This window comes from Chelonia mydas, chromosome 7 (assembly GCF_015237465.2).
Source record: "Chelonia mydas isolate rCheMyd1 chromosome 7, rCheMyd1.pri.v2, whole genome shotgun sequence".
NCBI lineage: Eukaryota > Metazoa > Chordata > Testudines > Cheloniidae > Chelonia > Chelonia mydas.
Window position 1 is genome coordinate 58,996,420 of NC_057853.1, and position 66,669 is coordinate 59,063,088.

The 66,669-nt window shown below is 50.5% G+C and overlaps 1 protein-coding gene and 1 long non-coding RNA gene across 2 annotated transcripts; one reads left to right on the plus strand and one right to left on the minus strand.

Annotated features, from left to right (window-relative positions):
- Nucleotides 1–23,414: 23,414 nt before the first annotated feature.
- On the minus strand, nucleotides 23,415–25,785 carry DEPP1 (DEPP1 autophagy regulator). Its single transcript, XM_007069564.4, has 2 exons — nucleotides 25,598–25,785; nucleotides 23,415–24,131 (listed from the first exon to the last, which is right to left on the minus strand). Exon 2 carries the CDS (start codon nucleotides 24,128–24,130, stop codon nucleotides 23,447–23,449), a length of 684 nt encoding a protein of 227 aa, XP_007069626.1. The 5' UTR covers nucleotide 24,131; nucleotides 25,598–25,785; the 3' UTR covers nucleotides 23,415–23,446.
- On the plus strand, nucleotides 24,857–35,954 carry LOC122466715. Its single transcript, XR_006292448.1, has 4 exons — nucleotides 24,857–24,959; nucleotides 29,141–29,218; nucleotides 31,167–31,264; nucleotides 35,896–35,954. It is a non-coding gene; the product is annotated as an uncharacterized LOC122466715 (long non-coding RNA).
- The last annotated feature ends 30,715 nt before the right edge of the window (nucleotides 35,955–66,669 follow it).

The following is a 66,669-nucleotide window of genomic DNA, read 5'->3' on the forward strand; positions in this document are numbered from 1 at the left end:
AACCACCCGCGACAATGTTTTAGCCCCATCAGGCACTGGGATTTCTACCCAGAATTCAAATGGGCAGCGGAGACTGCGGGAACTGTGGGATAGCCACCCACAGTGCAACGCTCTGGAAGTCGACGGCTGCCTCGGTACTGTGGACACACTCCGCCGACTACATGCACTTAGAGCACTTGTGTGGGGACACACACAATCGACTGTATAAAAACGCTTTCTACAAAACTGACTTCTATAAATTTGACCTAATTTCGTAGTGTAGACATACCCTATGTTAGGCAGAGCTCCTGCTTCAGGATATCTAACGACAAAATCCACTACCACCAAGAGATATCTATTTCCTTGGTAGGTAGGATGTGGCACAGGGCCTACAGTATCCACTGCTACCCTTAGAAATGCTTCTTGTATCACAGGCAAGGGGGAGAGAGGAACTTTCTGGGGTCCTGCAGGTCTTTTCCTTTTTTGACATAATTCAAAGGACCTGCAATAATTCCTCGCATCATTCTGTATTCCTAGCAAGTAGAAATTTTTCTTCAACTTGTCATAGGTTCTCTGTGCCTCCACGTGACCAGCAAAAGTACAGTCATGTGCCAACAACATTAATTCCCCTCAGTGCTGGGTTGGCACACCCAACTGCTTATAAGGCTGCCCTGCAGTGGCCACTTAACTAGGTGATTGTCCATTTGATTTTGTCGACACCTGGCAGAGGCATCAGCTTTCCTTTTGTCTCTGGGGAACTGGTTTGTGGCTGGTCCCCAGGCTTGGAATATGTTTTAGTAATCCCATACAGTAGAATCTTATAACTTTACATGCAATGTTGTCACGTATATTTTATGTGGACAATAATGGTCAGCAAATTCTGAGTTTTCAAGTGATACCTCACAAGGCATACTTTGTACAAAATTTAGCCTTGTAAAAAAGGTGAACACAGGGATACAGATCATCACAGGTGGTAATAGCCAAACAACAAAGTCGTTTGTCCTTTTTAATGTCCCACTTTTTCTTGTTGGGCAGGATATAACATCTTTTATTGGAGATCAGCACTTCACACTAGTTAATGTCTCTCTCCATCTTCTTCCTTCGTATGGCTTCAGAACAGCAACATCCATGTCCGAGTCTAGGTTGGCGATCTCACTGATTGCCATCCATTCCACATCACCTGACACAGAGATACCACCAGGATATGACCATTTGGGGCCATTGGTTGACAAGATGTTCCATAATTTGAAGTCCATTTCTGCAGTCACACATAAGATTGTGTCTCAGTCCCCATTTATGGAGGAGGTAGGCATATCTGCCATGTGATGTGTGGATGTATGGACCATATTTCCCATAGGGCTGAAAAGCCACTGGGTTCTTCAGTTGCATCCCTGATGAGGTATTTGCTCAGGATGTTGGTGTCCTTCCACCTTGCTTGCCATTGATCTTCAGGGGAAACCCTGAGTATTTAACCTCTTGTGCTGCAAGCCAGAAAGTTTTTCTGGATTGGAATTGGAATCTCAGTATGTTGTTTAGATCTCCATATACTAGAAGATCCTTGTTCCCTCAAATAAGTTGGTACTCTTAACTCATGTCATGGCTAATTTGGGGTGGGTGGATGTGCACCAGTACAGGAAGCCATGGTTGTGGTGTTGATTTGGCTGTGCCCATAATGATCCCATAATCCAGGGGTGGCCAACCTGTGGCTCCAGAGCCACATGCAGCTCTACAGAAGTTAATATGCGGCTCCTTGTATAGGCACCGACTCCGTGGCTGGAGCTACAGGTGCCAACTTTCCAATGGGCCAGAGGGTGCTCACTGCTCAACCTCTGGCTCTGCCACAGGCCCTGCCGCCACTCCACCTCTTCCCACCCCTTCCCCTGAGCCTACCATGCCCTCGCTTCTCCCCCTACCCCCCAGAGCCTCCTGCATGCCACAAAACAGCTGACTGGGAGGTGCGGAGAGGGAGGGGCAGGCGCTGATCGGTGGGGCTGCTGGTGGGCAAGAGGCACTGGGAGCGGGGGTAGGGAGCTGATGGGGGGCTGCGGACGTATTACTGTGGCTCTTTGGCAACATACATTGGTAAATTCTGGCTCCTTCTCAGGCTCAGGTTGGCCACCCCTGAATCAGAGGGATATCAGACGCCTGAACCCGGGTTAGTGCAAACTGAGGCATTAACCCTGTCCCAGACACCAGTGAAGCAGAAATGGGGGTCTAGTCTGGTGTCCCTGCTAGGAATCATGGGTGTTGTTTGGAACAACAGCAGGGGAAATATTTGCAGGTGGTTCGAATGTCTACAAAGCAAAATCTTCTCCCCCGTGGCCATCATAATACTATGCAGGTATTGCACTCCTCCAGAGCACTCCAGCATGGCCAGTGAACATGGGGCATGACCCATATTTTGTTTTCGGGGAGGTGAAAGTCCCGAGATTGTCGCTTCCTCCCATTGTGATATTGTTGCAGCAAAACAGTCCCATTTCTCTTCCTCAAAATGACGTTTGGTTTCAGGCCTGTTTATTATTATTATTTGGTGCTGGGATTGGAGCTCTGCTACCACACAAAACAGATGAAAAAAGCCAAGGTCAAAAGGCAACATTTCGATCAACTCAAAGCAGAAAAGTTTGGGGGGGGGGGCGGAATTTTCCTGCGCGCCAAACTTTGCAATGTTTCCACCCCTGGGAGGCTCCAGCCTTTGTCGTCGCACAGCCCTGGGTAGGGTGACTACCTGGCTGGTATTTGACTGGTCTGGCTGGTTTGTTTATTCATTTGTCAGTTTCCAGAAAAATAATTCAATCTGCAGAGGTTTTGCATCAGCTCCCCAGGTCATACCTGCCAGGTTCTAGATGAGATTTACATGCATCTTTATTTTGTTGTGGATATTGTGCAGGTGTTGGTGGGACGTGAGGCTCCCATGGTACACTAGGGCAGAAAGTCCATGTGCCATTGGGCTGTAGTGCTCGCTAGGTCTAGCAGCTTGGGCCCTGCAGGAGCAGTTGTGGGCTGGTTTTGGACTGGAGGACATGCCTATCGGGCACCCTGCCTTACACCCCATCTCTGCTTGGCTGGGTTAAGTGGGGTTCCTCATTATGAGTAGTTTGAGCCACACTGCCCCACCCACAGGATTCCCAGCTGAATCTGGGGCTCGGGCCCATCTCTACATCTTGAGACCTAGGTTAACCCTAGTGGCTGTATGAGCGTTTTGCTCAGCTCCTGTGTAACCCCCTCAGACACCGGACACCCTGTGGGGAGGACGAGGACGCATTGTGCTTGGCCCTGTTCAGTGGAGATGGTCTGGCAGTAGGGGCTTTGAATGGAGACACAGCTTGCGCTAACTAGTCAAGATTTCAGTGGTGTGTCTCACTCACAGCCTCCCCCAGGGCTCCTGGAACCCAGGGAATCCAGAATGAAAGGCTCCTGGCACTCCTGACAAACAGGGCACGGATATGGCTGGCCCCTCACTGCTGCTCCACTGAACCCCATGGCCACGGAGGGAAACAAATGCCACATTGGTTGCCATCCAGCGGCACACAGGTCAACAGACACTTGGCAAGCCAATTGCTAATGCATCCCTGCTACGTGGCTGGCATATGCCCCAGCGCCCTGCCTGACCCATGGAGCGTGGGACACAGGAATGTGAGCCAAGTCATCGCCTCTCTCTGAGCACCAGCTGGCTGGCACGCAGCCTGTGGACGTACAGACCCAGCCAGGAGTTCACAATGTGCTAAGCGAGCTGCTGTTTGGTTCCTTCCCAGCTGCATCCTTGTTGACACAGGGCTTCGCATAGCAGCAGGACCAGCCCAGCCTGCTTGACCTAAAATAGCCCATGCCACATGCAGAGGAAACTGACCGGCCGCAGCATCGGCCTCCCTTTGTTTGCCCAAGGGTGACTGGCATCGCAACTCAGCACCCTTGGGACAGGTAGCCAACCATCAAATGGCCCATAGTTGCCAACCACCCCTCTGAGAGGACTTTGAAACACCAGCAGCCTTCCCAAACCTCCCCTGCCCAGATCTAGCAGGTCCCTGCAAATGGAACCTGCTCCAGATTTGACAGAACCCAGCTGCCCCTGACTGAATAATGGTTTCCCCGTCACTCATGGGGTGTACCAGAGGGATATCAGCAGCTCAAACCCGGGTTAGTGCAAACCGAGGCATTAACCCTGTCCCAGGCACTGGTGGAGCAGAAATGGGTGTCTAGTCTGGTGTCCCTGCTAGGGATCATGGGTGTTGTTTGGAACAACAGCAGGGGAAATGTTTGCAGGCAGACAAATGTCTACAAAGCAAAATCTTCTCCCCTGTGGCCATAATAATACTATGCATAAGGGACGTTTCACCGACATAACGTGTGATGGCCGGGGGGGAGGTGGGGGGGAATGGGGTGAAAGTCCCAAGATTGTCGCCTCCTCCTGTTGTGACATTGTCACAACAAAACGGTCCCATTTCTCCCCTTCAAAAAGACGTTTGGTTTCAGGCCTGTTTATTATTATTATTTGGTGCTGGGATTGGAGCTCTGTTACCACATAAAACAGGTGAAAAAAGCCAAGGTCAAAAGGAAACATTTTGATGAACTCAAAGCAGAAAAATGGCCGGGGGGGGGGGAGGGGGGGATTTTCCTTTGCGCTGAACTTTGCAATGTTCCACTCTGCTCCAGCTCCGCACAAACCCATCTGCTGAAATCTTAAACCCCCCACAAAAGGGAATGTCCATCCCCTGGGAGGCTCCAGCCTTTGTCTTCACACAGCCCTGGGTATTTGACCGATTTGGCTGGTTTGTTTATGGATTTGCCAGTTGCCAGAAAATAATTTAATCTTTAGGGTTTTTTTTCACGTGGGTCTAAAGATTTGCATTATGATCACAATATACTGGGGTATCGAGTGTTAAAAGTATCTGTGTCCAGCTAAAGATGCTGTAGCGTTCCCACTACCACAGTTTAAGCGATAACACATCAAAACAGTTGAAAATACAGCCGCTGTCTGCCCACCACCACGCAAGCACCCCGTGCGTGCGTGAGAGGGTTTGAGTCACACGAGAGTGAGGAGATGGGCCATATTATCGATCTTATCTCTGTGGGTTCTCTCTCTAGATATTCTACGTGCTGGCGTGCAGGGTGGGAGCAGGTCTAAGGGCTGGGTCTCCCCCCATCAAGCTAGCACAGTGCCAGCTCTGCAGTGTCTGGAAACAGCAGGCTCTGCCTCAGGCAGCTGGCCCTGAGCTTGCCCCTCAGTGCCCCATGGTGCTTGGCAAGGAGAAGCTGTTTGGGCTGCTAGGCCAGCAGCCATTGCACGAGCTGGCTCAATGTGCGTGAGGGAGCAGTAGCGCCCGGGGGGAGGGGGCTTTTCTAATGACAGTGTCCACCATCTGCAGGCCTCTCCCTTCCGGGCCCCCTGTGGGGTGTATGCCCGCCCGTGTGAACACTACAGGGTCCTTCTTAGCCCCCTCCCTCCCCTGCCTGCAGGAGTAGGGGATGCTTGGTCAGTGCACGGTCTGAGCCGGAGCAGCCCGGGGAGGGGGCTTCGGGGTTGTGCTGGGGGGAGGGGGCACTGGCAGCAGGCAGGCAATGCACAGGAGGGAAGGACAGTGTTTCACTGCACCTGGGAGGCCGGCAACTGCCCTCACTCAAGGCCGGTTCACTGCATCGTAACTCTCCCACCCCACCCCGGTGTTGGCACAAGGGGCTACTACCCCTGAATGGATCTTTAATGCTCCCAGTGGAGCAGCTTATTGTCATACCAGAGAAAAAGGTCAACAGTGATTAACTTGCATACACTGCAGTTTATTTGAGAAGGAATTACACAAGCGGTAAAGGGTTACATTAAGCACAGAACTCCTATGTTAGACAGTAAAGAACAATACAGTAAGAGCTATACATTCCTCTGAGCGAGCTATACATTCCTCACAAACATACACAAATAGGCCCTGTGCTAGCCTCACACAGTTCCTGCTTGGCAAACAGAGAAGGTAGTTACCAATTCTATGGATGACTTCTTTTCTCCAGGTCTGGTCTCTTCAGCCCTCTGCTCTGTCTCGGATTCCCTCGAGGCCAGGCCTTGGCTGCCTGGAAACCCCTCTGGCACACAGTCCTTCTCGAGCCCATGGAGCAGAGTTTTGGCTACTCTGTCTAGCAGCGTTGCTTCTTCAAGCGTTAATTAAGGAATCCCCCAACAGTAATTTAATTTGCTGGATTTTTATACTTTTTTTCCTCAAAGGAATCACATGTCTTGCAAGCATGCCCAGTGGGTGTGTGGCTACTCATTTTTACCGAATTAATACTTTAGGAGGGGACTGCAGAGTGGTGCCAGCTGAACATTACCCCACATTCACTCCCTTATCAATCATTCACGGCAGCCCCCTGCGGGATGTCCTTCAACAGGGTCTCTGCACAAGGGTCCCAACACCCGGCTCTTCCGACAACTTCTGGGAAGCCTCGGCACGACCTTGGCCCCGCGAGTCAGCAGGCATCCTCCCAAGGGTCCGGCGCAGGGGGTGCTGCCACTTCTGGGCTCAGGCCCAGCCATATTAACCAGGTGGCTTCTCTGGACAAAGCTAGGCCCTACACAAAGCCACGAGCATTCAGTGGGGGGCTGGAAAGGAGTGTTTGAACAAATGTGAGACAGACGGGTGTGAATTTATAGCAGAAAAGCTTAAAATAGTGACTGTACTTAGAAATATGCAAGAGGAGAGAGACAAGGCCAACAGGAATGCAGAACAATATAGGAAAGAGTTAACACACACAACAATTTGGTTAGAAAAAGAGAGAGTAGCAACTTGCTTCCTTGTAGATGAGAATAAGGCAGCCAAGGCAGCAGCAGGCCATCAGAAGTGTGAGGCAGATATTAGTAAATTGCATGCCCAACTTAGCGCCGATAAGGGGGTGATAGCGGCTGTAAGGTTGAGAGAGGATTGCGATTTGGAGCCCCCTAGGAAAATAGAGACCCCCCTGATGCTGACCCCAAAAACCCATTCAACCCTGATTGGCCACACACGCATAATGTTGCCTCTGTTTCCACAAGGGAGGTTAAACACATAGTTGCAGGAGTCAATCTTCTCACAATGGAGCAAGGACATAGCAAGGTGGTCTCCTAGTCAGGCCAAGGCTATTGCCGAGAGACTGGGGCCACTGAACTGTGACACTGCCGTGGCATGGCTGGCTCACATTTGGCAAATGTGCCCCTCTGCTGATGCCATGGACTTAACCCAATTGGCTCAGTTATGCGCCTCTCCTTGTGATGCAGATGCTCTGGACATAGGCATAAGTTCTTGGGAGCGGACTGCCACTGGACCCCAGGAATGCATGATAAGTGCCCTCAAAATATTACTGCCTGCTTCTTCCCTCAAGAAAATATGTATAATGGAAGAGCAGAAACCAGGAGAGGCCCCCGCAGCTTATCTTATTCGAAAAAAGATGCTGGCAGCTCTCACTGATTCATTACCCCAGACAGAAGAGAATGGATTATCACTTCCCATTATCAGGGACCTGAATTAGTACACTGCGTTTATGCAGGACTAAATTCTCAGACAAAAATGACCCTGGGGGCTGTGGATATAGAACACCTAACCTGGAATGAACTAGTGGCAAAAATCAAACAAGCAGGGGATTTGCTGCGAGAGACTGGCGTCTTAAAAAGACAAATCAGCAAAAAGACTACCTCAGAGGCAGTACAGGCTATCACATTTGTGAATAAAGGTCCTCACTCTGCCAGTCGCCTTCCCAATTCTAATCCCCCTACCTCCCACAACCCTGGGCAGCATGGACCCAAGGAGACCCTTAGGAACATGATTTGGATGGAGCTGGTGAAGTTAGGGGAGGATATGGGAAAATATGATTGTCAGCCCCTCAGCATCCTGATTAATGCTTTGTCTCAGGTCATGCAGAGAACAGGGTTAATGCAGGCAGCCCCCCCTCAGCCCACTGCCCCAATACGGAGTGTGTCTCCCATGCCCACTCCCTATCAAAACCAGATCCCTGCCCTCTCTTCTGAGTGGAGGCTCTCGAGGGAGTCGGATGATCAGTAGGGGTGCCCGGTTCCCCGCAGGCCTCCCCAGCTGATCGCAAGACTTCAGTGCAACGTATAGGGGAGACCCACTGTGAGGGCTACAGTGGGGAACCCAGGGATAATAGCCCAATTGCTAGTGGACACCGGAGCATCAGTAAGCATTCTAAGTCCCTGGTGGATCTCCGGAGGGAGACCCACTGATAAACAGGTTATCAAGGAAAAAACTGAAGACACCTGGGTGACTCATACAAAGGGACATCAGGAAAATCACTCAGAAGAAGCACCCTGAGCATCAGAGCTGATGCCTTAGCCAAAGCTGCTGCTACTAGTAACAACACTAGAGACACAGACCAGGTAGAACAAATAGAAGTAGTTACTACCCGAGGAAAAACTTCAGGCAAAGGAATAGATACCTTGGGCTTAAGTACCCTTAAAGATGGGGATACAGAAATCCAGTCCTTAGCCAAGACAGGGAAAGATCTCACAGGAAAATACAGGATTGAGCAGGTTGGAGATGTCTGGTGGGCAGTGGAGGCAGATTGTCAAAGACACTGGATAGTCCCAAGCCAGGTGCGGGGGGAGGGGGGGGTACCTGATTCAGTTTGTGCATGAGCAAGGGCATAAAGAAAAACAGGATACTTTAAATAGGGTTAAAGATACAGGGGGGTGGCCAGGCATGAAAGCGGATATAGCTCAGTGGTGTGATAATTGTCTGCAGTGCACCAAGGTTAATGCTGATCGCTGTCCCTGGTCCCAGCTTCAAATAGATTACATAGGCCCTTTACCCACCACCAGTAGAGGGAATAAATACTGCCTGATAATGGTAGATCCCTTCTCCAAATGGGTGGAAGCCAGCCCTACTAAAACCAACCCTGCCTTAGTCACTGCTAAGCTGCTCTTTAACATCGTTTCCTCGGGAATGGGAATTCCCAGAGTAATGGTTTCAGATTTGGGATTCCATTTTGTGGGAGATGTTATGCAAGAGCTATATAAGGCTTTAGGCACTAAGCGACATTTCCACGTAGCTGGACACCCTGAGTCCTCTGGACAAGTTGAACAAACCAATTGCACACTAAAGGAAGCTTTGACAATCAAGTAAAGAGCTCAGGGCGGGTTGGGATGAAAAGCTACCAACCATCTTAATGGCTCTAAGAGGCTCTAAGGTGATACATGGGTACACTCCCTTTGAAGTTATGACTGGAAGGCAAATGCACATGCCTGAAAGTTGGAGGTTGGGAGTGGAACTTCCTGGTGCCTGGGAAGGGAAGGTGGCAACAGGTGAATGGGTACAAATCTTAGTAGAGACGATAACTGCTTTACACAAGTGAGCAGCAGCACAGCTGGGCATAGTACAGCAAAACATGGACAAAAATCTAGGCTGGGGGAAACCTCCGTTACTATGGGAATTGGGCCAACCAGTAATGTACAGGACGTTTTCAGCAAAGGAGCACTCTTTGACACACACCTGGGATGGCCCCTCCTTTACTGTGAATCGGGCCAGCCCCGGTGTTTATCAGGTAGAAATCCTGAATGGGAAAAATGGGAAACCCTGGTGGAAATGGTTTCATTCCTCACAGCTCAAAGAGCGGAAGAGTAAAACCACCTGACCCTCAAGGAATAGTATAACTGCCTTCTCCATCCTACCAGCCACCCTTCTTGGCTAGCAAGAAGGAACCTCTTGGGGCCATTGGAAAATACACATCGGGAGAGTTTCTCAGTACCTACCCCAATGTTGAGGTAGGAAAAGGTCAGAGAAGTCCTCAGCTTATTATGGCCACCCTCACGTAGGTCACTGCTTTATGTTCACCCTACAATATTGGTCCCGGACTCTCCCAGTATATACGGGGGGGAGGGGGAGTTTGTTCTCTCTTCTCTGCCCCTTCACAGGTCCCGAACATGAGCCATGACATCCCACCGTTGCACCAGCACCCTGCTGTTCATAAGTGTCTGGAGTCTGATGCCGTCCAGGCTCTATGCTGAACCTGTGACCCCTCTGAACCTCTGGAGGTGCTTGCCAGAGAGTTGCCAGGAAGTAAAATTGCTGTGCCTCATGCATGGATTCTATGGGAATGGGAGCAACCCCCTGGCCCTGCAGCATTGCTGTCAGTTCTACGCTCTCGGCAACTCCTCGGGTTGCCCCGGGAAAGGTTTGCCAATTGCACGCAGCGTGCCACCGGGAAGTCACTCGAGTTTTGTTATGAAACTGAGACCACACCAGACTCCATCCCATTCTTCTGTAAGCCATCGTGGTCTCAAAAGGGACGTACACCATCAAACACCTCTCAGGTGGCGGAAGGTGCAGGATAGTCCTGGTTTCCTCCACTGTTTGGGGAGCAACCATGCCCCTATGTGTCATCCTTGTCGTTGGAACCCAGACGCCTCCATTACCTGAAGATGAACTGCAGCTATCTCTGATCACGCCAGCACGCAAGGATATCACACGGTTCCTCAGAAACTGGGAACTGCTGAACTGGACATGACCTGATTCAGCAAGGTCCCCCAGACTGGGTAATTCCATTAAAGGGCACATATTGTGACAAGCTCATGCCAACAATTTGGTTTAAATTCTATTGGCACATTGCCATTTTGGAGGGATTCCATGAGCCCAGATTGTACAGAATGGAATTGGGCCAACAACAAAAAACAGTTTTAAATTTTGACCCTCTGATCACAAACCTTGCTCCCCTCTGACGTTTAAGAACCCCAGTTTCAGGACCCAATTTGTTGAAATTGGATCAACAAGAACATTTGGTTCTTCAACCTCAGACTTCTCTGAAGGAGGTTCAAATCCACTTAGAAGGTATGAATATCTCTCACATTGCACCTGTATGAGCTCCCTTGATTGGAACTAGCCATAAGGGTTGGGATGAATGGGTAAAAATGTGGCAAGGGGCCGACCATGTAAATAGAGTAAAAAGGGAATTAAGTGATTGGATTGCAGCTGTAGGAACAAGAATCTCTTTAGTTGATGCCACAAACATAGAAGTTCTGGCTAATAAACTATCATATGCCACCAAAAATATAGGAAAGATGGGAACCCCATTAACTGCATCTTTGAAACAGTTAAGTGAGGAACAGCAGTTAATAAGTAAGGTATTTCCTGAGTGGGAAGGACTCCTAGAAAAAGATGAAGAGTTAATGATGTCTGGTGTACAGTCCCTCCAGAATAATGTCTCATTGACCTCAGCATGTGAGCAAGCTCAAGTTCTCAGCCAGAAAGTAATCATGGGAATGATTCGACAAGCCATAGCAGGACAAAGTCCCATGGAGGCAATCAGCTTGATTTGGCCCCATATAACAGAGGAAGAATTAGTCCTCCGGCCCTGGTGGAGACTAGTTAATGCTTCATACAATCACCACCAGCAAAGCTTGCAGTTATTCCTGATAACTGTGGCAGGCAAAGAAATTCAAGTAATCCACCCAGTAATCCCATTGGGATTACAGATTAATGATAACTCAGTGATGTAATCCAGAGATCCTAACACTTGGGCCTGGCAGAAAGATAATGTGTGGAACACAGTAAATGTAAAGGGGTGTAGGAGAAAAGAAGGTTTGGGCTAGCTCTGTGACGCACTGGAGGAACATGATGAATGCTTCTTCCCACAATCTGGGAATAAATCTCACTGTTCCTTCAGTGTTATCCAGGAAGAGGGGTCTCTTATTGTCTATGTTGGTAAAGCATGTGTGTTTTTAAGAACAAGATGTAATATTGTATTGATTAATGGACATTGGATTCAACCCATGGTGCCTCACGTTAATCACTGTTTCTGTAATGTAACCACTACTGTTAGTTGTGATATTAAGTGTACAGTGCCTATATAGACTGCAACATTTGAAAGCCTACCCTGAGCTCTACAAGAAGGTTTCCCCATCTCACTGGGCATGGGTCTCACTGCGATTAAGGGACGACTAACTCATCCCTCCTCACAGAGTGAGCTGCAGAAGCTCCTCACTTTGGGGAAGAATGGCAAACTCGAGATTCAGCACCACACCCAGGAGATCTCTAGCCTAGCAGCTACAGTTAAAAACACAGGCCATCACTCCTGATGGGAGACTTTGCTTGGGTGGAGCCCCAGTGCAACAGGTCTTTTGAATATCATGCTTCACCCCTTTGTGGTGATCATTGGTTTCCAAATTATACTAGCAATTGGTCTGGTTCTACTGATTTGCTGGATCCAGCGACTGATGCGGTGGCTGCAATGGACTGAAGATCAGACCCGGTACCACAGAGTAAGGATTTGATGGGGACGCAAGCTCAGCACAAGCGCCCCATCAACAGAGAGACTTGTTACCTATCAGCTTTGTGTTCTTGGGGAAATAGGGCACAGAACCCAGCCTGTCTAACTCATGAATGACCTTCCCCACTCCACCCCCCAGCCTCTGCTTAAACCAAAACCAATCAGAAGAAAGACTCACAAAAAACAATGAAAAGGCAGTGGGAGACACACCTTAACCCAGGGGTGAGCAAACTTTTTGGCCCGAGGGCCACATCTGGGTGGGGAAATTGCATGCAGGGCCATGAATGTAGGGCTGGGGCAGGGTTTTGGATGTGGGTGGGGATGCGGTGTGCAGGAAGAGGCTATGTGCAGGAAGGGTCTCAGGGCAAGGGGTTGGGGCTCAGGAGGAGTGCGGGGTATATGAGGGGGCTAAGGGCAGGGGGTTGGGGGCAGGGGGTGGGGGTGCAGGGGTAGGGTGTGGAGTGCAGGACGGGGCTCAGGGCAGGGGGCTGGGGGATCAAGGCAGGGGGTTGGGGTTCAGAAGTAAGGGTAAGGGGTGCAGCAGGGGGCTCAGGGCAGGGGTTTGGGGTGCAGGTTCCGGCCCGGCACTGCTTACCTTGAGTGGCTCTGGGGTGGCAGCAGTGTGCAGCAGGGCTAAGGCAGGCTCCCTGCCTGCCCTAGCCCCATGCCACTCTCAGAAGCAGCTGGAATCATGCCCCTGCGGCCCCTGGGGGAGGGGGTGCAGAGGGCTCCACGCGCTGCCTTCACCTGCGGGTACCTCCCCCAAAGCTCCCATTGGCCACAGTTCCCCGTTCCCAGCCAATGGGAGGTGCAGGGGGCGATGCCTGCAGGCGAGGGTGGTGCGCTGAGCCCTCTGCTCCCCCCCTTTCCCCCCCCCCCCCCCCCGGGGCTGCAGGGATGTGGTGCTGGCCACTTCTGGGAGCGGTGCGGGGCCAGGGCAGGCAGGCAGCCTGCCTTAGCCTTGTGGCGCCACAGGGGTGGCAATCCCTGTAGTCCATAGGATTATTTTGCTATCTATTATATCCTACTAATCCAGCCAGCAGTATCAATTAATATGTTTCTTTTCTTAAATTAATCCATTTTATTCTTATATTTTATCAGTATTAATTTCTTGGAATTTAGGATGTGTTGAGGCATGTGTTTCCTAATAATAAATTTTGCTGAAATGCTGAAATGGAAGACGCCTACTGGCCTGTAAGATCTGGTAAGATCTGCTATATAGCAAAAAGTATAATCAGTTATAACTATGTCAGCATAAAATGTGGCAGCCTTTGGCATAGATAAGAATGGTCCCTGAACTTTGGGGAACCAAAGGGAGGAACTTTTATCCACATCACATCACAGGTTTATCTGACTTCTGCAACCGATTGGTAACTGCAGAGTACACCACAACTTGGAGGTCATCAAGAGGGCCGAGGTTGGCAGTTTTGGAATGAGATAATCCTTATTAATATATTTAGAAAATAAATGTCATAATCCACTAACCTATAGAAGAAGGGTACCCATAAATTTCTTAGGGTATGGAAATAAGATTTGGGTATAGTAGTTGGGCCTGAATTACATAGGTCAGGATCCTATAAAATACCCTGTAAGAGCGATTCAATAGTTAGTCTTTAGGGTTAGCTTTAGGGATCAAGGCAGGGGGTTGGGGTTCAGAAGTAAGGGTAAGGGGTGCAGCAGGGGGCTCAGGGCAGGGGTTTGGGATCCAGGTTCCGGCCCGGCACTGCTTACCTTGAGTGGCTCCGGGGTGGCAGCAGTGTGCAGTGGGGCTAAGGCAGGCTCCCTGCCTGCCCTAGCCCCATGCCACTCTCAGAAGCAGCTGGAATCATGCCCCTGCGGCCCCTGGGGGAGGGGGTGCAGAGGGCTCCATGCGCTGCCTTCACCTGCGGGTACCTCCCCCAAAGCTCCCATTGGCCGCAGTTCCCCGTTCCCAGCCAATGGGAGGTGCAGGGGGCGATGCCTGCAGGCGAGGGTGGTGCGCTGAGCCCTCTGCTCCCCCCCTTTCCCCCCCCACCCCGGGGGCTGCAGGGATGTGGTGCTGGCCACTTCTGGGAGCGGTGTGGGGCTAGGGCAGGCAGGCAGCCTGCCTTAGCCTTGTGGCGCCACAGGGGTGGCAATCCCTGTAGTCCATAGGATTATTTTGCTATCTATTATATCCTACTAATCCAGCCAGCAGTATCAATTAATATGTTTCTTTTCTTAAATTAATCCATTTTATTCTTATATTTTATCAGTATTAATTTCTTGGAATTTAGGGTGTGTTGAGGCATGTGTTTCCTAATAATAAATTTTGCTGAAATGCTGAAATGGAAGAAGCCTACTGGCCTATAAGATCCAGTAAGATCTGCTATATAGCAAAAAGTATAATCAGTTATAACTATGTCAGCATAAAATGTGGCAGCCTTTGGCACAGATAAGAATGGTCCCTGAACTTTGGGGAACCAAAGGGAGGAACTTTTATCCACATCACATCACAGGTTTATCTGACTTCTGCAATCGGTTGGTAACTGCAGAGTACACCACAACTTGGAGGTCATCAAGAGGGCCGAGGTTGGCAGTTTTGGAATGAGATAATCCTTATTAATATATTTAGAAAGTAAATGTCATAATCCACTAACCTATAGAAGAAGGGTACCCATAAATTTCTTAGGGTCAGAAATAAGATTTGGATATAGTAGTTGGGCCTGAATTACATAGGTCAGGATCCTATAAAATACCCTGTAAGAGCGATTCAATAGTCAGTCTTTAGGGTTAGCTTTAGGGATAAATTCCACCCTTCTAAATTCCAAGCTCTATCTATCTATTCTATCTTCTATCAGCTCAGCTTATGCAGTATAGTATAACTACTCAACATTCCTAATCATTGGGGAAGCCAGCACCATTGCGTAATCGGGCATGCCAGGAGTGAGGCTGGTCCTTCATCTCCTATTACCGGGTCCTCAAGGAAGGGTGTGAGTATGTTAGGTTAAGGTACTTATAATAGAGATGGTACCACCTGGAGTTTTGGAATTCTTTTACTGTTTTGCAGTTATAAGTTTCATTGCATTTCTTATTTTTATGTTAATTTCAATAAAGGTTTTGTCAATTTGGTATTGTCCTCAGCTTACACGTTCTTGCCAAGCACCCCAAGAATCCTCTCCCGATATAGAACTCTCTGAGTTCTTAAACTCTGTAGTCTGAATTGGATAAGAACCTATAAATCTTCTGGTTCGATGCAATCAGTGGCGAGCCATAACAACTAACCCATCAAATTCAGGTCAACATCCCACAGGCCGGATCCAAAGCCCTGATGGGCTGGATCTGGCCCGCGTGCTGTAGTTTGCCCATCCCTGCCTTAACCCCTGGGACAAGGGTGACAGGATTAAGGAAACTCCCCTAGCCTCATTTGCATCGAAGATGGAACAAGGAGGCATCTTCATTACCATACAGATTGGAAAACGGAGATTCCAAGACAAGAACCGCACGGAACTCTGGAACCAGAAAAGCAGGGAAGCACTGCATGATGGGGGAATCTCTGCTCCAGATGTTAATAAACCCATGCCTGCACACACCCAGCTCAGTAGTTATCAGACCAATTCTAGTAATAAATCCTTTATTGGTATCCAAAATAGTGAAGCTCCCAAATTGCATTGTGAGCTCCCTCCAAGGAACACCACCCACAGCCAGGAATGATCAGTTCCTATTGTCTACAAAACAACTTTGGTATACTCCCTTGAGCCATCAGTTTACACATAAACAAATCTAGTGTTCTCCCTTGAGCCATTATTCTTTCCCTACAAAATCCCCTGTCCATGCTCAAGTAAGGGTATGTCTACATTACGAAATTAGGTCGAATTTATAGAAGTCTTTTTTTTAGAAATCGTTTTTATATATTCGAGTGTGTGTGTCCCCAAAGAAAATGCTCTAAGTGCATTAAGTGCATTAACTCGGCGGAGTGCTTCCACAATACCGAGGCAAGTGTCGACTTCCGGAGTGTTGCATTGTGGGTAGCTATCCCACAGTTCCCGCAGTCTCCGCTGCCCATTGGAATTCTGGGTTGAGATCCCAATGCCTGATGGGGCTAAAACATTGTCGCGGGTGGTTCTGGGTACATATCGTCAGGCCCCCGTTCCCTCCCTCCCTCCGTGAAGGCAGCAGCAGACAATCGTTTCACGCCTTTTTTCCTGAGTTACCTGTGCAGATGCCATACCACGGCAAGCATGGAGCCCGCTCAGCTAACCGTCACCGTATGTCTCCTGGGTGCTGGCAGATGTGGTACTGCATTACTACACAGCAGCAGCAACCCATTGCCTTGTGGCAGCAGACGGTACAGTAGGACTGGTGGCCGTCATCGTCATGTCCGAGGTGCTCCTGGCCACGTCGGCCAGGAGCACCTGGGCAGACATGGGTGCAGGGACTACATTAGAAGTGACTTGACCAGGTCATTCTCTTTAGTCTTGCAGTCAGTCCTATTGAACCATCTTATGGTAAGCAGGCAGGCGATACGGATTGCTAGCAGTCCTATTGTACCATCTTCTGCCAAGCAGCCATGAGATGTGGATGGCTTGCAGTCCTTCTGCACCGTCTGCTGCCAGCCAAAGATGTAGAAGATAGATGGAGTGGATCAAAACAAGAAATAGACCAGATTTGTTTTGTACTCATTTGCTTCCCCCCGCCCCCCATCTAGGGGAATCATTCCTCTAGGTCACACTGAGTCACTAGTCACTCACAGAGAAGGTGCAGTGAAGTAAATCTACCCATGTATCAATCAGAGGCCAGACCAACCTGCTTGTTCCAATAAGAGCAATTACTTAGGTGCACCATTTCTTATTGGAACCCTCCGTGAAGTTCTGCCTGAAATACTCCTTGATGTAAAGCCACCCCCTTTGTTGATTTTAATTCCCTGTAAGCCAACCCTGTAAACCATGTCGTCAGTCACCCCTCCCTCCATCAGAGCAATGGCAGACAATCGTTCCGCGCCTTTTTTCTGTGTGGACGCCATACCAAGGCAAGCATGGAGGCCGCTCAGATCACTTTGGCAATTAGGAGCACATTAAACACCACACGCATTATCCAGCAGTATATACAGCACCAGAACCTGGCAGAGTGAAGCACGCGAGGAGGCGACGTCAGCGTGGTCACATGAGTGATCAGGACATGGACACAGATTTCTCTGAAAGCACGGGCCCTGGCAATGTGGGTATCATGGTGCTAATGGGGCAGGTTCATGCCGTGGAATGCCGATTCTGGGCTCGGGAAACAAGCACAGACTGGTGGGACAGCATAGTGTTGCAGGTCTGGGACGATACCCAGTGGCTGAGAAACTTTCGCATGCATAAGGGCACTTTCATGGAACTTTGTGACTTGCTTTACCCTGCCCTGAAGCACATGAATACCAAGGTGAGAGCAGCCCTCACAGTGAGAAGTGAGTGGCGATAGCCCTGTGGAAGCTTGCAATGCCAGATAGCTACCAGTCAGTCAGGAATCAATTTGGAGTGGGCAAATCTACTGTGGGGGCTGCTGTGATGCAAGTAGCCAACACAATCAAAGATCTGCTGATATCAAGGGTAGTGACCCTGGGAAATGTGCAGGTCATAGTGGATGGTTTTGCTGCAATGGGATTCCCTAACTGTGGTGGGGCCATAGACAGAACCCATATCCCTATCTTGGCACCGGGGCACCAAGCCGCCGAGTACATAAACCGCAAGGGGTAGTTTTCAATAGTGCTGCAAGCTCTGGTGGATCACAAGGGACATTTCATCAACATCAACGTGGGATGGCCGGGAAAGGTACATGACGCTTGCATCTTCAGGAACTCTGGTCTGTTTCAAAAGTTGCAGGAAGGGACTTTATTCCCAGACCAGAAAATAACCGTTGGGGATGTTGAAATGCCTATAGTTATCCTTGGGGACCCAGCCTACTCCTTAATGCCATGGCTCATGAAGCCATACACAGGCAGCCTGGACAGTAGTCAGGAGCTGTTCAACTACAGGCTGAGCAAGTGCAGAATGGTGGTAGAATGTGCATTTGGACATTTAAAGGCGTGCTGGCGCAGTTTACTGACTCACTTAGACCGCAGCGAAACCAATATTCCCACTTTTTATTACTGCTTGCTGTGCGCTCCACAATATCTGTGAGAGTAAGGGGGAGACGTTTATGGCGGGGTGGAAGGTTGAGGCAAATCGCCTGGCCGCTGGTTCTGCACAGCCAGACACCAGGGCGGTTAGAAAAGCACAGGAGGGCACAGTACGCATCAGAGAAGCTTTGAAAACCAGTTTCATGACTCGACAGGCTACGGTGTGAAAGTTCTGTTTGTTTCTCCTTGATGAAACCCTCCGCCCCTTGGTTCACTCTTCTTCCCTGTAAGCTAACCACCCTCTCCTCCTCCCTTCGATCACCGCTTGCAGAGGCAATAAAGTCATTGTTGCTTCACATTCATGCATTCTTTATTCACTCATCACACAAATAGGGGGATGACTACCAAGGTAGCCCAGGAGGGGTGGTGGAGGAGGGAAGGACAAGGCCACACAGCACTTTAAAAGTTTACAACTTTAAAATTTATTGAATGCCAGCCTTCTGTTTTTTGGGCACTCCTCTGTGGTGGAGTGGCTGGTTGGCCGGAAGCCCCCCCACCGCGTTCTTGGGCGTCTGGGTGAGGAGGCTATGGAACTTGGGGAGGAGGGTGGTTGGTAACACAGGGGCTGTAGCGGCAGTCTGCGCTCCAGCTGCCTTTGCTGCAGCTCAGCCATACACTGGAGCATATTAGTTTGATCCTCCAGCAGCCTCAGCATTGAATCCTGCCTCCTCTCATCACGCTGCCGCCACATTTGAGCTTCAGCCCTCTCTTCAGCCCGCCACTTACTCTCTTCAGCCCGCCACTTATTCTCTTCAGCCCGCCACCTCTCCTCCCAGTCATTTTGTGCTTTCCTGCACTCTGACATTATTTGCCTCCACGCATTCATCTGTGCTCTGTCAGTGTGGGAGGACAGCATGAGCTCAGAGAACATTTCATCATGAGTGTGTTTTTTTTTCTTTCTAATCTTCACTAGCCTCTGGGAAGGAGAAGATCCTGTGATCCTTGAAACACATGCAGCAGGTGGAGAAAAAAAAAGGGACAGCGGTATTTAAAAAGACACGTTTTATAAAACAATGGCTACACTCTTTCAGGGTAAACCTTGCTGTTAACATCACATACATAGCACATGTGTTTTGTTAAAAGGTCGCATTTTGCCTCCCCCCACTGCGTGGCTACCCCCTCAACCCTTCCCCCTCCCCATGGCTAACAGCAGGGAACATTTCTGTTCAACCACAGGCAAACAGCCCAGCAAGAACGGGCACCTCTGAGTGTCCCCTGAAGAAAAGCACCCTATTTCAACCAGGTGACCATGAATGATATCTCACTCTCCTGAGGATAACACAGAGAGTTAAAGAATGGATGTTGTTTGAACGCCAGCAAACATACACTGCAATGCTTTGTTGTACAATGATTCCCGAGTACGTGCTACTGGCCTGGAGTGGTAAAGTGTCCTACCATGGAGGACGCAATAAGGCTGCCCTCCCCAGAAACCATTTGCAAAGGCTTTGGGAGTACATCCAGGAGAGCCGCAAATGCCAGGGCAAATTAATCCTTTCACATGCTTGCTTTTAAACCATGTATAGTATTTTAAAAGGTACACTCACCAGAGGTCCCTTCTCCGCCTGCCGGGTCCAGGAGGCAGCCTTGTGTGGGTTCTGGGGGTACTGGCTCCAGGTCCAGGGTGAGAAACAGTTCCTGGCTGTCGGGAAAACTGGTTTCTCCGCTTGCTTGCAGTGAGCTATCTACAACTTCATCATCATCATCATCTTCTTCGTCCCCAAAACCTGCTTCCGTGTTGCCTCCATCTCCATTGAAGGAGTCAAACAACACGGCTGGGGTAGTGGTGGCTGAACCCCCTAAAATGGCATGCAGCTCATCATAGAAGCGGCATGTTTGGGGCTCTGACCCAGAGTGGCTGTTTGCCTCTCTGGTTTTCTGGTAGGCTTGCCTCAGCTCCTTCAGTTTCACGCGGCACTGCTTTGGGTCCCTGTTATGGCCTCTGTCCTTCATGCCCTGGGAGATTTTGACAAAGGTTTTGGCATTTCGAAAACTGGAACGGAATTCTGATAGCACAGATTCCGCTCCCCATACAGCGATCAGATCCCGTACCTCCCGTTCAGTCCATGCTGGAGCTCTTTTGCGATTCTGGGACTCCTCCATGGTCACCTCTGCTGATGAGCTCTTCATGGTCACCTGCAGCTTGCCACGCTGGCCAAACAGGAAATGAGATTCAAAAGTTCGCGGTTCTTTTCCTGTCTACCTGGCCAGTGCATCTGAGTTGAGAGTGCTGTCCAGAGCGGTCACAATGGAGCACTCTGGGATAGCTCCCGGAGGTCAATACCGTCGAATTGTGTCCACAGTACCCCAAATTCAACCCGGCAAGGCCGATTTAAGCGCTAATCCACTTGTCAGGGGTGGAGTAAAGAAATCGATTTTAAGAGCCCTTTAAGTCGAAAAAAAGGGCTTCATCGTGTGGACAGGTGCAGGTTTACATCGATTTAACGCTGCTAAATTCGACCTAAAGTCCTAGTGTAGACCAGGGCTTAGTGTTCTGATGCCTGGATCCAAAATCTGTATAATTTCCATTGGGACTTGATCTTCTCCTGACTGATCGTGCTCTGCCTGTCTCCACCACTCTGGACTCTCAGCTACCACCACCACCTGTGACCCCCGATTGGTTCAAGCTTCACGGAGTGGTGAGAACCCAACTCTCTCTCTAGGTATAGCCTTCTGGCCCTGACTTGTGTGATCAGTTACAGTTTTCTAAACCTGACTTCTATAATCAAATTTAAGTTAGATTTAATATTATAACTCTTTTGTTTGTTTGGCTCCCCTATGGTTATTACCTGGCAATAAATAACTGTCATGATTAAGCTGGTTGCTTCTCCCTCTCTCTCTCTCTCTTCCCTCCCCTTGCTTCCCCCCCGTGGGTGTTTTTTGGCTTCCCCATTCGCTCTGCAGCAACCCGCCTCGTACCTAAGCTAAAGATCCCTGCAGCACCCAAAAATCCTGTGGGGTTTGTTCATCAAGTGGGTTACTACCAGAACAATTGTAAGGTGAAAGTGGAGATAGGGACGTGCTGAACCTGGGACATACGAGGGTGGCAGATTGAAAGTGCTGTTCGACCCAGCCTGCTCAGGTGTACTCTGTTCCGGTGCGGTGCCCATGGCGTATGAGGGTGACAGCTTGGAGGTGCTGCAAGACCCCAGCCCTGGGGAACCTAGGTCCTGCAGGATAGCTCCATTGAGAGGGAACTTGCAGCAGGGAGAAGTAGAGCTCCGTATGAGAACACAAGTGACACAGGCAGTACATTGACAGAATTACAGAACCCGCCTCAGAAGAGTAACCCTAATAAATGAGCGTACCCCAAAGTAACGGGCAAATCTGGTAACCGTTGCTCCAAACAGCAGGCATCCCACACCCTGCCCACTTTGTGTTTGTTTCTCTGCAGCATCTCATCCTGCTCTCCTCCCTGCAGGGCCCGTGGCCAGGTGCTCCCACCCCGGAGGTGCCTGCAAACCCTGGGCACCTTGTGGTCATACATTACTGACCTCAGGTCTGGGGTGGGGGGTCTCTCTTGCCCCTCCCCAGTGGAGCAGTGTCTGGGGCTGGATTAGTGTCCCCAGCACTCTGGGTTTGTATCCAGGGGCTGGCCGCAGCAGTGGGCCTGGTTCCAGGAAGGGGGCAGTTTGGGACGGGCCTTAGTCCCCGCGGCAAGTGCTGAGCAGGAGCCGAGGCAGTTCTGGCACCTGCCCAGACAAGCTTTACCTTAGTGAGCAGAGTTTCCCCTCTGGCCGGGCCACTCGCTGCCCAAGGCCACCTCTGGCGGAGTGGGAGCATGCCTGCACTGCTAATGTGCAAAACGTTACCAACATGACATGCGTGTGCACCCCACGTGATGATGCATGCTGCAGACTCAGCTGGCCGGAAGGGAGACGCTCATTCCCCAGCCCAGCTCACCCACTTCTGTTCTCAAGTCAGGCTCTGGCCATTGGAGCTCTGGCAGCACTGTCCTCTCCCCTCCGTGGGGTCAGCCATAGCCAGTAACGTGACCTCACATACGTGTGTGCATGCAGGACTCCAGTGCACCAGAGCAGAGGGTCTGGTTGCCGGGTTGCCCCATCACCCCCATCCCTGTCCCCCGCCGGGAAGCAGGACCCCATGGGGACAGCAGATCACTAACCTCACCAGCAGGGGGGATTGCAACCTACATGTCACCTGCCAGCATGGGGCAGAGAGGGTGCGAGGGGGGCCAAGGTGGCAGTGCAGTTTCAGAGCAGAGAGGGTGCCAGGGCGGTGGTGTCATGTCGGGGCAGAGAGGGTGCTTGTGGAGGGTCGGTGCAGTGTCAGGGCAGAGGGAGGCTGGGGGGACTGAAGGCAACAGCACAGTGTCAGGGCAGAGGGGAGGCAGTGCAATGTCAGGGTGGGGCGGGGGGGATGGGGATGGTGCAGTGTCAGGGCAGAAGGACGCTGGGGGGACACAAGGCAGCAGTGCAGTGTCAGGGCGGGGGGGAAGTGGTGCAGTGGGAGGCCGGGGGGACCCAGGGTGGCAGTTCAGTGTTAGGGCGGGGAGGGGGGCTGAGAGGCAGGGGGGCAGTTCAGTGTTATGGCAGAGGGGGGTGATGAGGGGCCATGGGGGGCAGTGCAGTGTCAGGGCAGAGCGGGGGCTGAGGGGCCACAGGGGGCAGTGCAGTGTCAGGGCGGGGGGGGGAGCAGGGGGGCAGGACAGTGGTACAGTGTCAGGACAGAGATACACAGTGGTAGTAGCTGAGCGCTGTGCTCCACTTTCTCCCTTTGTTGAGCCGGGAAGAGTGGGATCCCCCAGCACAAAGCTGGACTGAGCCAAGATAATGCCTGTGCCCAGGGCTCCGGCTGGCCTGTGTGCCCGTCACTCAGGGCAACATCCTTCTATCTGGCTGGAAAGCACTGGCTGCCCTGTGCCCTGCCCTCGGAGTGCCCCTTGGCTGTGAGGAGACCCCTGGCAGAGCCTGGCTGCTGGGCAGGCCTGGGCCCCTGGCCAGAGGGGTGTAGGGCTGGTAAGAGGTATGGGGTGCCGTTCGCTGAGTGGTGTGTGCCTATATAATCCAGGCAGGCCCTTGGGCTGCGCACCCAGGCAGTGACCCCCGCCCTAGAGTACAGCCACATGGAGCACCGTTGACAAGTGAGTTTTACTAGAGTCCATCACAATTCATAAATGACAGGTAGGCGGGCGCTCTGGGCCCGGCTGGGCCTGCCCCTCACCACGCAGCTGGGAAGAGCTGGCCATCTGCGTGATCGCTGCCAGCGGCATCTCCGCTCCAGAGGCGGAGCTGGGCCGCTCAGTTTCCGGGCTGCGCTGCTGGGGTCGCTGGTGGCACTGAGGTTCCCCTGGGCCGTCTGCTGGGGGGCTGCTGGGCAGCCTGCGTCGGTGGCCGTCTGGGAGGAGCGGGAAGAAGGATTTGCCCGTTTCCGCAGACCCGGACTCTGCTCCTTTGCTTCTGAGAGTCCGAAGAGCCAGGCTAGCAGGTCAGCGCTGCCGGTGAGCCCCTGGAGGTTGTGCTGCTGGTTGAACTGGGCTGTGATGTCCTGCAGGGACGCTGCATTGCCCTGCACCTTCTCAGGGCTGGGGAGTGCGACCCCGCTCTGGACCACTTTCCCATGTGCCCTCTGGAGCTTGTGAGGCTTGTTCTGGCTGCCCTGGCAAGGACATGGGAGCCCGCTGGACAGCGAGGATGGCTGGGCCAGCTGGCTAATGGACTGGACATACTCATCCAGCCCGGCCAGGGGCTCCTCGGCCTGCGCATGGCTCCTTCCCACAAACAGCATCTCTCCTGTCTCACTGATCGTAGGCAGGTGGGTCACGGAGATCAGCCGCCTGGATCTCATGCTGCAAAGACAGAGAGAGAGAATGAGGCACTGGGCTGGCCACTGTCAGAATACCCCAGCCCCACCCCTTCTGTCACATCTGTTAATCTTTCTTCACTTCCCCTAGTGTAAATGCAGAATCTTTCCACTTACTCCGGATTTACACTGCTGCCCTGAGAGCAGGGTCAGACCCAGTGACTGTGCATACCATGATCTGAAAAGACTCTTACATCCAGGAGATCCAGAGATTCCCTAGGCCAGAAGGGACCCTTGCGATGATCTAGTCTGACCTCCTGTGGAACACATGCTGGAGACCTGCCCCCCCAATAATTCCTAAAGCAGAGTTTGTACGTAGAGAAACGTCCAGTCCTGATTTAAAAATTTTCAGAGATGGAGAATCACCAATGTAGCTGGCTTACCCAGCCGTGCCAATGAACAGACAGCCCCACAGCTGGCCTTGCGTGGGTCTGGATCCCAAAGTGCCAGCTGCCAGGTTGGCGCGCACCATCATGAAATGCTCTGGTAATCCCAGATCCGGGCAATGCACTGTCCCATCTAGTGACTGGGACACAGAGACTCAGTGAACCTGCTGCAGCCATGGATAGTGGATCTGGGAATTTCAGCTCAGGCAGCAGAGGCTTCTGCTTTCAGACTCAGGATGCCACTTTCAATGACCTACCCAGGAGGCTGCCACCCCCGTGGGGGCAGATGAAACTAGCTGCATGAAAAACAACTAAGGCAATAAATTCTCAGCCACAGTTGGAGCCAGATGCCTGTTTGCGCAGCCAGGTTTGTACAAACACACAACACAGCCAGAAGAAGCTCAGCATCCAGGACAAGGCTGGAGCAGGTGAGCAAACAATTCGCTTTTCAGTCTGATGCGCAGTAGTGAAGTTGTTCGAATGCAAAGCGCCTATCCACCCAGACTGACAGGGAAGGGTTAACTCGGGGCCTGCCTTCCCTGTCCAGCTAATCTGGTTCTTTTCCCCATTCCGCAAAGGTGATACTCCTGCCACTCAACCACCTTTACACAAAGCACAGGGAGCAAAGAATCCTTAGCCCTGTCAAACTGGGGGAGTCCTTCTGTAACCCAGCTGGAGCCCAAGACAGCTTTGCCTCCTCAGTTGCGGCTGACAAAGGCGGGGGCGGGACCCAAAGCAATCTAGGCTTTGGCAAAGCTGATGCCCTTTCAGACTGGACGGTCCAGATCCCTGACTGTCCAGGCCAGTTAGCACTGAAGTAGACGGGCTTGTTCCCATGCCGCAAAATGGTGTTGGTTTGCCTATAGATTTGCACCTGGAGCCAGACAGGCTAGGTGGCTATTGTCTTTTTGATTCAAACTCCACAATGCCTGGGTTTTCGATCCGGCCTGGCTCGACGCAGCTTGGCCTTTACTCCTCAGCCAGCTGAGCTGTTAGGATACAAAGCAGTACAGTTCTGAACACTAATCCCTCATTTTGCTACCACTGAGAAACCGCATCGTGTTACCTTGTGCGTGTGAGAAGTTGCTGTTTTCCTACGAAATGAGATCACAGTCTTTTAGCTGTGGAATGAAGTCCTTGAAACTGCCTCTGTTTGCTGTGAGGGACTGAGAGCTTTCTTTCCAACCCTGTGTTTCCTCGCACCCCACTATATAGCCTGGAGTAGTGTTTTAAATTACGGCCAGGATGTTGCTCAACAGCCCTGCTCCCTGTGCTTGAATTTATACCTTCCTGCCAGGGGCTATAACTCACTGCCAGCAAGTGCCTAAAATAGAAGCCGCAGTGAACAAGGCGAACTCAGGAAGGCAGAGGGGCATGGTGTCCTCAGAGGAAAAACACAGGCTAACAGAAGGAGGGGCCTGGGTAACTTCTGTGACCTTTCAGCAAATGTTTATCTTTCAGATTAATGTCCCAGCAGATTCAATTATTGTTGATTGAAAGAGTCTTCACTTCGCGCTATTCTGTGGGGAGAGCTCCGGCAGTTTACTGCTCTTGGGCACAGCCAGTCCTGAGGCTTTGATGTTTTTTAAGTGCGCTATGGAAAAACCCCAGCTCCCACTGGATATCTGTTTTTGCAGGGACCCAAGATGTGACTAAAATAATCATGGCAGCATTGAAAGGGCTCTGCCCCAGAGCATGTTGGGGGGTTGAAATCTACCCAGTTGTTGGAAAAAGATCCCCAAATCTCTCAAGGTTTAAGGGAATGGGCCAATGAACAAAATGAAATCCTGACAGCTGGGAGCACAGGGAATGACCTGCTGTTGTGCAGTGCTGTCACAGGACCAGGCTCCATACACCAGTCAGCTCTGGGGCGGGCGAGGGGAGGTGCAGCTCCGGGGAAAGCGAATGGCACCAAGTTTCGGAGCCTTTCTGCAGTTTCAGAGTTACAAACACAAACAGGAAAATCTCCTTTTTAATGTAAAGGTGATGTCAAATCCCCAGCTGGCGTCAATCAGTTGTAGGTTCAGTGGAGTCAAAAAGACAGATCCCCAGTTGGTGTGAATGGGCATTGCTCCTTTGGAGTCCATGGGCCGGATCCCCAGCTGGAGTAAACGGGCATCGCTCCATTGGAGTCAATGGGCTGGATCCCCACTAGTGTCAATGGGCAACGCTCCGATGGGGATGTCACAGGGCTGCATAGCCAGCCCAGCGCTCAAAGCCCCACTGTCCCCATGCTTCATCAACAATAAATCTGACTGGGTGCCTTCATCCCTTCACGGATCTTGTGGTCATTGGGTAGTTTGTTCAAGGTCTGCCGTGCCAGCTGTCTGGGCTGGGCTGGGGAGACACACAGAGGGAACACACACATGCAGCCAAACATCTATCAACGTCTAACCACAATAGCCAAGCAGGGGCAGGTTCCCAGATGAGTCAGCCTTTCCCCAGAATAGGGCCACAGGAGGCAGCATGTGCCCGGCGCAGAGCCTGGCTCAGGGATCCAGTCCAAGCTCTGTGACTGCCCTGCTGAGCAGCCTTGGGCCAGTCACTGGCAGTGCCATGCCTGCGCTTCGCCCTCTGTAGGAAGGGGCTAATGGAGCCTGAGGGATCAGAACTGGAGCTGCCAAAATCCTTGCCCAAGGAGAGTGCTAGAGCCCCGCCTGCTCCAGGCCCCCCTCCTCAGGCATGGGCTCAGCTCAGGCCTGCGAGGCAGTGGAGCAGCACAGGAGGGGGAGCCCCAGAACAGCCTGGGGCTAGATGCATGTCTCCTTGGAGTGGCGTCTCCAGCAGGGATGGGAGCCTGCCAGCTGCTCTCAGCTCAGTGCAGCACTGGGGCTGGCTGGCGCTGGATGCCATGGGGCCCATCCCACTTGGATCTGGGTGTGGCCGTGGGTGTGCTGCACCAAGAGCAGGGTGCAGAATTGTCAGAGGTAGCAAAGGAGGCTGCATCTGGCAGTGCAATCTGCGTAGCATTGAGCAGGTGGCCGGAGGAGTTCCTGATCCGCTGGGCCTGGTGAAAGCAGCTGGGACTCCTGTGACCTTCTTGCACCAGGGCCGCGTGCACTCTGGGCCCTAGGGCATAACCAGGTTGGGATGCAGACAGGGAACTGGGAGGCTCCTGGCTTCTCCCTACAGATCACTCCCTGTGTGCCGCCAGTCAGCCCGGCTATACGTGACTTTGGCTGCGTGGAGCTGTTCTCCGGGCGGACCTTGCCCCCGGTCATGCTGCTCCATCCCAGCCAAGCACATGAGGAGCTGCAGGTGGAGCAGTGGGGAGATCCCTTCCTCTGCGGAGCCACTGCCATGCTGCACAGCACGTAGGGAGGTGTGAGCAGCTGGCCGGCCCTCCCGCTTCCCCTCCACGAGGCTATTCTTGTCTCCTCTGGCAGTACCCTAGGGAGAGGGCAAGCTGCTCATTGAGGGGTTGCTAAATATATCCTGGGGCCTGTGCCTGCCTGTCCTCCTGCAGATGGAGGGTGAGAATGAGAGAATCTGCCTCCCCTGCCCCAAGCCCTGGGAGGTGGAGGTGGCTGCTGGTGCATATGGGTGAATGCCATGGCCAGGGGAGCGGGGCATACTCGGGCATGGACGAGCAGGCGCTGTGCTTCCAGAGTGCAGGATGCCACTGCCTGAGCACCGATCCTGCCATGCCCATCGGGCACAGAGCATGGAGCCCGAGTCTGCTCTCATGCATGCAGGGCCCAGCTCTGTTCTCTCCCCACTGAACCTGCTTCTTCTCTAGCTCCCAACAGCGCCCACTCCACTGGCAACCCAGGGAGTTACCCCGGCTCCTGGCCATGTAACTGTGACCCAGCTCAGCCCTTGTGACCCTGCGTCTCCAGGGCCCTGCGCTATGGGCAGCCCTGGGCACCAGCACAGCGTGAAATGCTTCTTCCTCATGCCCATCCACCCTGCTGTCAATGGTGTGCAAGGCATAGGGCAATGGAGACCTCCTGACTCTCCCTGGACGCATACAGCCCCTGGCGATTGCTGAGCAGGGTTGGGCCTTGGATGGGAGACTCCTACAGGAAAGGCCCCAACGCAGCAGGGAGACTCCACAAGGGTTAGTGTCCAGCACGCTGCTTGTGGGTGCTGTGCTGAGGGAGGGGCTGCCCTTCCCAAAGATAGGAGCTGGTGATGAGCAACTGTGGTCATCAAAGCTCTCCCGGCAGTCGGCAGGGGCATTACCCCCCATGCCCCAACTCCATTCCAACACAGCCCCTGACTGAAATTCCCACTGCAGTTTCAACTGGGTATGTTATTCTTCACTTCTTGCCCTAAGCTATGTTCCACCCCAGAGGTGGCTGCATCCCACTCCCTGCCTTGTGGATCTGTATAAGGGCTGCCTGGGCCACACAGGGAGCTCTTCAGGAATGGCTGTTCTGAATAGCTCCACGTGTCGATAAGCCCTTGGGTCCTGTGGGAGCAGGGCGCTCCCCTGGAAGGGGAGATAGCACATCTGAGGGTCAGGGCTGCAAAGAAGAGGCCTGTGGAGAAGGGAGGCCCCTGCAGCCGAGTTCTCGCTGGGTCAGTTGGGCAGCGGGGTGGGAACGTCACGGGGTGAACGCTTCTAACCCGCTTACTCCCACCACTGTTCTGTCATCTGTTCCAGGTGCGGATCTGCAGTATGAGGAGCTGAAAGGACCTGGGAGAGGTGGGACGATGAGGCCATGGACTGAGCCTGACAGCTGTAAGCAGTGCCCGAGGCTGGGGGTGAGGCTGGGGGCCCTGTCTGGCAGCTCCAGACAGTGCCCAGGGCCCGCTGGATGAGGGGGCTAGGCTAGCACTGACCCAGAGACCCTGGTTGCATGGGCTGGCCCATATGCCTGCTTCTGTGTAACTCCTCTGAATGATCTGGAGAGAGGACAAGGCTCTCCACAGCCCAGCTCATCCTGGGCAGTCCTGCAGTGCTGGGCAGGACGCACTTGGTTGGTCACACTCCTGCTGTCCCTGAGCACAGGACGGGTGTGGCTGCCCTTGGGAGGCAGCTAAGGCTGGGGCCCATTGTCACTTGGCTGCGTGCAAAGGAGCAGTCAGGGCCATGGGAGTTGCAGTTGATGCGGACAGGGTGACGCACTGCCCAGCACCACGGGCTGCCTGTGAGCTGGGGCTGGCTGCCAAGGTAACAGCGGGTAGGGCCCAGAGCTGTGAGGAAGGAACTGCCCATCCCAGGTGGCAGCACGTAATCACAGGCCCCAGTGAAACGTGGTCATGTCCCCTGTCTTCTGTGAGCAGCTCTGTAGTGCCTGGTGGGACAGTCGCCCATGTGAGGCCCCCTGCACGGAGACGTATGAACTGGGATGTGGGGCCAGCTGGGGCTGTTGATGGGAGTGTGTGTGGGGCTGGTGAGATGTCCCCGGCATGTGGAGGCTCCGAGGCTGTCTCTTGGCTGTGCCCCCTGCAGCGCGGTCTCGCTGACACGCAGCCCAGCCTGGCTAGCGCTAGCTCACGCTGATGCTGGCAGGAAGTGTGGACACTGCCCTCTGCCAGCCGATGAGCCCAGCCAATGAGCCCAATGGTGCACATTCGGGCCGTGTGGTGGTTAGATTATTCTTTGTCCAATTAACTGTGATGTGTAGCGTTGTTATGGGTGCCACGTGTGCCTTAATGTGTGGTTGTTTTTTAAGTAAATGTGGGTAGGGTCTTTCCATGATTGGAGGACCATTTAACTGTAACACTGTTATGTTGCCCACAAAAATCATTCTGTTCACCCATAGTTTAATCGTGAGCAACTCTAATGGTCCTGGTGTGAATGGTGTGTGAACCAGGTTCACAAAAAGGATTAAAATCCACAATTGGCTCCATAGGGGTTGTTACCTTAATCATGCAGTTACAATCCTCATTGGTTATATTAACCCAGGCTTGTAATGTAGTTTGTGCGAAGGGCCCATACAAGATATTGTTACGCATTGGTTTTTCAATTAAACTATTGTAGCCCGCCGTGTGCATGTGTTGTCCCTGAACCCCAAAAAGCTTATAAATATCCCCCAAAGCAACATCTTGCCCTTAGCAGGTTCCTGGCAGGACTCCCTTAGGATCAGGTCGTGTACGAGGAATCTTTATCAGGGTGCAACATGATTATTGGCAGGTATATACTTCTAGTTCATGTTTAATACCTGTAATAATTAAACAGATTAAGAAAACAATTTTATCTGTGACCACATGAACCCATTTGTGTTTGGTGTTGGTTTGTTTTTTTTAATACGGTACACTAGTGGGCTAAGACAGTCAACGATGGAATAGGGACCTCTCCACTTAGAATCCAGGGCATGAGCCTTTTCCCCTCGCTTTAAATACATTACCTGGTCACCAACTTTCCATAGCTCAGAGTCAGTGGCTTTTTGCTTATACAGTTTGTATTCTTCTCCTCAATGGCTTGGTTTACCCGTATGGAGTGGAAATGAAAAAACTCGTAAAAAACATGAAAAAACTCGTAAGTCTCTAAGGTGCCACAAGTACTCCTTTTCTTCCTGTATTGTAAGGCAGTTTTGTTTTCTTGCAATTGTTTGAGCCACTGGAAGTAGTTATGCTGTGTCACAGTAGGTTATTCCTCAGAATCTCTAGTTAGGCATTCAGGATCAATTATTAACCACACTGCCTGCCAAAACAAAATTTGTTGACTGTATTTTTCTTTCCAGCCTGTCACCGCTGCAGAAGGCAGCCAGGATCAAGGGCAGCTTATCAGGCCAGTTTTTAACCGGTGTGGTCTATCACTTTTCTCAATGTCTCTTTAATGGTATGATTTTTTTTTTCACCTGTCCTGAGGGTTGGGGTCAGTATGGGATATGAAACTTTTGTTTAATTCCCAGAGCATGCATTATTGTGCTAAAGATTTCCCCCACATATGCACCCCCATTGTCTACATCTATAACCTTTGGAGTCTCCAAACCTGCAGACCACTTCTGTATCCTTTTCAGCAGCTGCTTTCCACCCATTTCTTTGCCAGTCATGCATCCAATTCTGTATTCCTTTCACAGAAAATCACGATCAGCATAGATATACACAGGTCTGGGGGGAGCCGTCATACTGTTTTAAAACTTGGTATATAGTGTGAAGTTCAGCATGCTGAGTTGATCCGCAGGCCAAATGTCCCTGAATAACCTCATTTTCTAGGTTAATAGCAGCATATTTAATCCATCTCTTCCCTTCAGTTACCATTGAACTCCCATTAGTAAACCAAATGTTTTTCCTGGCCTACAGTATCCAATTCCTCAAGAGGTGGTGCTTACACTAAAGCAATCCCCTGTTTCAGAGTGATTTCTGGGCACTCATGTTTATTTCCTTTTTCAATTAAAGCATGCGTCCGCATAACTGGTTTGGACACGGTTTCAGTAGTGACCTCTCTGTTAACTAGAATGAGGGTCCACTGGGCATTAGAAACCTTACCTTCCATCAATTTGCCTGATAAAATGTATTTAAGGGGAGTGTGTGTCCTTTGAATAGTAATGGGTGCTGTGCCTGTGAGTGGTTCAAAGGGTTGTACTGCCCAGACAGCTGCTAGGCATTCGTGTTCACAGGGATTAAAATTTAATTCTGTGCCTTGCAGTTTCCTTGATTCATAGGCTACTGATACCAGTTTTCTTCCTTCATTATTTTGCAGTAGAGTAGCTGCTAGTACTGAGGTCATAAGCAGCCAGACAGATTACACTTTCCCGATGAGTCAAGGCCATTTGTTAAGCTGGAGCTGTGGCTGCTTTTTGCTTTGAAGTACTTAAGGCAGAATCCTGTGTTGGCCCCCATTCCCACTGAGTCTTTTTCTTTAACAGTTTTCATAAAGGAAGCATAATTTCAGCATACTTGTAAATATGTGGCCACAGGAAATTGAATCCACCCAACAAGACTTGTAAGGAGAGTACATCTGTGGCGGCTGGCATTTCTAGCAGTGCCTTTTCGCTGATCTACTTGCCTGGCCTCTCACCTGATTGCTAGACTCGGGTACACTTAGCTGGGCTTGGAGGCTGGAAGTAGATTAAGATTTGCCAATTACTGATTTATTTATTTTAGTAACCAAAGTTTTTACGTACCATTTTTTCCCTTGTTAATTTTATTTTGTGCTTAAAATTCATGTTCATTTTTTCCCTAATGCAATATGCTTTTTAATATATATATATATATATATATATATATAAACACACAAACAATACACGACAATGCTGGCAACAAGACGAACAAAATTTTTGTCGCGACAGTAGATCCATAGTATTCTGAGTTGCTCCTCAGATGGTACCATTTTTTTCTGAAGTTCTGAAAGACAAGAAAAACATTTTTCTACCTCCTTGTGGGGGCGGGGGGGATTATAGCTTAAAATACTTTTTTTTTTTTTTTTTTTTTACAAATTTCCTTGCTGATCGCAGGCAAAACAGAGGAATTACCCCCATACTTTCCTGTGGTTTTGTTCTATCAGTAGACCATGTTTCAATGGCTTCTACCTTTTAAGGGTTTAGGGTGAATTATTCCACTGTGCAGTTATGAGGTGATATACCTCAGTTTTCCTTTTTATACAGCAGACCAGGTTTGTAATAGTTTTCTGCCGTGCTAAGCTTTAAGTTTATTTACATGTAATAGCTGAGAAGCATTATTACTATATGCCTTTTTTTGGTGCTCAGAGTTTATGTATTTTTATTAAAGTGACAATGACAGTCTGATTACTTAGAGCCACCTTAAGGCTCAGTGTTTCTCATCTTGATTCTTTGTGCACCTTACCCGGGCTGTTGCTTCAGAGGGCACTCACTATCTTTTTCCCTTTTTTTTTTTTTAATTTTTACTACAGTTTTTGGCTGTCCCTTATTACAATCATGACTTTGGTCCTAATTTAAAAACATATTAAAAACTTCATAAAGCATTGTGAAGGAGTACTTGTGGCACCTTAGAGACTAACAAATTTATTTGAACATAAGCTTTCGTGAGCTACAGCTCACTTCATCAGATGCATTCAGTGGAAAATACAGTGGGGAGATTTATATACACACAGAACATGAAACAATGGGTGTTACCATACACACTGTAAGGAGAGTGATCAGGTAAGGTGAGCTATTACCAGCAGGAGAGCGGGGGGGGGGGGGGGGGGGGGGACCTTTTGTAGTGATAATCAAGGTGGGCCATTTCCAGCACAAATCCAGGTTTTCTCTCCCCCCACCCCACTCTCCTGCTCGTAATAGCTTATCTAATAAGATAAGGGTGTGCCTTGCACCTGGAGTGTGCCTTGCACCTGGAAAAGAATATGAACCAGTCACTCCTCGATCTGCACAAGCTGGCAACTGACAAGAATGACCCTCATTTGTGTGACTTCATTGAAGATAAGGCACACCCTTATCTTATTAGATAAGCTATTACCAGCAGGAGAGTGGGGTGGGGGGAGAGAAAAGCTTTTGAAGTGATAAACATCCATTTTTTCATGGTCTGTGTGTATAAAAACATCCTTACTGCATTTTCCACTTTTATGCATCCAGTGAAGTGAGCTGTAGCTCACGAAAGCTTATGCTCAAATAAATTGATTAGTCTCTAAGGTGCCACAAGTACTCCTTTTCTTTTTGCGAATACAGACTAACACGGCTGCTACTCTGAAACGTGTGAGGAACGGTAAGGGGGGAGAGGGCAATAAGCATGGGGAAATAGTTTTACTTTGTGTAACCCCCAGTCTTTATTCAAGCCTAATGTAATGGTGTCCAATTTGCAAATTAATTCCAATTCAGCAATCTCTCGTTGGAGTCTGTTTTTGAAGTTTTTTTGTTGAAGAATTGCCACTTTTAGGTCTGTAATCGAGAGACCAAAGAGATTGAAGTGTTCTCTAACTGGTTTTTGAATGTTATAATTCTTGACATCTGATTTGTGTCCATTTATTTTTTTACGTAGAGACTGTCCAGTCTGGCCAATGTATAAAGCATTGTGGTACCTTAAGGGTTAAATGCTAAATACCAAAGCCAAATGCTAATTATTTGTGTCTGGCAAAAAGTGTCTGACATTTTTGTCTCTTTGAATGAAAGATTCAAATGGATTTTTAGTGGCATTATTTAAAAACAAAACAAAACCAATTCATGTTAAACTACAAAATAGGATTTTACAAACCAGGAGTGTTTGTTTAGGTTCTTAATTTTTTTTAACATTCACTGCACGGCTTTAATTATTTTACACAGCTGTACATAGATTACATTCCCTTTTATACATGTGGCGCAGTTAAATTCCAGTAGAAAACCCTTATGTTCTTTAAGAAATTTGATTAAATTGTTCATAGTCAACTGATTTAAATCAGATCGTTTCTTTGCCTCTAACATTTTTAGAACATTCAACTGTTTAATTCCCTCCAGCCTCTGCAGAGTTAACTTTTTTCCCCCTTAAATCACTTACTTATCTTGCAAAATGACACCTTCCTCAGCTCAGATGTCACCATTTCAAGTATTGTCCCAGAGATTTGAATTTGAACTGTGTTGTGTCTCCAGCATTCTTAACAGCCTCATTAACACTCACTGGTGTTGTCTTTGGTCAATGGAGACTCAGAGTTCAGAGGTGCTTTCACATGAGTTCACCTCCCAGGTGGGGCACAAGAAGGCACCTTGCTCATTCCTCCAGCTGCTCACTGTTCGCTCTGGTCACTGTTGTTTGTTGTGCCACTGTTCACTCCATCACTCTGTTGCCCATGGCCCTGCACCATCACCTTCTGCTGCCACCTGCCAGTGTAACCTCTGCAAGTTGGTCTCTTGAGGTTCCACCCAGCTCTCAGTGATTTCAGCTGAGCTCTCAGTGCGGGAACCTCGCTGCTCATACAGATTGGGCTGTCTCTTCCACAGAAACACTGTCCCTCAGCACGTCTAAGCATGAAGACCTGATTATCAGTGATTTCAGCTGTAGTGGTCACTTAACAAAAGAAAAGACTATCTATGGAGCCTAATCAGCTCTGTCTTTAAACAGTGGAGAGGGGCAGGTCAAATAGTACTTGTCACTCAGGCAGACCATTAAGCAAAACACCTGTCCCCACCCTCTCTCTTGGTGCCCTCAATCAGCACAGGCTAAGTACAGTTCTACTACCCTTTACTCATAGCACTGGTCTACACTATGTGGTTAGGTCGAATGTAGCTGCGTTAGGTCGATTTTAAAATGAATGCGTCTACACAACTAACCCCGTTCCATCGACCTAAAGGGCTCTTAAAATTGACTTCTGTACTCCTCCATGGCAAGGGGAGTAGCATTAAAATTGACCTTGCTGGGTCGAATTTGGGGTAGTGCAGACACAATTCAATGGTATTGGCCTCCGGGAGCTATCCCAGAGTGCTCCAATGTGACTACTCTGGACAGCACTTTCAATTCTGATGCTAGCCAGGTACACAGGAAAAGCCCTGGGGAAATTTTGAATTTTGTTTCCTGTTTGGTCAGCGTGGCGAGCTCAGCAGCACAGGTGACCATGCTGAATTGCAGAATCGCAAACAAGCTCCAGCATGGTCCGAAAGGGAGACACTGGATCTGATTGCTGTATGGGGAGAAGAATCTGTGCAGGCCGAACTCTGATCAAAAAGAAGAAATGCTAATATATATGCCAAAATCTCACAGGGCATGGTGGAGAGAGGCTACAACAGGGACACACAGCAGTGCTGCATGAAAGTCAAGGAGCTCAGGCAAGCCTACCAAAAGATAAAGGAGGCAAATGGTCGCTCTGAGTCAGAGCCCCATACATGCTGCTTCCATGATCAGCTGCATGGCATTCTGGGGGGGGGGACCCTACCACTACCCCACCACTGTCCATGGACACCTGCAAGCGGGGAGTCTCACGCAACGGGGAGGAGGATTTTGTGGATGAGGAAGAGGAGGAGGAGGAGGAGGAGTATGCGTAGCAGGCAAGCAGTGAATCCATTCTCCTCAGCAGCCAGGACGTTTTCATCACCCTGGAGCCAATACCCTCCCAAGGCGGGATCACCGACCCTGAAGCCAGAGAAGGCACCTCTGGTGAGTGCACATTTGTAACTACAGTACAGGGTTTTAAAGCAATAGTGTTTAATGTTTGATTTGCCCTGAAGAATTGGGATGCATTCGTGGCCAGTACAGCTACTGGAAATGTCTGTTAACATGTCTGGGAATGGAGCGGGAATCCTCCAGGGACATCTCCATGAAGATCTCCTGGAGGTACTATGAAAGCCTTTGCAGAAGGTTTCTGGTGAGGGTTGCCTTATTTCATCCTTTACCACGCCAAGCCAGTAGCAAGTAGTCTGGAATCATTGCAGCACAAAGCATGTCAGCGAATGGTCCTGGGTTTTGGTCACATTCAAGCAACATTCGGTCTGTATCTTTCTGTGTTACCCTCAAGAGAGTGATATCATTCATGGTCACCTGGTTGAAATAAGGGAATTTTTGGAAGGGAACAGTAAAAGGACCCCGTTCATGCTGGGCTGTTTGTGCTTGGCTAAAAGGGATCATCCCGGAGAATAGCCACGTGGCAGGGGGAGGGATGAAGGGATCATCCCAGAGAATAGCCACACGGTGGGGTAGGGGGAGGTGTGTGCTGCACATCCACTTGAAAACCACAGCCCCTCCTTTTAAATGTGAAACCCAACCGGCATTGCTTACTATGGGAAAGATGGCGCTGCAGTTTGAAACCATTCCCACATGTTATGAAAGCGTAAGAAGCCAACCCCATGTACCAAAAGGCTTACCATGGCTGCCTGGAAACTGAATTCTGTTGCCCAGCCGTTTGTGATGTGTCACCATACCGGCAGGCGCTCAATATAAAAGGCAAAAAGCGACCTTGTACCTAAAGCACATGTGCTGTCTGCTGTGAATTTCTTGATTCACTGTGAAAGAGTCTCCCTTTTGTTCTCAGAAATGTATCCTCTTAAATTTTACTCTCCCTTTTAATTTCCCCGCAGGTGCAAATGTTTCTAGGCTTCCCCATCATCTCCGTTCCTGAGGTTATCGCAGAATAGAAGGCGAAAAAACCGCACTTGCAATGATATGTTATCCGAGCTCATGCAATCCTCCTGCACTGATAGGGCACAGCTTAATGCATGGAGGCATTCAGTGGTAGAGGCCAGGAAAGCATTAAGTGAGCGCAAAGAGCAGAGGCAGGAGGCGATGGTGAGGCTAATGGGGGAGCAAACAGACATGATGAAGCATCTGTTGGAGCTGCAGGAAAGCCAACAAGAGCACAGACCCCCGCTGCATCCACTCTATAACCGCCTGTCCTTCTCCCGAAGTTCCATATCCTCCTCACCCAGACGCCCAAGAACGCTGCGGGGGGAGAGGGAGGCTCCAGGCACCCAGCTACTCCACTCCAGAGGATGGCCCAAGCAACAGAAGGCTGTCATTCAAACAGTTTTGATTTGTAGTTTGGCTACAATAAGCAATGTGGCCTTGTCCTTTCCTCCTCCCACACCCTACCCCACCCCACCCGGGCTACCTTGTCAGTTATCTCACTTTTTTTAAATTAATAAAGAAAGAATGCATGGTTTCAAAACAATAGTTACTTTATTTCCTTTGCCAGCTGTGATCGAAGGGGGAGGGTGGCTGGCTTCCAGGGAATTAAAATCAACAAAGGGGGCAGGTTTGCAGCAAGGAGAAACACACACAACTGTCACACCATAGCCTGGCCAGTCATGAAACTGGTTTTCAAAGCTCTCTGATGTGCAGTGTGCCTAGCTGTGCTCTTCTAATCGCCCACCAGGCGATTTGCCTCAACCTCCCACCACACCATAAACGTCCACCCCTTACTCTCACAGATATTATGGAGCACACAGCAAGCAGCAATAACAATAGGAATGTTGGTTGCACTGAGGTCTAACCTAGTCAGCAAACAGCACCAGCGAGCTTTTAAACATCCAAAGGCACATTCTACCACCATTCTGCACTTGCTCAGCCTATAGTTGAACTGCTCCTTACTTCTGTCCAGGCTGCCTATGTATGGCTTCATGCACCATGGGAGCAAGGGGTAGGCTGGGTCCCCAAGGGTAACTATTGGAATTTCAACATCCCCTACAGTAATTTTCTGGTCTGGGAAATAAGTCCCTTCTTGCAACTGCTCAAACAGGCCAGAGTTCCTAAAGATGCAAGCGTCATGCACCTTTCCCGGCCATCCCACGTTGGTGTCGGTGAAACGTCCCTTGTGATCCACCAGTGCTTGCAGCACTATTGAGAAGTACCCCTTGCAGTTGATGTATTGGTTGGCAAGATGGTCCGGTGCCAAGATAAGGATAATGTTCTGTCTATTGCACCACCACAGTTAGGGAACCCCATTGCAGCAAAGTCATCCAGTATGACCTGCACATTTCTCAGAGTCACTACCCTTGATAGCAGAATGTCAGTGATTGCACTGGCTACTTGGATCACAGCAGTCCCCACAGTAGACTTGCCCACTCCAAATTGATTCCCGACTGACCGGTAGCAGTCAAGCATTGTAAGCTTCCCCTTGCAGGCTATCACCACTCACTTCTTAACTGTCAGGGCAGCTCTCTTCTTGGTATTCCTGCGCTTCAGGGTGGGGGAAAGCAACTCATAAAGTTCAACGAAAATGGCCTTACACATGCAAAAGTTTCGCAGCCACTGTGAATCATCCCATACCTGCAACACTATGCAGTCCCACCAGTCTGTGCTTGTTTGCCGGGCCCAGAATCGGCGTTCCACTGTATCAATCAGCCCCACTGCCGCCAAGATGTCCCAATTGCCACAGCCCATGCTTTCAGGAACGTCTGTGTCCATGTCCTCATCACAATCATCCTCGTGCTGGCGTCTCTTAGCCCGGTTCTGCACATACTCCAGGATAATGTGGAGGTGTTTACAATGCTCACAACAGCAGCGGTGAGCCGAGCAGGCTCCATGCTTACCATGGTATGGCGTCTGCATGGGTAACCCAGGAAAAAAGGCGCGAAATGATTGTCTGCCATTGCTTTCACGGAGGGAGGGGCGACTGACGACATGTACCCAAAACCATCCGCAACAATGTTTTTGCCCCATCAGGCATTGGGAGCTTAACCCAGAATTTCAATGGACAGCAGAGACTGCGGGAACTGTGGGATAGCTACCCACAGTGCACTGCTCCGTAAGTCGACGCAAGCCAGGGTATTGAGGACACGCTCCGCCGACTTAATTTGCTTAGTGGGGACATACACAATCAACTGTATAAAATCAATTTCTAAAAATTGACTTAAAGAAAATCAACCTAATTTAGTAGAGTAGACATACCCATACAATAAGAATTACAAAATTTCATCCCCCCCCACCCCCACCCCCCGCACTGAAGTGACCCAACCCCAGCCAAAATCTATCACTTGGGCAACACAGCTCTGTTTGCTGGACACGTAGGTAGATTAGGTGTGAATGTAAATACATTCTGGTCCTGAAGCCTTTCCCCCCAGCCGCCAGCTCATCACTACAGCTGTCAGGGAGAGCTCATTTAGACTTTGCTTACAAATCATAATTTGAAATTATTAGGTTGGTCAACATCACCGAAATGAATGCACTGACATTGTCATAAAAACAAAAGCTAAATAAGGAATGTAGTCTATGTTCATACTTTTCAAATCTATTATACTTTTCCAGATACACGTATTTTATCATATATTTTATATGCTTTTAACGTGTGTATTAATGTTTCAATTTAGATTTCCAAACAATCACTAAATTGGCAACACTGCATGTAACTAGTTCACAAAACTGGGGGGATGGGTTTGGGGGGTGTTGGGGAAATTCAGAGGCGATATCCCTGCAGTGTTCTTTCTAGGAAAGGCAGCTCTGCGGTTTCATTCCTAGCTGGGAAATCCCAGCTGCGAGTGGCTCTGTGCAGTGATAAATAGCTCAACCGTTTCCTCAAAAACAGCTCCACAGAGGGTTCCAGAGACCAGCAACTGCCAGGGGGAGGGCAGGGTTACATTTCAAACAGTGGTGCTGGAACACTTTTACTAATGGGGGTGCTGAAAGCCAGCCTTCTTACCTCTGTCCGCCCTCCCTACCCCCCACCCCCTGGAGCAGGGCCGTGTCTACGGGAGGGCGGGTCCTGGACGGGATAAAGGGGCCAAGGATGGGGGTGGAGGCAGGGCCAGCAGCCGGGATCCTGGGGGCGTGGGGCCAGGAGTACATGTGCGGTACTCCTGTGTGTGTGTGTGTGTCTGTGCACACGCATGTGTGGTACTGCTCTGTGTGTGTGTATGTGTGTGTGTGTGTGTGTTCGTGTGGTATTCCTCTGTTTGTGTGTGTGTGCGTTTGTGTGGTACTCTGTGGGAGGGCATGTGCATGGGGGGTATTCTTCTGTGTGTGTGTGTGTGCGCGCGTGCGCGCGGTACTCCTCTGCTTGTGTGTGTACATGTCTACTCCCTGTGTCTGTCTGTATGCATGTGTAATCCCTCTGTGTGTGTGTGCGCGCACACATATGTGTGGTACTCCTCTGTGTATGTGTGTGTGCACACGCACACATGCGGTACTCGTGTGTGTGCACATGCGTGTGGTACTCTGTGTGTGTGTGCATGAGCGTGCGTGTGGTACTCGTCTGTGTGTGTGCATGTGCGTGCGTGCAGTGCTCCTGTGTGTGTGTGTGTACAAGGGTACTCCACGTGTGTATATGCATGTGTACTCTGTGTGTGTGCATGTGTGTATATGCATGTACTCTGTGTATGTGTGAGTGTGTGCTCCCTCGGTGTAGTGTGCACACTTATCCCTTGCCGTGTATGTGCGTATGTCTATCTGGATCAGCATGCGTGCGTGTTCCCCACGTGTGCGACTGAGCTGGCACTTGTGTCCCTGGGCAGGCACAGGCAGACCTGTTAGTGCATTTAAACAGAGCTCAGCTTTTCTCTGTAACTAAAGGGGGCAGGCTGCAGCTTTCTTGTCAGGGGACCTGTCCTCCCTTGGCAGTTGGATCCTGCCTGCGGCTCTGCCTGTTCATGACACAATGGAACAATCATGACTTCTGCGTTTGTTCCCTCCAGAGCAAAGATCTCTCCCATGAAGCCACTAAATCCCTCCTGGGACTTGGCGGCAGGTGTAGACGTCATGTGTAATCCGTCTGCCTAGCTCAGCTTCTCGTGGGAACCTAGCGGTGATGGGCAAGGCTTGTTTCTGTGCGGGGAGTGGTCCAGCGGCCTGGACCCTCCACTGGCTGCAGCAGGAGTACAGCGGGGGAGAGCCATGGCCTGGTGCCCAGCGCGTCTGACTGCACCTGGCCAGGGCTGCTGCTGTCCCTGGGGATTGCTCGCCTGTGCAGCCGTGGGCTCCGCCTGAGGCCCAGCCCTGTGGGGGATAGCAGGGATGGGGGGCAGCCAAGGCCCCCCTAGGTTGGACCCTTGCACGTCTCCCGCCAGCATGTGCTCCCTGCACCAGCAGCCTCATCTGATGGGCAAGGCCCAGGGGGAGCCCAACTGTCAGCACAGGGGCCATGCATGTCTGAGGGGAGCCAGCCTCCTCCACCTGCATGACACCAGCCCCTCCTCTTAGACTCTCAGGATCATTCTACAGCTGGCTCCGTGCCTCCCTTCTGCTCCCCGATCCTGGGCCCGCTGAAAGGCGAAACTAGCCCAGCATAACTGAGAGCAGCCTCACCCTCAAAGCTGCTCTCAGTTATGCCGTTCTGTGAACTTGTCCTGCACTGCCACCCGCCACCCCACCCATCACAGGCCCCCTTGCTGAGCCCTGTGCTCCCTGGCACCCCTGTGACAGGGCAGTCCAGAGCTGCCTTGTCAGGACAGCCCAGCAGTGCAAAGCAGCCAGGGCCCAGGACTGAGCTGCTCTTCCACTAAGGGCCCATCCTTCAGAGGGAGAGGGCAAGTGTCTGTTCTTCCCAAAGGGCCCTGGCATTGCTAGGGTGGTTCACCCAGACCCCTGCCCGGGAGCATGCAGACCCTCCCCTTCCAACCCCATCACCCGCCCCTGGAACCAGCCCGACACGCTGTCACCCGGAGCACAGCTCCCCAGCCTGGCCCGGTGCCCTGCCTCCCTCGTATCACTGGAGCAGCCAGCGTCTCCCGGCTCTGTGCAAACAAGAGCTAATAATTATGCCATGAGTAGAGACTTGCCCTCTGCCAGCAAGTGGGGCCTCCCCAGGGACAGGGGAAGCATGGATGCGTCTGACACCAGCATCGGCTGGTTAGTGGGCTCCTGTCTTGGCAATGAGGGTACAATTCCTGAACCCCAACTCCCTGCAGCTGCTCAGGGGAGCGCCCCCCCCACATGCACCCAATCACATCGGTGCACACATGCAGGCATACCTGTACATGCACCCATGCACCCGTACCTAGACCCATGCCCCCGTTGCCCGCACCCCCACCACTGTCACTGCACGTGCTCCTAGGGCCTCCCTCAGGTCCCGGAATCTCCCTCACCTCCTCTGTGGTGGGTGCTGGGCGGGGGGCTGCCATCACTTTTGCACCTTGTCCCCTGCTGCTGCATCTCTCTGTAGCCTCACTGGGTGTGGGGGATGGGGTTGCCCCTTGCCCAGCGTGGGGCAGGAGTGGTGACTGTGGGCAGCAGGGGCGGCTGTACTGGTGGAGGGTCCCGCCGGAAAATGAAAGGGTCTGAGCGGGAAGGGCAGCCGGCCCTGGCAGTTATACTGTGGGGCACTAGGACCCTTAGGCAGCAGTTGATGCAGGGAGGCAGCATGCAGCTGCAGGGGAGAGACAGGGACACTCTGCTCTGGGACCCAGGGAGGTGCAGGGCGGGCAGCAGGTGGGGGCAGGGCAGAGACCCAGCCCCGAACATTGGTGGAGCCGGGCCCCCGGCCCTCAATATTACTGGAGCCACGAGCCCATATAACTTGCCTCTGCTGCTTGCCAGTATGCCGTACCAGGGCTTACCGGCTTACTTTCACCTCTGGGCTAAGGGGACATATGACTGAGGGCTATAAAATCATGACTGGTGTAGAGAAAGTAAATAAGGAAGTGTTGTTTACTACTTCTCATAACACAAGAACTAGGGGTCACCAAATGAAATTAATAGGCAGCAGGTTTAAATCAAATAAAAGGAAGTATTTCTTCACACAACGCACAGTCAGCCTGTGGAACTCCTTGCCAGAGGATATTGTGAAGGCCAAGACCATAACAGGGTTCAAAAAAGAACTAGATAAACTCATGAAGGATAGGTCAATCAATGGCTATTAGCCAGGATGGGCAGGAATGGCGTCCCTAGCCTCTGTTTGCTGGAAGCTGCGAATGAGTGACAGAGGGTGGATCACTTGATGATTACTTGTTCTGTTCATTCATTCCCTCTGGGGCACCAGGCACTGGCCACTGTCAGAAGACAGGACATTGGGCTAGATGGACCTTTGGTCTGACCCAGTAGGGCCGTTCTTATGTTCTTAAACAAAGACACAACAGCGAGGTGGCTAGATACACCCTTACCTCACCGGTCACACAACCCCATATGTCAGCAGGAACAGCTCCTCCCACGGACAATCTCACCCCTAAAGAACAGGAGTGAATTGTCCTCCCGGCTGGCACAGACTAGTTGCCAGCATGCAGCCGTCCCACCCATCGGGGTTTAGACAGGGTGGGTGTGAGGCACAAACACACCCAGATGGCACACAGCCAGTGATTCTGTGGTCCCACACATTTTCAGTGCACTTGCCTTTCCTAGGCAGCTCCCGCCTGCCCAGCAATGACAGCTGGCTGTAGTCTGGGGCTCCCCACAAGGTCTGCTTGCAGCCTGTGCCTCCTCTTGGCCTGTCCTCAATGGGATGACCGACTGCCCCCTCCCCGAGAACAGCAAGGCTGCAAACGAAGAAGACACAAAGCAATCCTGAAAGGCTGGGCTGGGACAGCTGCCTGCCGCAGTGGGGCAACAACCTGGCCCGCGGACACCTTTCACCTGCTGATGCTCTGCCACCTGGGCCCTATCAGACTAGGCTTGGCCAAGGGCTCAGGCCACAGTGGGTTTTGCACAGGCAATGCTGTGTGGGAGCTCGCCAGGGCAGCTGCTCCAGATTCCTCTGCTCAGGGGCAGCATCCTCAGCTCCGGACCAGCAACAGGCTTTAACCGTTGCTCTAGGTGTTGGGATACAGGGCAGCCGAGCCACCATTCACCACCAGGGGGCGCCACAAACAGGGACTCGAGAGGCCAGGGATTGAAAAGTGGGTTGGTGGAGAACAATGTGGAAAATGTTGGGTTTTGTTGGGGTTTTTTTTCCTGGAAATTTGGATGAAATGAACCAAGGCCCAAATCGTCAATCCTTTGCCAGGTTTTGAGTCATTCTTCTCGTCCCCCACTGCAAAAAAACAGGGGAAAAGACCCCAAGAACCTGAAAAACCAAACGTGCATTTTCTGTTAGAGTCCAAAATGCTCATTGCAATTGTTGAAAAATAATAACATTTTGAAGGAAACTCCCCCGTCCTCTGAAAATCTTTTGTTCCTTTGAAAACAGGTGCAGGAACTACGGGTGCGGGGGGTGGTGCCGTACCCATAGGTTTTACTCGGGGCTCTGCTCCTGGCCCCACATGTGGGCTCCCAGCCCCACGCCTGGGGCTCTGCTTCTGGCCCCCAGTGCGGAGTCCCAGCTGCTGGCCCAAGCCCAGGGCTCTGCTCCCAGCCCCGCATGCGGGGTCCTGGCTGCCGCCCCATACCCAGGGCTGCACTCCCGGCCCCGTGCCTGGGATCCCGGCTGCTGGCCCTGCACCCGCCCTCATCCTCGGCCCCCTTATCCTTGTCCAGGTCCCCCCCTCCCGTAGACAAGGCCCTGCTTGGGGGGGGGGGAGGGGACACAGACAGACAGGGGTAAAAGGGTTGGGTTTCAGCACCCCCATTAGCAACAGTGTGCCAGCACCACTGTTTGAAATGTAACCCTGCCCTCCTCCTGGCAGTTCCTGGCCTCTGGGACCCTCTGGCCAGGGGCCCCTGAGGGAGCAATGGGGCAAGACGCCTGGATGGAAAAAACCCTCCAGTCTCAGACGGGGTCAGGCCTGGACAGGAAGCAGGATCCTGGCACAACCTGTACTCTGCCTCCCTCGGTCTAACCCCAGCGCAAGAGCTGGTGGGCTTTGCAGGCCCGGTGATGAAACTCCTGGTCTAAGGGTGAATCCTCTCCTCTGTGCTGGATCAGGCTCCAACCAGCCAATAACTACATTGCAAACCCAGCATTTCCTGCTGGCTGGGCTGAGAACTGAAACTAAACTTGCTCTCCTGTGGAGCCGTTTCTCAGGAAACGGCTGAGCTATTTATCACCGCACAGAGCCACTCCCTGCCAGGATTTCCCAGATAGGAATGAAACCCCAGAGCTGCCTTACCCAGAAAGAGCACTGCACACTCAGATGGGCTGGGTCAGCAAGATGGAGTACATGACCGCTAGCCGTGGGTGGGCATGCATGTGTGAGTGTGCAGGTATGAGTATGCACATATGAGTGTGTGCATGCACGTGTGAGTGGGTGTGCGTGGGTATGAATGTGTGCACGCAGGTGTGTGCGCATGCAGGTGGGAGTGTGTGTGTGTGCGGATGTGAGTGTGCACGTGTCTAGGTATGGGTACATGTACAGGTATGCCTGCATGTGTGCACCGATGTGATTGGGTGCATGGGGGGGGGGCGCTCCCCTGAGCAGCTGCAGGGAGTTGGGGTTCAGGAATTGTACCCTCATTGCCAAGACAGGAGCCCACTAACCAGCTGATGCTGGTGTCAGACGCATCCATGCTTCCCCTGTCCCTGGGGAGGCCCCACTTGCTGGCAGAGGGCAAGTCTCTACTCATGGCATAATTATTAGCACTTGTTTGCACAGAGCCCGGAGACGCTGGCTGCTCCAGTGATACGAGGGAGGCAGGGCACCGGGCCAGGCTGGGGAGCTGTGCTCCGGGTGACAGCGTGTCGGGCTGGTTCCAGGGGCGGGTGATGGGGTTGGAAGGGGAGGGTCTGCATGCTCCCGGGCAGGGGTCTGGGTGAACCACCCTAGCAATGCCAGGGCCCTTTGGGAAGAACAGACACTTGCCCTCTCCCTCTGAAGGATGGGCCCTTAGTGGAAGAGCAGCTCAGTCCTGGGCCCTGGCTGCTTTGCGCTGCTGGGCTGTCCTGACAAGGTGGCTCTGGACTGCCCTGTCACAGGGGTGCCAGGGAGCACAGGGCTCAGCAAGGGGGCCTGTGATGGGTGGGGCAGCGGGTGGCAGGGCAGGACAAGGTCACAGAACGGCATAACTGAGAGCAGCCTTGAGGGTGAAGCTTGAGGGGTAGCAGAAGGGAGGCACGGAGCCAGCTGTAGAGTGATCCCGAGAGTCTAAGAGGAGGGGCTGGTGTCATGCAGGTGGAGGAGGCTGGCTCCCCTCAGACATGCATGGCCCCTGTGCTGACAGTTGGGCTCCCCCCGGCCTTGCCCATCAGATGAGGCTGCTGGTGCAGGGAGCACATGCTGGCTGGAGACGTGCAAGGGTCCAACTTAGGGGGGCCTTGGCTGCCCCCCATCCCTGCTATCCCCCACAGGGCTGGGCCTCAGGCGGAGCCCACAGCTGCACAGGCGAGCAATCACCAGGGACAGCAGCAGCGCTGGCCAGGTGCAGTCAGACGCGCTGGGCACCAGGCCATGGCTCTCCCCCGCCGTACTCCTGCTGCAGCCAGTGGAGGATCCAGGCCGCTGGACCACTCCCCGCACAGAAACAAGCCTTGCCCAACACCGCTAGGTTCCCACGAGAAGCTGAGCTAGGCAGATTGATTACACATGACATCTTCACCTGCCGCCAAGTCCCAGGAGGGGTTTAGTGGCTTCATGGGAGAGATCTTTGCTCTGGAGGGAACAAACGCAGAAGTCATGATTGTTCCATTGCGTCATGAACAGGCAGAGCCGCAGGCAGGATCCAACTGCCAAGGGAGGACAGGTCCCCTGACAAGAAAGCTGCAGCCTGCCCCCTTTAGTTACAGAGAAAAGCTGAGCTCTGTTTAAACGCACTAACAGGTCTGCCTGTGCCTGCCCAGGGACACAAGTGCCAGCTCAGTCGCACACGTGGGGAACACGCACGCATGCTGATCCAGATAGACATACGCACATACACGGCGAGGGATAAGTGTGCACACTACACCGAGGGAGCACACACTCACACATACACAGAGTACATGCATATACACACATGCACACACACAGAGTACACATGCATATACACACACAGAGGGAGTACCCTTGTGTGTACACACACAGGAGCACTGCACGCACGCTCATGCACACACACACACACACACAGAGTACCACACGCATGTGCACACACACATGCGCACTGCATGTGGGTGTGTGTGCATGCACACACACAGAGGAGTACCACACACACATGTGCGCCCGCACACATACAGAGGGAGTACACATGCATACAGACAGACAGACACAGAGGGAGTACACCTGTACACACACACACACACACACGCACACACAGAAGAGTACGCCCCACGCACACGCAGACCCCCCCCCCACAGAGTACAGCACAAATGCACACACACACAGAGGAATACCACACGAGCACGCACACACACAGAGGAGTACCACACATACGTGTGCGCGCGCACACACACAGAGGGAGTACACATGCATACAGACAGACACAGAGGGAGTACACCTGTACACACACACACACACACACAGAAGAGTAAGCCCCACGCACACGCACACACACCCCCACAGAGTACCGCACAAATGCACACACTCACACAGAGGAATACCACACGAGCACACACACACACACAGAGGAGAACCACACATGCGTGCGCACAGACACACACACACACACACAGGAGTACCGCACATGTACATGTGGGAACTAGGAGTGCGGGGGGTGCTACAGTACCCCCAGGTTTTACGGGGGACTCTGCTTCTGGCCCCCAGTGCAGGGTCCTGGCTGTTGGCCCCATACCTGGAGCTCCGCTCCCGGCCCCATGCCCTGGATCCCAGCTGCTGCCCCACACCCCCAAGATCCCGGTTGCTGGCCCCGCCTCCACCCCCAGCCTTGGCCCCCTTACCCCTGTCCAGGACCCGCCCTCCCGTAGACATGGCCCTGCTCCAGGGGGTGAGGGGTTAGGGAGGGCGGACAGAGGTAAGAAGGCTGGCTTTCAGCACCCCCATCAGTAAAAGTGTTCCAGCACCACTGTTTGAAATGTAACCCTGCCCTCCCCCTGGCCCAGGGGCTCCCAGCTGCTGCTACCACAGCCCTAGCCCTAGGCCTTTAAAGCTAAAGGGGCCTGGGGATTTAAAGGCCCCGCCTCTTCCAGTAGAGGCCACGCCTCTTCCGGTTGAGGCCCTTCCCCCTCCTCAGGACTCTGTAGTACTGGTAAATCCTTTAAGTTACTTTCACCCCTGCCTTAGCCATCTCTTTTCCAAGCTGAAAAGTCCCAGTCTCCTCATACAGAAGCCGTTCCATCCCCCTAATCATTTTTGTTGCCCTTTTCTGAACCTTTTCCCATTCCAATATATCTTTTTTGAGATGGGGCGACCACATCTGCACGCAGTATTCAAGAAGTGGGCGTTCCATGGATTTATATAGAGGCAACATGATATTTTCTGTCCTATTACCTATCCCTTTCTTAATTAGTCCCAGCATTGTGTTTACTTTTTTGACTGCTGCTGCACATTGAGCAGATGTTTTCAGAGAACTATCCACAATGACTCCAAGATCTCTTTCTTGAGTGGTAACAGCTAATTTAGACCCCATCATTTTATATGTATAGTTGGGATTATGTTTTCCAATGTGCATTACTTTGGATTTATCAACATTAAATTTCATCTGCCATTTTGTTGGCCAGTCGCCCAGTTTTGAGAGATCTTTTTGTAGCTCTTCAAGTCTGCCGGGGTCTTAACTATCTTTAGTAATTTTGTATCATCTGCAAATTTTGCCACCTCACTGTTTACCCCTTTTTCCTGATCATTTATGAATATGTCGAATAGGACTGGTCCCAGAACAGACCCCTGAGAGACACCACTATTTACAGCTCTCCATTCTGAAAACTGACCATTTATACCTACCCATTGTTTCCTATCTTTTAACCAGTTACCAATCCATAAGATCACCTTCCCTCTTATCCCATGGCAGCTTACTTTGCGTAAGAGCCTCTGGTGAGGGACCTTGTGAAAGGTTTTCTGAAAATCTAAGTACACTATGTCCACTGGATCCCCTTGGTCCACATGCTTGTTGACCCCCTCAAAGAATTCTAGTAAATTGGTGTGGCATAATTTCCCTTTATTAATACCATGTTGACTCTTCCTCAAGAAATTATGTTCATCTATACGTCTGACAATATTGTTCTTTATTATAGTTTCAACCAATTTGTCCGGTACTGAAGTCAGGCTTACAGGCCTGTAATTGCTGGGATCACCTCTGGACAGGGCCGGATAAACTTTTTGTGGGCCCAGCACCAAACATATTTGTGGGCCTTCATGGGGCAAGGTGCAGGGGGGCGGGATGGTCAGTCTCCAGAGTGAGGGCAGGCTGGGGGCAATGAGGCATGGCACGGCAGGAGCTGCCCTGCTCTGCACAGCCCAGCAGGAGGGCACTGTTTACGAACCTGTAGCTGCCAGACGCACACTGGCCTGCCCAGCCCTGTGCTGCCAGCATCCCCCGTCCCCTTCAGGGAGGGCCCGCACCACACTGGCCCCCTGCCCAGTGCCCCACCCTTATGCCCAGCGCCCCCTCGCCCAGAGACCTCCACCACAGATCTCTATGCCCAGCCCCCACCCCTCCCAGAGACCTCCCCCGCTGGCCTCCCACCACAACTGCACAGCACCCTGCACACCACACCGCTCGCCCAGTGCCCCCCACCCATAGACCTGCCCACCACCTTCCTCACAGTCCCACCATCACAGCTGCACAGTACCCCATATTCCTGAGGGAATTCTGCACCAAAAATTAAAAATTCTGCCCACAGTATTTTAAAATTCTGCAAATTTTATTTGTCAATAAATAAATGTGGAGGCTCCAACATGGAAGTGGGGAGCACAGGCCACTGGCTGCATGGAGGTGGGAGATTACCCTGCAACCTCCCCCCACCCCACCCTGGGACAGGGATTCGGCAGTGAGGCTGCACCTGACCCTGACAGTGCAAGGGCCAGGCCTGCCCCAGAAACACCCTGGGGCCCTGCCCCCTGTGCCAGGCGCACCAGGTGTGGGTGAGCAGGCGCAGGCTGGCAGCAGGATCCAAGTGCGGAGGGACTTAGTGTGGGGGGGTAAGAGAGTTCTCTGTGGGGCAATCTGGGTGCGGGTGGCTCAGTGGGAGATCTGGATGCACAGAAGCTCATTGCGGGGTAGTAGTATAAGGGCCCTACCGTCAATCAAACCCTAACCCCGCCCCTTGACCCCGCCCCTTGACCCCTTAGCCTCGCCCCAGCTCAAGGGGGCCCTACCATCAATCAAACCCTAACCCTGCCCCTTGACCCCTTGACCCCGCCCCTTGACCGGAAGTCCCACCCCCATCTGGGGTATTACTTCCGGGGTCAAGGCTGCCACGTGACCTGAAGCAATCAAACCCTAACCCCGCCCCTTGACCCCTTGACCCCACCCCCTGACCGGAAGTCCCGCCCCCATCTGGGGTATTGCTTCCAGGGTCAAGGCTGCCACGTGACCGGAAGCAAGGTATGTCATGTGACCCCCTCTAACAACTCCTCCCACTGCCCTCTACCAATCAGGAGAGGTTTCGCCCCTGTAGGACTTCCCCTCAAGAGGAGATTTGACCAATCAGGGTGAATTCTGGGGCGGGGTGTCCTCTCCGGAAGTGGGTCTTGTGATCCCTCTAACAACTCCTCCCCCAACCTCTACCAATCAGGATGGGTTTCGCCCTTGTAGGACTTCCCCCAAGAGGAGCTTTGACCAATCAGGGCGAGTTCCAGGGCAGGGGTGACCCGTCTGGAAGTGGTCCCTCTAACGACTCCGCCCCCAACCCTCTACCAATCAAGTGGGGTTTCGCCCCTGTAGGACCTCCCCAAGAGGAGATTTGATCAATCAGGATGAGTTCCGGGGTGGGGTGACCCGACCGGAAACGATTTGCGTGTGACCCCTCTAACAACTCCTCCCACTGACCTCTACCAATCAGGCCGCCTGGAGACCAGATTTGACCAAAATAGGGCACGTTCGGGGACGGGGTGAACCGCCCAGAAGAGTGGCGTGTGACCCCTCTGCCAATCAGAGTGCAGCACCATCACCCCATAAGTCCCAGCGTCGGGCGGAAGAGGCTGTCTTTTACCAAGAGCGCGTGTTTTACAAATCGTGGAAACATGGACTCCTTCACCACCCCCGTGAGAACTTCGGACTTTGTTTTAGCCCCGAGGACCTTTGGACTTGTGTGGAGAAAGCGCTACATCAGCGAGAGTTCTGAGGAGGACCCTTTGGCCCAGCCGTTGATGGACACACCGGAAACCGACCCCGAAACCCAGCTGCTTGTGAGGCACCGCGATTAGTGTGATGGCCTCTTGTTGTCCACCCCCCGAGAGGTGGAAGGTGATCATGGCTTGGGGGAGTTACGGGCGGACAAGGTGAATGAAAAAGACGTGGCTCAGGTAAATGAATGTTTAAGAAGTGATGGTCGGGGGTGGGGGTGTGTAATGGGGGGAGGGATAGGAACCAGGGATTGTGTAAATCAAAAACCAAGCAGTGGGGTGCTTACGCTGTTTCTTTTTTTGAAAAGATCTCGACAGCTCAATGATGCCTTTCTGGAGGCCTTTGAGAACTTAGACATCGGTAGCCCTGTGAGAGTAAATGTATCATGCATCAGCTGTTTTTGCTCATGTCTGAGACACAGATCTCAAGAGGAAAAGGACAAAATGGAAGAATGAACCAGCACAGACACCCTCATGTTAGGAGTCATGGCGTCCATTTTTACAGGCGGTTGTAAAAGGTTGTGTTAAATCAGGCGATTAATAAAACTTATTTAAATGTGTTCATATGAATGTTGTCCCCCACCCTCACTTGTGTTAGTAAAAGATGGTACCAGTAACAGTCATGTCTCCACAGGCATCTCTGTTAAAGAAAATATATTACACCCCCGGGGAAGTTGGGAGCTTTGGCGGGGTGAACCCTCTTTTTCAAGTGGCCAAAAAGCATAGTAAAACTTTAAATAGAAGACAAGTAACAGCTTGGCTTTCAGACCAGGATGCTTATACTTTACACAAACCGGCTCGAATACGTTTTAAAAGAAACAAGACCATTGTTTCGGATGTGGATGCACAATGGCAGGCAGATTTGGTGGATATGCACCGGTTCTCCAAACACAACAGCAATTTTAAGTACATCTTAACAGTGGTAGACATTCTATCCAAATATGCCTGGGCCTTAGGCCTAAGGGACAAGAAGAGCGGGGAGGTAACCAAGGCCTTTAAAGCTATTTTTAGCGAAGGGCGCGTGCCTCAAAAATTACAAACCGATTGGGGGAAAGAATTTTTAAACAAACCCTTAAGCAGATTGTTAAAGCGGCACGGTGTTCACCATTTTGTTACTAATAATGAAGTCAAAGCAGGGGTCGTGGAGCGATTTAACAGAACTTTAAAAACTAGGATGTGGAGATATTTTACAGCCAATAACACCTTTCGCTACATCGATGTGTTACCTGACTTTATAAAGAGTTACAACCAAAGCTTTCACAGAACTATACATACCAGACCTGCTGATGTTAACCCTTCAAATTCTCTGAAGGTATGGAAAATGGTTTATGGCGGTGGTTTTAAAATAAAACCGGTTGTTGCCCCTTTTAAAAAAGGCGACCAAGTGAGATTATCTAAAACCAAAGGAGCTTCTGAAAAAGGTTATGAACAGACATTCACCGATGAGATATTCATAGTGGATGAAGCCTTAACCAGGGGTCAGAGACCTGTATACTGATTAAAAGACTACTAGGATGAGACAGTTACTGGATCTTTTTACCCTGAAGAATTACAAAAAGTAAACCCCAAACGAGACAGGATTTACAGGATTGAAAAAGTTCTAGCGGAGAAAGGAAAAGGGAGAAAAAAGCAACTACTAGTGAAATGGTTGGGGTGGCCTGATAAGTTTAACAGCTGGTTGAAAGCTTCTCAACTCTGTGACATTTAGACGCAAACAAACAAAAGTTATTCCTCCCCGCAAAGACAGAGAAGATGAGCGACAGCGGGTTTTACATTACACTGCCCAGCAACGCCAGCTCTGCAGTTTTTCCCCAAAACACCAGCTCGAACTTTACAATACGGCAAATTAAGCCCTTGGCTCTCCGGGGTGCCTGGGAGGTGGGGTTAGTGGAAATACAATACCCACACAGCTGGAACACTATCAACGAAGACACCCCTTTTGAAGTCACCTTTGGAGATATGGCATGGAGTTTCATCCTATGACGAGGTTATTACGCGTCTGTGACGGGTGTCGGTCGGTCCTCCGAGCCCCTAGGGGCGATGGAGAGCAATGGTCTTTGTAGCAGGCCTCGGCCCCACCTCCCGGGCGTTGGGGAATTAGCGGGGAGGTGCGCCGGCCGGAGTCAGTAGCGCGCCCCTCAGGCAGGGGAGGGCCGGCAAGAGTCAGTAGCGCGCCCCTCAGGCAGGGGAGGGCCGGCAAGAGTCAGTAGCGCGCCCCTCGGGCCGGGGAGCGCCGGCAAGGGTCAGTAGCGCGCCCCGCAGGCAGGGGAGCGCCGGCAAGGGTCAGTAGCGCGCCCCGCAGGCAGGGGAGCGCCGGCAAGGGTCAGTAGCGCGCCCCGCAGGCAGGGGAGCGCCGGCAAGGGTCAGTAGCGCGCCCCGCAGGCAGGGGGGCGCCGGCAAGAGTCAATAGCGCGCCCCTCAGGCCGGGGGTGCCGGCAAGAGTCAATAGCGCGCCCCTCAGGCCGGGGGTGCCGGCAAGAGTCAATAGCGCGCCCCTCAGGCCGGGGGTGCCGGCAAGAGTCAATAGCGCGCCCCTCAGGCAGGGGAGCGCTGGCAGGAGTCAGTAGCGCGCCCCGCAGGCAGGGGAGCGCCGGCAAGAGTCAGTAGCGCGCCCCTCGGGCAGGGGAGCGCCGGCAAGAGTCAGTAGCGCGCCCCTCGGGCAGGGGAGCGCCGGCAAGAGTCAGTAGCGCGCCCCTCGGGCAGGGGAGCGCCGGCAAGAGTCAGTAGCGCGCCCCTCGGGCAGGGGAGCGCCGGCAAGAGTCAGTAGCGCGCCCCTCGGGCAGGGGAGCGCCGGGGTAGGGGAACGCAGGCCCACCCAACTCCACTGCGTTCCAGCCCAGGGCCCTGACAGTGGCAGGAGGCGAAGGTCCCGCCGCTGGGTCAGCGGGCCAATCCGCACCCGCTGACCAAACACACCCAGCACACCGTGTAGTTGGGCCCCTGGGCTACTTCCTACCCGGTCTCTCTCAGGCGGGTCGCTCCGGTCCCTCCATCTCCTCCGGGTAATCCTCTGCGGGCAGCTCCGGAACCTCCATCTCCTCCGGATAATCCGCTGCGGGCAGCCCCGGTTCCTCCGGATAATCCGCTGCGAGCAGCCCCGGTTCCTCCGGGTATTCAGCGGCCGGCAGCCCTGGTTGCCACAGGCCTTCCCCCCGGTAAGGCTCCTCCTTGCCCAGGGGTTCGCCTGGGTCAGCAGCAGGATCACGAGGGAGCAGCCTGTGTCTGTCTCCCTCCCTGGTGCTCTCCTCACTGGGCAGAGGGCCCCGCCCTTTGTACTTCCTGTCCCACCCTTCCCCTTCCGGGGATTGGCGGAAGCTTGGCCTGGCCCCGCCCACTCAGGCCCAGAGGGTGGCTCCTTACCCTCTGGTTCGGAGGGGAGCCACCCTGGCTCCCTACAGCGTCCATACCCGAACTACTGGATCATATGAACAGTATCATAACTCGTCACCCCGGACCGCCTGAGATGATCATCAACTACAACCCTGTGGGTAGAAAAATTAGACTTAAATCCGCCGCTTTTACTTATATGTTTTCTACCGGCAGGGAGCTAGCTAACATTCTGGACTTGGGCCCCAAACACAGAGTCCAAAAATTCCCTTTCTCAGCAGACATTACAGGGGGTTTTAATTCCTTGTATCTGTACACGGATATCATAGAACATCAGTTTGTGGGGGACTTTTCTGTTCCCCTGTTACGTTGTGTCCCCGTCCAAGGAAGGAACAACGAGTTTGTCACCGTCACCTACGATAAACCTCATTACGTCCCTATCAGTAAACACCACATCGACACCATTACCATTGAAATAAAGACAGATCAGAACAAAAGCGTCTCATTTCGCTTTGGCAAGGTGATCATCAAGCTACACCTGCGCCCCCAGAGAGAGCGAGTTTTCTAAAAAAGCAAAACAGTATTATGGCGATCCTAAAAAATTACGGCGACCCCAATGTCTACAGAAACTATTACAAAGCCCAGGCAGGATACGCCCTTCCCGGATATCATGGGGCCCCCGTGATGTATGGGGCAGGCGTGGATGAAATATTCCGTAGCCTCTTTCGAAAAGCTGTACCACTTTTGAGGAGGGGGCTAGAGATTATTAAACCCCACGTAAAAACCGCCACTCAAAACATAGCTAAAGACATGGTAGGTCACATCTCCCGTGCTGTTCTGGAGAAGGTGGGGAACACAGCTTCACAGGAAGGATCGGGGCTGATGTACATTAAAAGGAGGAAGAAGAGAAAGAGAAATACGTCATACCCGCGACGCGCAGGTCCCCCGAAACCCTTTAAAAGAAGGGCTTTGACCCGCAGGGTCGGCCATAAGCGAAAGTCCAAGAGGAAGCCTGGGCGAAAGAGGAAACACTCGCCGGCTGATACGAGAGATATATTTTAATCAACATGGCTTTCGTTCACTGCGGGTCTGAAGAATGCCCCAAATCCGAACTAGACTTGTTCCAAATAGCCCCTACGCATACCAGCATTGAGAAAAGCATCTACATCGAGGTGCCACCTCTGTCGGCCGTTACGGAGTCTGCCCCCATTGACTTTTTTATAGCAGGGAATGGCGTAGATTTATATGGATTTAAACAACACATTGTTGTACCTGTGTTGCAAGATTGTAAAAGGAGATGGAACTGAACTCGACGCGGACACCAAGGTGGGCCTGGTGAATTACCCAGTGGCCTCTATTTTTAGTCAGCTGGATGTCAGCTTGGAGACCGCCTTGTAAGCCAAAGCAACAACTGTTACCCTTACAGGGCCTTTATAGAATCGGTGCTCAATTACAGCAACGACACCCTTGCCATGCAATTTTCCCCGGCCTCTTTTACAAAGACACTGCTGGACAACAGGAAGACACAGACTTGGATGGCGAGAATCTAGGGTTTGTGAGGAGTGCAAAGCTGATCGCTCAAAGCAGAACAGTAGAACTTCTGGGTCATCTACACAGCGACCTCTTTTTTCAAGAAAAACTATTGTTGAATGGAGTGGATGTGAAAATTAAACTGACGCGCAGTAAAGATCCTTTCTGTTTAATGGGCAGTGGAACCAAAGGCTTTAAACTGCGCATTCTATCAGCATCCCTTTTTGTGAAGAAAGTATAGGTGGCCCCGAGCATTCGTCTGGGGCACGCCGAGGCTCTGCTTACCGCTAATGCCAAATACCCCGTGGACCGTGTGGGAATGAAAGTGTTTAGCATCCCTGCGGGCAGCAGGGTCAGTAACCAGGAGAACCTGTTCTTGGGACAGTTACCCAAAATGCTTGTCCTGGGTTTCGTGGATAACGATGCCTTTAGCGGAAGTTACGCTAAAAATCCCTTTCATTTTAAGCATTACGATATTAATTTTGTGGCCTTGTATGTGGACGGTGAGCAGATACCGACCAAGCCTCTGCAACCAGACTTCGAGGCAGGACACTGCATGAGAGAATACATGAATCTGGTATAGATGGCTGGTAAACACATGAAAGATCGTTCTCTGTTAATCGACCGTGAGGAGTTTGCACAGGGTTACACCATGTTTGCCTTTGATCTGTCCCCCGACCAGGAATGTGCCGATCACTATTCCCTGATTAAAACCGGGAATCTGAAAGCAGAAATTCGTTTTGGGAAGGCTTTAACCATTACCGTCAATATGATCGTGTATGGGGTTTTTGACAACGTCATAGAGATAAATCAGAGGAGAAATGTTCTGTTTGACTACATGTGAACATGGACACCGTGCAGCTCTCACGTGTCTTATCAACGGACCCTTACACGAAAAAGAATTTCTTAGACGTGTTTCCCTGTGATTGGCTCCCTGGCGGCAAGCTGTCTCAGAGACCCCTAGGTTTGGTGGTCAACACGCATCCACACAACCAACCGGGTGAACACTGGCTTGCCGTGTATCTGGTGGAGAGTTTTTTGACTCAAAACTTGGAGAGTTTTTTGACTCATACGGGCATCCCCCAAACAGCGTGTTCTTTCCTAAAAGCATTATGAAATTTTTAAACAAAAATGCCACAGACATTGTGTTTCACAACAGACAATTACAAGACTCCAGCTCCATCGCCTGCGGCTATCACTGCGTGTTTTTCTTACACCATCGTAGCAAGGGTTTATCTTTTGACCGGATTTTAAAATTGTATTCTAATGACTTAGTGCAAAACGACCAGATGGTGATGAATTTTGTGAAAAATAAATTTAAATACTTGGCCATGCCTAGCCTTGCTCAAAGCATGTTTCAACAAGCCCAGACATGCGTATCTTGCAATGCTTTTCATAGTCATGTTACCCAATAAAGCACCCCTGGTGAGGGGTTTAAAGACAATCGATGTTTGGCATGGTTTTTTTTAAAAAACAAAACACAATGACCCAATTCAGAAATGTTTTATTTAAAGCAAAACATTACCAGTTTAAAAAAAAAATAGAACGTGAAAAAGATCACAAACTGAGCCATTCGGCTCTTTTAGCCAATTTTCGTTTTTTAGATGGCAAAAAAGGGGTCACTGTTTCTTGGTCCACACCGGTGTCGGCGATTGAGGCCTTGAGGCGTTCCAAAAGATCTCTGTTGGTCGCGTTGCCCATGACGGAAGATGGTATGTTCAGTTCCGCCATGGCATTCATAAACACATCCCATCCTTTAGGTACATGTCTGCTAGGAACAGAGCGCGTCTGGGTGACGGCCCTGACTAAGTCGAGCATGTTAGAACCATTAACCACAGAGCCTTTGTACACAAAAGACCCTTTATCGGTCCATGAAGAAATGTTTTTATCTTGGCCCAGCTTACTTAGCAATACTGATGCATTTTTCTTATAACGCTTATTCACGTTATCCAACACCTCCTGAGCAACAGAGTCTGAGGTCTTTGGTGTTTCAGAGTGTTTGGCAGTCACACTCTGTTCCTGTTCTGGTAGAAACAGACTTATTTTTCCTTTGTCCACATCGCTCTGCTTCACGTACGTTAGGTACCTTTGAAGCACGGTGCTGTAAAGTTTAGCCTTTTCATATTCACCTAAGTCAGTTCTTTGAAGAACAGATTTCATTTCAGCATCCAGTAAGCGTGTTGCAGTCGTTCTGATATTTTCCTCTGCCGGAGGGGGAGCACTTAATTGCTCCAACTGTCGGCTGGGCACCAGGTACATTTTTTCTGCATATTCCATTATCGATTAGTTAAAAGCCCCGTTATCAGAGGGATAGCAAAACTTAACAGGGGTCCGATAAACCCCCCAGACTGCTTCACCAGACGCTTCTTTCTTTTAAGTGAAACCCTTTTATTACACAAAGTTTTTATAAGCGTGTGTTTCTTTTTCAGCACACGCACTTGCTTCTGTGTTAAAGGTACGTTTCCTTTTAAGGTGTTGAGCACTATTTCTGAGATGGCTGCTACTAGATCGTCAGAGGCTGAGCACAGTATAGCCCTCCTTTGCTGCGGGGACGATTTGCTAAGTAATTTTAAAAGGCCCAGGTTTCTTTTCATGCAGCTAGACATGTTTTCAGTCAGCAACCCCGGCTGTTAAAAAGGGGCCTGCCAATAATTCATCTCTTTTTATACCGGGCTGTTGTTCTTTTTAAAGTATAAACTGCCGGCCAGTCTGGAGGGAAAAGACCAGTTCTTAACCTATAAGCTTCTAGGGTGGAAGCATTTAAATCCACCACCAGGTAGCCATAAGGCCTTTTGGTAGCATCCTCAAAAGCTTCTAGAAAGAACTGAGCTTTGCCGGGGTACATTTGCCGAGCGAGTGTAGCAATTTGTAATCTGTCCCTGGGGTATTTGAACAGAACCATGTACTTTGTGTTTAGGTTAATAGTGTGACTCTTTTTTCCCTGGCAAAATACGTTCTGAACTATATAATAATGCTCAGGTTCCTGTGATGCACGTACTTGGTAAAGGCTTTCTTGATTTCATCGCTTTCACAAGCGGAATTCATCAGATCGTCTATGATAATCATGTTCACTTTATTGGTAGGAAACAAACGGTCATCGTCAAAAGCATCAGGCAGACCCTCCACAAAATTGATAAAGGGGTATTTACAGAGCATTTCTTTATACAGAGGTTGCCAACAACTGTAACACCACACAATATTCTCAGGCGTAACAGACAATGTTTGTTTGGCATTATCCAATACATTTTTTATAAAGTAACTTTTCCCGCAGTTGCTAGGCCCCGTGAGAATTGCAGAAAAGGGGTGTTTCCACCTCGTATCCATCTTTCAAAAGCCGTAGGGCAGGGTTTTAAACCCTTCTCCTAGGACCCTCTTGTCGTAAATGACTTTCTGTGTTTTTTTAAGGGTTTTTGTCTCTATTTGCCACTGATTTTTGTTTCTTACAATAGAGGGTTGCTGCACCTGTTTCTTTTTTGAGGGGTTTTCTCGCAGACCCGTGCAATAGTCCAGGACTAGATCTTTCAAACTGTCAAAGTTGATCTTTTCACAGTTTGCTACATTCAGGGTAATACCTTTGACCTTCATACAGGCCTTTCCTCCCGACGGTTTATACCCATATGTTTTTGGGCCTGCCGACACAAACTCGGTGATGTGTTGATCTGGTGGGATCTCGCTCGTGAGGTCCCCTAAATAATCCCCCAGAGGGGGATTCCAGGCCCCCTCCCTTTTCACAAATATCACCGAGTCAGTGTCGTGGTAGAGGCACCGCTCTTGCAACCCGTCTAGGAGGCTGTATAGTTCTAAGTGGGCATAAGCGGTGGTGAAACAGGCTATGAAAACATTGGTATTGCCAGAGACAGAATAACGGTCTTTCGCATGCTTCCAAGATACGCACGCTGTTTCATCGTCGATAAACGCACAGGATGAAACCTCGTAGTTGGGGGAAAATAGGTACTGAAAGAGTTCGTCGGGGTCTCTCACGATGCTGATATTGGGTAGGTTGGTTCTTTGGCCGAATTTACCCCACAGAGAATTTAAAAACAATTTAGCAATTTGGCGTTTAGCGGGGTTTAGCCTGATCTCGTGTTGGCGTAAAAGCACGCCTTCTTTCTGGTAGAAATCGTTAACATACTTATTTTGTTTGTCTTCATCTGTGCACCAGCTGGGATACCCTGAAGCCTCTTGTTTCTGTCGGAGGTGTAATTTTATGTACTCTGAAAAGAGTTCATCAGATTTTTCATTAAAATGCCAGATTTCATAGATTTTAGCCACCACGTACCCCTTCACTATGGCTGCGTTCAATTCCACCGTGCACCAAGTCCCCAGGATGGCCCTCTCCTCGTCAGTGTGGGTGCACGTCTCCCGCTGCTCGGTTTCCGCGCAGGTTCGGCATAGCGGGAACATAAGCTTGCCGCCCACTCTGACAGGTAACAATGGGAAAAAGAGGCCTCGTGGGGGGTACACTTTAACTTTTGCAATTCCAAAATAATTTGAAAGGGGTCCAAATTTGTCATAAACTATATCGGGGTGCCCAATAGGGTAGTCTTTGGTTTTGTTTACAAGAGGGTACAAGCTGATAAAATCGTAATAGTGGATTTCTTCGCCGGGCTTAGGTTTATAATATGGACGGATGGCATTCGTCCTCCCCCCAAAAAGAGCATCCCTAGGCATGAGAGGCTGGGGTAACTGGGCTCGGTTTAAAAAGCTCGCAAGCTCCCTGTCTGTTTCTTTCATCACCACCCACTCGTGCTCCCAAAGAGTCCTCACTAAAAAACCAAGCCGTTTTAGATAGTCGGTCTTGAGCTGCATCTTGTAATAAAGAAATCCAAAAGTTGTACCCATCATAGGGTTTTGTGCTTTTTCACAATGACAGGCGACACAGCCGTGAAAAAAACACCCATTAAACTCAAAGGCTGTGTGTATCCCGTCAATATTGGCATAACCGTCTAAAAAGTAGGGGCCTACCTATAGTTCCCCACCCTGTAAAGCATGCCGTATTTATATATTTTCTTTTTGAGAGATATACAACAGCCACTGGATAGATGGTGTCGAATATCTCTTTTTCTGTCTGTGATAGTTGTCTGGAGGGAGAAGAGCTACCGTGTTAGGCTCCAAAAACATAAACCTGTACATAGCCATGCAGACGGATGCCAGCGTTATGTACCGGAACGGATCTATATACAGTTTTATCTCGGTGAATTTACCGGGTTCTCTCTCTACTAGATCGACCTTCTCCGTCATATTCATAATTTCTTTTCTGTATAGGATACAAGCCTGTCTCAAAATTTTTACATCCTGGTGGCAGTAATACGCAAGCTCTTTCTGCAGGTCAAAAGTCTCAGAGCTGTGGTCTTGATACCAGTCGAGAAACTCTGCTTTTTCACCGGGCATCATGCTTTCTACACCGTAGTGCTCCACACCGGGCATAGGCCCCACATAATTTCGATTTTCTAAAGTGTTAAAAAAATGTGGAAAATACCCTTTGCAACCTTCAAACCCCATCGCCTGCGGGAGCTTGCTAAGCTTCATGGGCAAGAAGTTTAAAGAGTCTATAAAACGAATGCCAAGGGCCTTAACTTCCACGCACATTAATTTACTACCCTGAGCGATCAATTCTATGCACATCTTTTCCTTCAGTAACTAACGCAGAAATACGCATCATAACCTTTGGAATTGTGCGCTAGGAACGTGTAGTCCCGGAACTCTTTGCCAATAAAGGTCTTAACAAACATAGAAAGACATTCCTCACCCTTAAATTCCCAGGATTTTTCCGGCTTTAGGGACATCACAAAAATGTAATTGGGAGTGTGCAACCCAGTCTCCTGCATGCATTCAAAATCATAAAAAATATACTTTTCTGATGATTCAGGCCTTCTAAGGCTTCCCATAAAACAGAGGTGAACGTCTACATCTCCAACGATCAAACCCTGACACTGCTTACAGCGCCTCCCTTTACACCTGTGCCGCTTGTCCACGTACGCCTGACACTTATCGCACAAAGTTTTAGACAGGCATTCAACTTGGTTTTTTGACGCACAGTTGACATGTCTGTCTAAAAACTCTTTGGACCGACAATACAGTTTACAGCTAGGACACCTCCGCTGCACACCCACGTTGTCAGAGCATGTTGCGCTCAAGCAGAGGCGGCAACGATACCTGCAAGAATGGTTGTGACTGTACACCGTGTGGCAAAACTCACAGTAATTTTTTGCTCCGAACAACTTTTTCACATCCAGAACCCCACAGGTTCATCGTGCAACAGGATAAAATAAGTCTTAGGGTACACAGGGCCCCTCATTTTAAAAAAAAACCAGCCACCTTTCACCGCATACAACACCACCTGTATGTTAACTCCTAAATGCTGTTCAAACTTTGCTACGTCACTGAGCATAATCTTTTTTTGATCTGACCACCCCAGTTTCTCGTGCAACTTTCTCGCCTCTGCTAACAATTCCGCATCCGTAGGTTTATGACTGGCCATGACGGCCAAGAGCTCTCCCGCAAAACATAGATTGGTACCGGTGTAAGTCAGGTCTACTAAACATTGTCTCTTTTTATGAATAATCTGACTACTAAGGATAGAATTTAAAACTCTTCGAGCGCCCCCACCCCTATTTTTTACAACTGTCACAACGAGGCGCAACGTACCATCGAGATGCAATTCTCTATTGCTCTGAAGCAGCTTTGAGGTCTGATTTAAGAAATCCTCAGCGGATAGCTCATCCCTAGTTCTTCTGACCGAAAACAAAGGGTTAGTTAAACGACTGCTCTCTAAACGGAACTGTACGTAATCATCAGGGCCTACCCTACAATTAACGTCATCAAGAATTAGCTGTATCCCTCTGTGTATGGCTTCAACAGTCTGTTGAGCTGAATTTATTTGCTCAAGATGGACAAAACGAAACTCCTCACAATACACCGACCCCCCAAATCTAGGTAATTCACGTTGCCAACTTCTCACTCTCTCCATATACACCTCTGCATTTTCAGGGTTACTTGGGGGTTCCTCTACGGAACCATCAATGGCATCTTCTACATCAGATACTAATTGAGAGTCAGACTCTGAGATGCCCCCGTGAGGGTCATTGGGAGTAGATGGGACCCCGTCTAGGGAGCCCTCTGGGGAATTTTCTAAACCAGAGTCTGATTTCGCCTCCCCATTTTCAGACATGCCAGTTTGAGAGCCTCTGGTAGGGGGCATCTCTTTTTGTTTTTTTTCCCTCATTACCTCTTTAGCTCTTTTTAAAATTTTTACAGCGACACTGGCCTGGAATTTTTTGGCAGCCATCTGTTTATCCCCCAAGCGCCATCCACCCTTTTGTTTACACATGAGCTGATGTGCACCCTTGAGGGTACCCCTTTCCACACCTAGTCATGCCTGATCAGAGCCACCCTTTCCAGCCCCCCTTTCTTTTAGGCCCCCTGAGGATTCAGCGTCCATCAGTTTTCTGAACAAAGCGTCGTATTTTTTCCAAATCTTTTTAGAATGCCATAGTTTTAGACCCCCCGAAGATACAGCGTCCATCAGTTTTCTGAATGAAGCATCAAACTCTTCCCAAATACTAGAATATGGGGGATCTTTGTCAGTCCTTAGTTTTTTATTCACAACCCCTAGAGCACCTGCTCTGGGTTTGTGAATGTGTGTGTTTCTGCACACATTCAGAGCCCCTGGAGTGCCTACTCCGGGTTTGTGAATGTGGACGTTTTCGCTCACAGTTTTCTCAGGGCTTGGTGCGGCGGTGGCCACTGAGGAACTGGAGTTGTGTTTGCATGGTTGCAATACCTTGGCATCGCAGGTGTTTTCAATCCTTGGTTTTTTATTCACAACCCCTAGAGCGCCTGCTCCGGGTCTGTGAATGTGGACATTTTCGCTCACAGTTTTCTCAGGGCTTGGCGTGGCGGTGGCCGCTGAGGAACTGGAGTTGTGTTTGCATGGATGTTTTTTACCAGAGTGTTTTGTTTTGTCCTTGGGTTTGACGTAAGTGGGGTTTGGACTGGGCTGATGCTTCATCTGCACTCTTGTGCTGTTTTGCATTGTTAAAGGTCTCAAAGCAGATTCCTGGTTCTTTGGTGGTTCTTGGGGAGGGGTCCTTGTAGCTCCCACTATAGCCTTGTCAGAAGGGCTGCATATGCCTGATTGGTGCAGGGGGAAAAAAAAAAAGCATTTTACAAAAACATAACTTTGCCAGCTTTCTCACCCACACCTATGTATGTACTTTAAAATACAAAACCTCATAAATTAACCAGACTAATAAGCAAAATATATTTACCCGGCTTCATCCATCCATCTGTCACTGATACTTGTGAATTTTTCTTTTCAGTTGTCTCTTTCCTTTTTCTTTTGAGCATTTTTACCCGCTCATGTTTTGACTGTGCTGTAAAGCAAACAACATTCTAATAAAACACATGAAACTGTCAAGTAAACTTTAAAATAAAATAAAAAATATCCATTAGGGTGTTTTTTCTATTTAAAAAAGTCATAGCTTTAAAACAAAATAATCCATTTGAGGCTGTACAACAAACACAGGTTTTGAGTTTATTTCTACCACTTTGAAAACAACCCCCACAAATATTTTTTTTTAAAAATACATCTCATTTTGCAAAGTAAAAACCCTGTTAATTGGAAACACACCATCACCATCAGTTTGTAGACATATACTTTTTAAAAACCACCTATGTTTTACACACACACACAGAGTTTAAAACACTGTTTGCAACAAAATACTTTTCAATAAACTCACATGCTTTTAAAAAGACGCCTGGTTGTTCTGGCCCCCACCCCAGCCATGTGTGCTTGGGGTCTTTGGGGTAAAAAAACAAGCCAAAATATTAGTTAGTATTAGCTCCCAAATCCCTATTCAAGCTATGTAATACCTGAAGTTATTAAGCACAACTACAGTTAAAAATAGTTTTTACCTTGGCCTGGTGATGAACTGCAACTTAAAGTTACTGGCTCCATGCTAAACAGATCACACTGCAATAAAGATAGGCACCATTATTTACTAAGACAGCATGGCCAAAGAATGGCATTTTATATAATATATATATATATATTTTCAGAGTTAAAAAAAAACAGGGGACATACCTCCACTTGCAGTCCAGCAGCAATTCAAGAGAGTTTCTGTTGAAAGAGACAGTCTCCAAGCTACCTGAGGTTTTTTTTTGTTTCAAAATAGTTAGCAGGTTGATTGGATCACCCCTCCCTAGCATTCCCTTTTGTGATCGGGGGTGGGGAATAAGTTTTCTGCACAATTGGGCTGCTTTTCTTTTTTTCTTTTTTAAGTTCAAATATTTTTTGTTTTTTTCCCCCCTGTAGGGCCTTCTTACAGTAACCATTTCAAGTGAGGGGCCCTTTGCAGATATCAGTGAATGTCTTGGGGCTTGTTTTTGTTTTTAAAAACATGTTTCTTTCATGCTTAAAGTTTGGTGGGGCAGGGCTGCTTTCTAGAAAAAGTGCCCCGTGGCCTTCAACCAACTCCTGGGCCATATTTAAACTGGCCTATAGCGTTCCACCAACTCCAGGGGTTATATTTAAACTGTCCAATAGCATCTGCGAACTCCTGAGGTTTTATTTCATTTCATATTAATCAGAACTCACCATCCTCACCCACCCACCCACCTTCCTTACTATGGGTGCACCCCCATCAAAATTAACCCTATGGCAACAAGGGTGAGTAATCACAGTCACCCTGGCTATTCAGTGAGGGGGGGGGTGGTTAAACCCGTTCAGTTCAACAGAATAAGTCAGCTCTATTGTACTCAACCACATGTCTGAACCATCCCTGTTTGTTTTATTGTAAACACATTTTTAGGATATTTTTCCCCCTCCCACAACATACATTTCAGCTTTTTTTTTTTTTGCTGTAAATGGGTCTCTCTTACACAAAAGACACAAGAGCTAGGTTCTCACAAACAATTTTTTTTTATTTCAAAGACATACAGCTCCTTGAAAACAAACCAAGATGCTCCATTAAAAAAAGAAAGAAAAAAAAAACTTTAAGCTCCCTTAAGGGCCAGAGACCTTTTAACAGAAATACAGATAGTCACAAAGCCCTTTTCAATAGATTTT

Excerpts from the sequence above, each read along its gene's own strand:
- DEPP1 (XM_007069564.4), bottom strand. The coding sequence starts at position 24,130 with ATGAGATCCAGGCGGCTGATCTCCGTGACCCACCTGCCTACGATCAGT.